The sequence below is a fragment of the Pelobates fuscus genome, chromosome 3, assembly GCF_036172605.1.
Source record: "Pelobates fuscus isolate aPelFus1 chromosome 3, aPelFus1.pri, whole genome shotgun sequence".
Classification (NCBI taxonomy): domain Eukaryota; kingdom Metazoa; phylum Chordata; class Amphibia; order Anura; family Pelobatidae; genus Pelobates; species Pelobates fuscus.
Genome location: NC_086319.1, coordinates 301,380,449 through 301,452,537, shown reverse-complemented (window position 1 = coordinate 301,452,537; position 72,089 = coordinate 301,380,449). Strand labels below are relative to the sequence as shown.

General features: G+C 43.2%; 2 protein-coding genes across 3 annotated transcripts in view; both read right to left on the bottom strand.

Annotated features, from left to right (window-relative positions):
- The window catches only part of SELENOS (selenoprotein S), a 23,100-nt gene extending 3,675 nt beyond the window's left edge, over window positions 1-19,425 (bottom strand). Inside the window, exons 1-3 of the mRNA XM_063445622.1 lie at window positions 19,286-19,425; window positions 8,691-8,816; window positions 7,888-7,994 (exon numbers count right to left, since the gene is read on the bottom strand). Coding sequence (XP_063301692.1) covers window positions 7,888-7,994; window positions 8,691-8,816; window positions 19,286-19,361 — 309 coding nt within the window. The 5' untranslated portion in view covers window positions 19,362-19,425. The remainder of the gene's footprint in view (window positions 1-7,887; window positions 7,995-8,690; window positions 8,817-19,285) is intronic.
- Window positions 19,426-26,484: 7,059 nt separating this feature from the next.
- Window positions 26,485-55,247, bottom strand: SNRPA1 (small nuclear ribonucleoprotein polypeptide A'). 2 transcript variants are annotated; one of them, XM_063448817.1, is made up of 9 exons: window positions 55,065-55,247; window positions 38,654-38,801; window positions 35,469-35,547; window positions 33,865-33,911; window positions 33,665-33,767; window positions 32,859-32,938; window positions 32,324-32,399; window positions 31,266-31,359; window positions 26,485-26,689 (listed from the first exon to the last, which is right to left on the bottom strand). In XM_063448817.1, the coding sequence occupies exons 1-9, from the start codon at window positions 55,144-55,146 to the stop codon at window positions 26,631-26,633; spliced, it is 768 nt and encodes a 255-aa protein (XP_063304887.1). In that variant the 5' UTR covers window positions 55,147-55,247; the 3' UTR covers window positions 26,485-26,630. The 2 variants fall into 2 exon arrangements, with proteins under 2 accessions (XP_063304887.1, XP_063304889.1); XM_063448819.1 differs by lacking the exons at window positions 32,859-32,938; window positions 33,665-33,767.
- Window positions 55,248-72,089: the final 16,842 nt, after the last annotated feature.

Genomic DNA, 72,089 nt, shown 5'->3' with positions numbered 1-72,089 from the left:
AGACAATCTTCAAGAACTGCTCGGCGGGGATGTTGTGTGAGCTTAATTTGTGACAGTATATTAAATTCACATAAGCAATGATTACAATTGTGTATATATTTTGGAAAGAGCATGGTTTATAGAATACAAGTAATTCATTATTTGGATATTTCGTTACCACAAACTGGTTACACAAAAGGTCTTCATGTGTAATTTGTTTGCATAAAAAGCACCTAAACATTTTATGTAATTTAATCCACATCATCTTGCTAGAGAACAAATCAATTTTATTAGGTGATAAATGGAAAGTGAAAGCGAGCCAATTAAAACATTTTCATCTGTACACAAACATTTGTACCTTCAACGGCACCATAAATGACACAAAGGTGATAACCTCTGCTGCTACCTCAAAACAGGCACTGCCAGTGATAGCACAATTTTTGGATCTGTTTACCAAAGGGGCACTTCCTGTTTCCTAGAAAAGCTGCACTTATTCATAGGACTTTGTCTGAACTCCAAAGCTAGCTTCCCTGTCTGCACACTCAACTTCAGAGTGTCAATACTGTCCAAACCTCAGTTTGTTGCTATGACTCATGCCGAGATATGATGTATAATCTCTGTGCTCACATTCCCACAGTCCGGCTAGTCCACTGAGGAAAGCAAGATGCCAGCATGTGATTGCCAGTATTTGTTTTGGGTAGAAAAGCCAGGATTTGTCCATGCCAACATGATTATTGAATTGATGTGTGTGGCATTCAGCCAGCTTTCTCCTGCGGGTCATCTGATTCTTTTGTTTTGGTTTTAAGAAACATTGTAGCAACAGAGATGGAAACATGCTTATCAATATCATGCTGTATGTGGTCACTGCTGATCAGGCAATAATAATGGTTATTCCAACTGATATAAAAGATCATGCAACATTCCAAAAATGTCTCTCTTGCAAAGATCATTGTCAAAAAAAGTGCAGCATGTTGTAGTGTTTGTGGAGCAGGCAGGAAATAAGCTGTGCAATCAAGACATTTTCTTTCAGATGGATAAGGTTTCAGAGTAGCTCAGGTCGCTAAACGCAATTGACTGAGCTTCCTGAAAGACTGATGGGATGATGCAGGCATGAACATCTAATGCTATGACTTAGTGGGAGAATATACTTCTGCAAGCACATTGGATCAGAACAACAGAAATCCTGTCAATACCATAAAAATATTTAACTAATTAAATGAAGACATTTCTCCCATATCAGAAGCTATGCAACTTGGATCGCAATGATGGGCTGGGGTGGGTTAGCCCAACATGCTGGGAATGGGAACCATACCCACACAGAGTCATTGCAACAACCCTTTTATTCCCGTTTATAACTTCAGACCTCTACCTTTAATCCCCAGGCTCCCTTAAAATTTCCTTTACAACCATACTTATAATATGGTTTTACTGTACCAGTTGACTATGTTAGCCCTTGTTTTATACCTTAATCAATTTACACAGTGCTTTAGTAAATCCATTCTTTATCAAAGGATTATCTTCTACCATGCCACTTGTATTGTATCTTCTCACTATCCATGATTTCTGACTTAAATTTCAGGGCTACTATCCTTGCACAATGTGCCTGAAAGAGATATTTACAATAGCACGAATTGCAAGGAATTTAACATTATAGGCCAACATAGCCAAGCAAAGTTTAAAAAAAAAAAGTCAGCTGTTTTTTAGGTTTGGCTATCTGGCCGAAAATTTTAATTCTCTTTGAATTCCAGACAACTCACTGTTCAAACTGGCACTCACTCTCAATAACACACACACACACACACAAACCCTGACAGACAACTGCCGTTGTCACTGCAATACTGCCACCAAGTGGACATGGAGTTGACTGCCAACCATTGCATACACAATTGAATACTGTGGAAGTGGCAATTCCTTGTTCCCTTACCCCAGTAAAATATATTAACAACATTTACAGGAGTGAAGGCAGGTAAAAAAAAAAATACACGTATCAGTAGCACTGCTGTATTCAGGGCAACATGGTCACCCCATGATATTCTATGCACACACATGCACCCTCAAGAATCTACACAAAAATAGTGTACAAGTGCTTGCACGCTCGAGTATTCCTTTACTAATGCCATATGATAGCAGGTGTCTGTTAGTGAATTTAATTTACATAGTACTCCCTTACTGTCCCCCTACATACCTTGCATAGTTTGCCTGGAAGGGATATTCACTATAGGTAAAAATGTAAGCAATTCAAAGTAAATTCCAAATTTTAGGCCAAACCAAGTTGAGAAACAAAATCTCAGTAGTTTTTTTTCAGTCTGACCTACCATTTGAAATTCTCTTTGGAATTCTAATAATCCAGCATCTTATGCTATGTAGATACTGCAATTCTACTTCCTGAGAATGGAATAGTTCACAGCTGATACATTTTGTACAAAGCCCATTTGAAGTCAGAAACACTGCCATCTGGTTGACATGAATTTGACTGCAGTCTCTGAATACACAATTGCAAACTCAATCTTTAACCATTAGAGAGACACTCAATTGAAAGGTTTAACTATTTCACAGCTATATCCCCAAAGAAAACAGGCATGTATTTTTTCTGCCTGCTATCTTTGAGGCTTTAGGAATTGAAATCTTGAAAAGGTGACAGACCTTTTGTCTGCAACTATGCAAGTCCTCCCCTGTTTCCCCAGCTCAAACCGTCTGTCTGTGCCAAGGAATACACTGCCTCTGTGATGGAGCTGTGCACATTTCCTATATGCCTCTGTGATGGAGCTGTGCACATTTCCTATATGCCTCTGTGATGGAGCTGTGCACATTTCCTATATGCCTCTGTGATGGAGCTGTGCACATTTCCTCTATGCCTCTGTGATGGAGCTGTGCACATTTCCTATAATCCTTAATCATTATCTCAGGAGCTGGCTTTAAAATTGTATTCTGACACTTGGGGAAAGGCTTTATCATAATATAAAAACAAAATGACTATCCCCATATGAAGGGGGAACCCTCCAAATTAAAGGCATAACACTTGCTTAATTGAAAAAAATATACAGTCAAATAAAGAAAGGTAGAGTGGCCCATTGTACCCCCGAATCAGCTCACCATCCATGCCCACCTTTTCCTGGTTTTATAAAGGATATTGATGTTATGCTAATCAGTAGCTCTTCTGCGGCTCTGACTTTCAATGTTGTCAGAGCGGCAGGCTGAGAATCTCTGAGCCTGTGCTCTGACTCACTAACTGAGCACCGGAACCACAAGGGAGAGGATATGATCTGACTGCACCTACAGCTGGTGCGCACCAATGGACCACCAGGGAATCGTTTAAATTAAATATGCTGGTGTCCCAAACTTGTGAGCTGTGTTGGCCGCCGGGCGCCTCTGTTGTCATGGCGCCCTACGTGACCCCACAGCTTGCACACCCCAAAGGCTGGCCCTGCTGACAGACACACTGGCACTCACTCTCAATAACACACACACACAAACCCTGACAGACAAACACTCACTGACAGGCACACACACACACACACACACACTGACAGGCAGACACACACATTCACTGAAAGACACTTACTTGACAGACACTTGCTGACATAGACCAGTGCCATCTGAACAACATTATGGACCCCCGGGCAAAGCAGTGCACTGGGGCCCTGCCTACACAACTTACAGGAATAAAAACTTAAATTATAGATACAACGAAGATTATATTTAGAAGTACCTCCAACAAATGCAATGCATACATACACACAGACTGCTGAATACACGCATACAGACTGCCGAATAGACACACACAGACAGACTGCCGAGTAGACACACACACACAGACAGACTGCCGAGTAGACACACACACACAGACTGCCGAGTAGACACACACAGACAGACTGCCGAGTAGACACACACACACACAGACAGACTGCCGAGTAGACACACACAGACAGACTGCCGAGTAGACACACACACACACAGACAGACAGACAGACTGCCGAGTAGACACACACACAGACTGCTCAGTACACCATGAGAGTGCTGAATACATACACACAGACGGCTGACCACACACACACTGCAGTGAGGGGTCCAGTGTATGTGTCTGTGTGTGTGTGTGTGTGTGTGTGTGTGTGTGTGTGGGGGGGGGGGGGGGTTGCTGCGTGTGTGTTTGAGGGGTGCATGTAGCAAATGTTTTTTTTTAAATACTACTATACATTAAATAAAATGTATGTGTCGTCCCCCCACCCTTCTTCTTACCTTTGGTGAAAAAGGCTGGGACACAGACAGCCCTGGTGGTCCAGTTGTGAATTCTGCACAGCCTGCAGCTTGTCTGGCTGCAGGCTGTCTCCTGTCCTCCTGCACGCAGAGAGCTGTGTGGAGCATTGCCATGGTAATGCGCGGCAACGCGCCACACAGCCTGCTTGCGGGAGGAGCGACCTGCCTTACAGGTCGGCCGGTCCTGCTGCCCTGGGTCCTAGTTACCTCTCTCCTCGATTGCTACCACACACTCCCTTCCAGACACACACACACCCACACTCCCTTCCAGACACACACACACCCACACTCCCTTCCAGACACACACACACCCACACTCCCTTCCAGACACACACACACCCACACTCACTTCCAGACACACACACACCCACACTCACTTCCAGACACACACACACCCACACTCACTTCCAGACACACACACACCCACACTCACTTCCAGACACACACACACCCACACTCCCTTCCAGACACACACACACCCACACTCCCTTCCAGACACACACACACCCACACTCCCTTCCAGACACACACACACCCACACTCCCTTCCAGACACACACACACCCACACTCACTTCCAGACACACACACACCCACACTCACTTCCAGACACACACACACCCACACTCCCTTCCAGACACACACACACCCACACTCCCTTCCAGACACACACACACCCACACTCCCTTCCAGACACACACACACCCACACTCCCTTCCAGACACACACACACCCACACTCCCTTCCAGACACACACACACCCACACTCCCTTCCAGACACACACACACCCACACTCCCTTCCAGACACACACACACCCACACTCCCTTCCAGACACACACACACCCACACTCCCTTCCAGACACACACACCCACACTCCCTTCCAGACACACACACCCACACTCCCTTCCAGACACACACACCCACACTCCCTTCCAGACACACACACCCACACTCCCTTCCAGACACACACAAATTAATTGTATTTCTTGTTGCTCCTACCTTTAGAAGATCTTCCTGCTCCCTTGTGCAGTTTAGTAATGCGGGGCCGGAATGACGTCATATTCCGGCTCCAACATCACCAGAGGGCGCGCGAGGGAGCAGGAAGATCATCAGCAGAGGCAGTGCTCCCTCGCCGCCGCCTGCCTCCTTCCTCACGCGGCCAGTATATTGCTGCAGAGTAGGCACCTGCCATCTGGGACAAGCAGGTGCCTACTCTGCCTTGCTACCGGGGCACCCTAGGTGGCCATTTGGCCACCAGCTGGGCTCTCTGTGACAGGCCATCGGCCTGCTCCGCACGGCTCCCCCCCTCATCCTGGCGCCAGGGACTGGCCTTGCAGCAGCTGTTTTTCTAATTATTTAGGACGGCCTGCGGGGCAATTGCCTACCTGCCCCCCGGCCCAGCCCACCCCTGCATGCAGGTCTACGGACATCGACAATTGATGGGCATCTCTGATCACTCACTAAGCTCCAAATTCAAAGCTCACAACTTGTAATAGTTGTTATAAAATAAAATAATAAAAATGTAGTAATAGTATATGACTAAACATTGTATAAGCCAATGTACCCCATGTTTAGCAGGTCTCATCCTAGCATCCTAATGCCTGAGATTAACCCACTTTCTTGGGACATCCTTCCTCCTGAGTCTCTATGCAGTGCAAGTTCAAATAGGGCCTTGAAATAAGGCGCCTGCGATAGGGAAGGATGCAAAACGAAGGGAGTTGGCCTTGAGCAAAACCAAGACAGCTGCACACATTATAATGGTACTGCTGGGGCCAATTCATCCAATATACAAGATCCATGTAACTAACTCACTAAACGCCAGACTCCCATCAGCCAGATCTGGACCCCGGGAATCCACCCTGATGCAACAAAAAATATGGAAGTAGTGGGCTGACTAAAATATGTAAATTATAAATAATTTATGTATCAGTGTCAAAATGTGTGTGTAGGTATGTGTACATGTGTGTAACTTTGTCAGATTGTGTGTGTGACAGCGTGTATGTGTGGAAGTGTATGAGTCCTTACATACCACCATTCAAAAGCCAACACTGTACACAAACACTACTTATAAACATACCCCTGCAGTCAAATGCCAACACTACATCCAAACACAGCACTGCAATCAAACACCAAAACTACAGAGAAATGCATACCTGCATGCATACACCACAGCATTCAAAAAGGACATACAATTACACTCCTACACACATACTCCATACAAAACATGCTGACATTAAAACACACAAACACTGCTCATAAGTACAACCCTGCAAAGATGGGCAAACGATGTATCCCCAGTTGGAAAATCATTGGAGTTTCACCAAAGATAGGGATCTACTTTTTGGCCACCCTTGTGCTAGAGGGGCGGACCAAATTTGTAAAAAAAAAAAAATTCTTGCACCATGGCCCTCTGAATTGGTTCCGCAACAGGGTTAGGAGCTCCAAGGTTATTCTGTAGATTTTGTGTTTATAAACTAAACTAAACTAAACTAAATACCAAGAAAGCTCTGAACATACAGTTTAACCTATTATTCATTCCTATCATTCACATACTACTACAGTAAGGCGTTCATGTATAGTGTTGTAACCAGCAATTACAGGTAATAATTTATAACTTAAAGGTTTATTAAAGGTTTATTTCAACCACGTCAGTGATTTGACGTGGTCATGGTGGAAGGAGTATGTCCCCTTAAGCATGCGTTCTGAGCCAGTAATAGGTCTACTCGGCAGTTTCGCTATGAGAAGTCTGTGACTGGACAGCATGCGGCCCCAGTGACATCAGAGGGGACACAGCAGTCAGCACAAGGAGCTTCACCCATGAGTAAAAACCTTTATTTTTTACATGTTATGCACCAAATGGAGGTAGGGAACCCATGCCATAGTGCCCAATAAGGCATATTACACAGAAAAAGTCCTCACTCTCTAAAGGGTTAAAGTAACCCTTTAAGTTTGCAACTATCTTTATAAGTTCTATAGTTAAATATAGAAGTAGGATCCTATCAAATAACGCTAAGTGATTAGCACACTTCAGTTGTATTAATAAAGAGGTTGAAGTCCTAGTTGGAAATTAAAAATTAACATTTATTATGATTTCAATATAAAATCTAGTATACAATAAAGACTTTACCAACTTAATTACCTTAGAAGATACTGAAGCAATAAGTACTTCAGTTGTACTTTTATAGCCTAGCCTGACAGTAGAATTGTACAAGATAGATTGTCAGTGATCTAATGGACCGATTCAAATTACTTTACAGTACACTGGATTTGATGATTTAGCATCATTAGATTTGGATGTCTGCCTAATTAGACGATTAGGAAGAGTGATGCTATTTGGGGTTTCCTAGACTGTGATAAGTCAACACCTTTTCCATTTTTGTACTATTTCGCCGTGAACTGTATTTGTTTCAATAATGAGTTTTCTAATATAACATTTTAATTAGGGGTTTCTCTTTACAAATCTCATTTTTAGAGGTGTATTCTTTACCATTCCTACCCAGTGAGACATACTATTAAAAAACGAAATCTCTATGAGCCATGGAAGGTTAGGATCATGCTGATCAGACGATTGCCATCTCTGCTTGTTGCCAAAAAATGGGAAGTGGAAGGCAATATAACTGCAGTAACCAATTGCAAAACAGAGATGGGTTTACCTGCTTTTGCCTTTCTTTAAATATCTCTGCCTGTGCATCGAGCTCTTCTTGCATCCTCAACCGCGCTGCGGCCATTGCTTCCTGTCTTCTTACCACCTCCTCAGGATCTTTAAAAAAAAATTAAAAAGATACATAATATTGAATATTAAAACTACCATTCTTCTCATCCTCAACCAATAATAATAGGATATGTCTGCAAACATCAGTGAGCCATAGTTTGTCACTATATGTTTAATGGTAGCAGCCTAGAGCTTTGGTGACAACAGATGGAGATACAATGAGACTGTTTTAAAGTAGTGTCAGCTAATCTTTGGAACTACTTTTCCCATGATACTAAGCCAGCCGCAACAGCTGTCTGGACATTGTGCAGCTGCACTGCCAAAGGTTAGCAATAACTGTACAATGGTGACTCATGCTCAGCTGAAGATGAAAGTCTAGATTTATTCAATGATGAAATAAGTACAAAAATAAGAAGTCTTTTAAGGCAACGTTTTCCTTAAATACTCTGGAGTTAAGGGTGTATTTGAAATAACATTAAACTTCTTCTGGTCCTATTATTCTATGAGCAAGGCAAAATAGAGAATAATTTGCGGCTCCTCTGCAGAATAAAACAGAGAACATGTGTGGTGCCAGAACAAATGAGGGAGGGAAACAGTACTCTAATAAACACGTCTACACATGTTGCAATACAAATGGTCTTAACAGCCTCATCTGGGAACAAGGGTGAAAATAAAGTGTCAGGGTATAATATGTCTGCTTCAGTGTTATTACTGGGCACTTAATTTTAAAAGAAAATACCAAACCTGGTCTAGATGTGCGTGGAGTTCCCAGGACTTGTCGGAATTTCTCACTCAGCTTGTGTTTTAGAAGCATCATAACCACACAGCTCAACAGGATGTACCAGCCATAATTAGAGAAAACAGCACCCACTGGAGGACGAGAAATAGACATCATTAATACTCAGCACTCACAATACACACGTACAAAGACGCAAATTAGATATAAAATTACGTTAAAGCCAAAGAATTGGTCTGACGGCAGAAATGTCCAACCTTGGCAGCCAGCTATTGTAGGACTAAACTTTCCATTATGTTCTGTAATAACACTGGTAGACCATAAAGAAGCCAATGACACTCTCTGCTCTTCCTCAACTCTTGCACATAGGACTAGCAACCGAAAATATAAAAGTTTAACCCCTTAAGGACCGGACTGTTTTTGCGATGTTGTACATTTGCGACCAGGCATCTTTTTACACTTTTGTGGTGTTTGTGTTTAGCTGTAATTTTCCGCTCTCTCATTTACTGTTCCCATACAAATTATATATTGTTTTTTTCAGGACAAAAGGGGCTTTCTTTACATACCATTATTTATATAATCTCATGTAATTACATTTTTAAAAAAATGATGAAAAATTTAAAAAAATACATGTTTTTTGACTTTTATGTGAAAAATCTTTTACTCATCTAGAAAAGCGAATGAAAAAAACTGCTAAATAGATTCAAAATTTTGTCCTGAGTTTAAAAATACCCAGTGTTTACATGCTTTTTGCATGTTATAGGGCTATAAGTACAAGTAGGATATTGCGGTTTCAAAACATACATTTTTAAAATGTTTCAATAGTGACATTGTAACACTATTATCTGTCATAAATCGCTGAATAACAACCCACATGTACATATTTTTTTTAAAGTAGACAACCCAGGGTATTCAATATGGGGTATGTCCAGACTTTTTTAGTAGCCACTTAGTCGCAAACACTGGCCAAAGTTAGCGTTCATATTTGTTTGTGTGTGAAAAAAGTAAAAAAACTAAATTGAACGCTAATTTTGGCCAGTGTTTGTGACTAAGTGGTTACTAAAAAAGACTGGACATACCCCATTTGCAATACCTTGGGTTGTCTTCTTTTGCAAATGGTATGCCATCATGGAGGTAATTCTCATTCCTGGGCTACCATACGCTCTCAAAGGCAACGTAACCAACCTGGCCATTTTGAATGTAAAAATATTTGACCCATATATTTGACCCTGTAACTTTCAAAAACGCTATAAAACCTGTACATGGGGGGTACTGTTATACTCAGGAGACTTTGCTGAACACAAATATTAGTGTTTCAAAACTGGAAAATTTATCACAACAATTATATCATCAGTAAAAGTGCTGTTTGTGTGTGAAAAATGCAAAAAAAGTCACTTTCACTAACAATATCATCGCTGTGATATGTTTTACTGTTTTGAATCACTAATATTTGTGTTCAGCGAAGTCTCCCGAGTAAAACAGTACCCCCCATGTACAGGTTTTAGGGTGTCGTAGAACGTTACAGGGTAAAATACAGTGATAGCAAATTAAATTCTCTGGACTTTCGGCCTGGGTTGGCAGGCAGGTCCCTTAAATTGCAATCAATAAAATAACTTAATTATGTAAAAATATTACATAAATACGCACGTAGAATTTAAATATATATGCATATTTATATATTTGAAGTCTACGTGTATATTTATATAATTATTTATGTAATTTTGTATATGGACATATGAATAGTTCGTATTCTTTTTATTTATTTATATATACATAGATATATATACAATTTAATTCTAAGTGTATTTTGATATAAATATATTAATATCAAAATACAGTTAGAATAAAATTTCGTATAGATATATAATTTTTTTTTAAATTGTTATTATTTTTACATGTTTAATTTAATTTAAATTACTTATTATTTGTATTTTATAATATATATATATACACACAATATATATAGTTATTATATATATTATATATATACATACACGTGTGTAATTTAATTATAAGTGTATTTTTATATTAATATATGTACATATTAATATAAAAATACACTTAGTATGACATTATATATATATATATATATATATATATATATATATATATATATATATATATATATATTATATAGACATATATTATATAGGTATAATATATGTCTATATATCATATATATATATATATATATATATATATATATATAAATAATTTTTTATTTTTTTTATTAACTTTAACTTGATCCTGATTTTACACTAGCAGGGAGACTGCCTGTCAGCACAGACAGTCCCCCTGCAGGCAGACACATGGACACCTATTGTGACCATGTGGTCGCCCTGTTGAGCGATCACATGGTCACAGGGGTCCTAATCTGCCATGGGGAGACTGTCTGGGCTGCAGGCAGTCTCCCCACAACGGGAGCACCGCCGATCAGGTAAGTAAATCTTAAAGTTAGGATGGTTCAGGACCGTCAGCGGTCGGCAATGGAAAAATGCCGATGACGGTCCTGAACCGTCCTGCGTCCTTAAGGGGTTAAGGAACACTATAGAGTCAGGAACACAAACATATATTCCTGACCCTATAGTGTTAAAACCACCATCTAGTTACCCCCTAAATATAGTAAATTCTAGTCTGCTCTTCCCCTGATCTGCCTGCTTGGCTGACCTCATCAGAAGTGGTGGTCTGAGACAATCACAATCCTTTCCCATAGGATTGGCTGAGATTGTCAAGGAGGCAGGCCAGGGAGAGCCAGCACAAGTTAAACACAGCCCTGAATCAATGCATCTCTATGAGAAAAGTTAAATGTCTCTATGCAGAGGATGGAGACATTGAATGCCAGTGCTGCACACTGTGCAGCACTGCTCTACGAAGCACCTATAGCAGCCATCTGAGGAGTGGCCAGTGGAGGTATCACTAGGCTGTAATGGGAGCACTGCATTTTCTCTGGGGGGCGGAGAGGAAACAGTGTTTACTGCAAAAAGCCTGAAGGGAATGATTCTACTCACCAGAACAAATACAATAAGCTGTGATTGTTCTGGTGACTATAGTGTCCCTTTAAAGGAATATGCACATTGAGCCCATAATGTTTCCTATTTGCCAGCTGCAGGCAAATAAATAAAGGTAAAATAGTCAACAGAATGATGGTCTCCTGAGTCCTGGCATTGAGGTGATAGACTATGAAGATGGCTTCTGCTGGCCAAAGAACACACTAATGTCTGCATTAAACAATATATACATGGGAGTAATCCATGATTTGGTTTACCCCCCCTCTCCTCAAACCTTTTCAGTTCTAAAGCTCAATTAAATGAATTTGATTTAAATAATTGAAAACAAGCTAAATATCACACATGAAGAAAGATTATATAAAAAGAAAAATACACTAGCTTTCCATGCTCAGCAGAGGGACTGAAATGGGTTCTTCCACTTTTTGTTTGTCCTCATACTGTAAATCAGGCTTCCCAAAACTACGGCCCCCCAGATGTTGCTGAACTACAACTCCCATGATTCTAGGAATGAAATAGGCTGAGAATCATGGGAGTTGTAGTTCTGCAACATCTAGAGGGCCTGAGTTTGGGGAAGCCTGCTCTAAATAAATGGAATAAAGGAGAGCATTTTAGCTTCCTTCTATTTTCACCTTTTATTAATTCCCTTTTCAGTTTTAACAGTGAAAACATGTAGACCGGGGTATCCCGACATAAAATAATTTTCATTATAAAGATTAGGGCCCTAATCAGGCATTGGTAAACTCACTGGAAGTTTCAGAAAATAAAACTGAACGAAAAAAAACTGAGGCAAAAATAGCAGATCAGAAAAAATTCTCTAACTCTGTTCAATGTCCCAACATGCCTACATTTGCTTCAGTTACACTGTTTGGATTTATAGCGCAAAAATTCTGAGTTTGGTCAACTACCCCGAGTGTCTCACCATAGTCTCTCATTCTGTCACAGTGTGTGGTGGCTGTGTGTGTGTACACAGCGCAGGCTGCCTGTATGTGAAGGAGGTGTGTGTGTGTACACACAGCGTGGGCTGCCTGTATGTGAAGTGTGTGTGTGTGTGTGTGTACACACAGCGTGGGCTGCCTGTATGTGAAGTGTGTGTGTGTGTACACACAGCGTGGGCTGCCATGTATGTGAACGAGGTGTGTGTGTGTACACACAGCGTTGGGCTGCCTGTATGTGAAGGAGGTGTGTGTGTACACACAGCGTGGGCTGCCTGTATGTGAAGGAGGTGTGTGTGTACACACAGCGTGGGCTGCCTGTATGTGAAGGAGGTGTGTGTGTGTACACACAGCGTGGGCTGCCTGTATGTGAAGGAGGTGTGTGTGTGTACACACAGCGTGGGCTGCCTGTATGTGAAGGAGGTGTGTGTGTGTGTACACACAGCGTGGGCTGCCTGTATGTGAAGGAGGTGTGTGTGTGTGTACACACAGCGTGGGCTGCCTGTATGTGAAGGAGGTGTGTGTGTGTGTACACACAGCGTGGGCTGCCTGTATGTGAAGGAGGTGTGTGTGTACACACAGCGTGGGCTGCCTGTATGTGAAGGAGGTGTGTGTGTACACACAGCGTGGGCTGCCTGTATGTGAAGGAGATGTGTGTGTGTGTACACACAGCGTGGGCTGCCTGTATGTGAAGAGTGTGTGTGTGTACACAGCGTGGGCTGCCTGTATGTGAACGGTGTGTGCGTGTACACAGCGTGGGCTGCCTGTATGTGAACGGTGTGTGCGTGTACACAGCGTGAGCTGCCTGTATGTGAACGGTGTGTGCGTGTACACAGCGTGGGCTGCCTGTATGTGAACGGTGTGTGCGTGTGTGTACACAGTGTGGGCTGCCTGTATGTGAACGGTGTGTGCGTGTGTGTACACAGTGTGGGCTGCCTGCGTGTGTGTACACAGTGTGGGCTGCCTGTGAAGTGCGTGTGCGCGTGTGTGTACACAGCGTGGGCTGCCTGTATGTGAAGTGTGTGTGCGTGTGTGTACAGTGTGGGCTGCCTGTATGTGAAGTGTGTGTGCTGCCTGTATGTGAATTGTGTGTGCGTGTGTGTGTGTACAGTGTGGGCTGCCTGTATGTGAAGTTTGTGTGTGTGTACAGTGTGGGCTGCCTGTATGTGAAGTGCGTGTGCGCGTGTGTGTACACAGTGTGGGCTGCCTGTATGTGAAGTGTGTGTGCATGTGTGTTTGTACAGTGTGGGCTGCCGGTTTGTGAAGTGTGTGTGCTGCCTGTATGTGAATTGTATGTGCGTGTGTGTACAGTGTGGGCTGCCTGTATGTGAAGTGTGTGTGCGTGTGTGTACAGTGTGGGCTGCCTGTATGTGAAGTGTGTGTGCGTGTGTGTACAGTGTGGGCTGCCTGTATGTGAAGTGTGTTTGTGTGTGTACAGTGTGTACACAGTGTGGGCTGCCTGTATGTGAACGGTATAGTTACTAAAACAATTTAAGCTTAATAAAGTAATTTTGGTGTATAGATCAGGGCTTGACAAATTTGTTTGGAATCTAGGAGCCAGTCATTTTCAACAAGAAAAATGCAATTCTTAAAAGGGACACTATAGTCACCAGAACCACTACAGGCTTTTCAGTGTAAATACTGCCTTTTCAGCAAAATCATTACTGCTTAGTAACACCTCTAGTGACAGTCAATCACGACAGCCACTAGAGAGTCCAGGTTTACTGCTGAACAGTGTGCAGCACCCACGTTCAGTGTCTCCAAGCTCTGCATGGAGGCGCTGAATGTTCCTCATATAGATTGATTAATTTAATGCATCTCTATGAGGAGATGTGGATTGTTACATTTGCTGCGCATGCACAAAAGCCTCCCAATGCTTTCCTAAGGGAAAGCATTGGCTTAGCTGAGATCATAAAGATTGATAATCTCAGGCATGAAGGTGGGTCCAGCCTGGAAACTGGCACGGGAAAAAATGTGAGTAAAAACACCTTCCTCATGCAATCTGAGCAGGTACCTAAACACACACACACAGACGCTGACAGGCTCAAACACATACACTCACTCTGATTACTGCTCACTTGCGTTCTGCCTACAATGCTCCCGCAGGCGGCCAGCTCCATGCTGCTTCAGCCGGGAGATGTATACAGTGTGGGCTGCCTGTATGCGAACGGTGTGTGTGTATACAGTGTGGGCCGCCTGTATGCGAACGGTGTGTGTGTGTATACAGTGTGGGCTGCCTGTATGCGAACGGTGTGTGTGTGTGTATACAGTGTGGGCTGCCTGTATGCGAACGGTGTGTGTGTGTATACAGTGTGGGCTGCCTGTATGCGAACGGTGTGTGTGTGTATACAGTGTGGGCTGCCTGTATGCGAACGGTGTGTGTGTGTATACAGTGTGGGCTGCCTGTATGCGAACGGTGTGTGTGTATACAGTGTGGGCTGCCTGTATGCTAACGGTGTGTGTGTATACAGTGTGGGCTGCCTGTATGCTAACGGTGTGTGTGTATACAGTGTGGGCTGCCTGTATGCCAACGGTGTGTGTGTATACAGTGTGGGCTGCCTGTATGCCAACGGTGTGTGTGTGTACACAGTGTGGGCTGCCTGTATGCCAACGGTGTGTGTACACAGTGTGGGCTGCCTGTATGCCAACGGTGTGTGTGTACAGTGTGGGCTGCCTGTATGTGAAGTGTGTGTGTGTGTGTGTACAGTGTGGGCTGCCTGTATGTGAAGTGTGTGTGTGTGTGTACAGTGTGGGCTGCCTGTATGTGAAGAGTGTGTGTGTGTGTGTGTGTGGGCTCTTCATTGAGATTGATTTTAATTTAATGCATCTCTATGAGGAGATGCGGATTGGTACATTTGCTGCACATGCACAAAATCCTCCCAATGCTTTCCTAAGGAAAAGCATTGGCCTAGCTGAGATCATAAAGATTGATAATCTCAGCCATGAAGGTTGGACCAGCCGTGGGGTAACTGGCACGGCATGGGAAAAACGTGAGTATGTTACTACAGGACATAGGAGGCGCGTTCAGTGCCTCCTATCTCCTGTCTGCTGATGGCACGTTTGATGTCTTCACCCAAGCGTCCCTCTGGTGGCAGTCTGAGTGACTGTAACTGGAGGTGTTCCTAGCTTCCAATGAAAACACTGTATTTTCTCAGAAAATACAGTGTTTACATGAGAAAGGCTGCAGAGAGCTAAAGTTCTCACCTGAACAACCTCATTAAGCTGAAGTTGTTCAGGTGACTATAGTGTCCCTTTAAGTGCACCCACACTACTTATCATTTTATTCAGGAGAAATAGGGCTTTAATTTAACATCAAATAGTTAGCTAGAAAACATAATTTAATATGAATAAAATATAAAAAACAAAGTGAGATATTATGACTTACTTTTTTAATTCTACATGACATTTTAACTGTGAATGTCATAAAACTGTTTGCTTTTACTGTAATAAAATACACATATTTGTATTCAGCGATGTCTCACATGTAAAACAGTACCCCCTATGTACAGGTTATATAGTGTTTTAGGAAGTTACAGGGTCAAATATAGCATGTTACATTTTTCATTTTTTTCACATTGAGAATTACACTCATGATGGCATACCATTTGCAATAGTAGACAACCCAAGGTATTGCAAATGGGGTGTGTCCAGTCTTTTTAGTAGCCACTTAGTCACAAACACTAGCCAAAGTTAGCCTTATTATTTGTATATGGGTGAAAACCGCAAAAAACTAATTTGAACGCCAGTGTTTGTGACACTAAAAAAGACTGGACATACCCCATTTGCAATACCTTGGTTTGTCTACTTTTGCAAATGGTATGCCATCATGGGTGTAATTCTCATTCCTGGGCTACCATACAGTCTCAAAGGCAACGTAACCAATCTGGCAAATTTCAATGTGAAAAAAAGTTCAAGCCTTCTATTTGACTCAGTAACTTTTAAAAAAAATACCATAAAACATATACATGGTGGTACTATTTTACTCAGGAGACTTCACAGAACAGAAATTAGTGTTTCAAAACCGTTAAATGTATCAGAATTGTCGTGTGCCGTGTGTAAAAATGCAAAAAACTTCACTTTAACTGATGATATCATCGTTGTAATACATTTTACTGTTTTTAAACACTAATATTTTTGTTCAGCGAGTAAAACAAAAACCCCCATGTACAGATTTTATGGTGTCTACAAAAGTTACAGGGTTAACTATAGTGCTAGCAAATTAAATTATGAGTTATCATTCCCCTGCAATTTCACTGCTAAATTCACTGTCATTTAGGAGTTCAATCACTTTGTTTCTGTTGATGCAGCCCTAGCCACGCCTCCCCTGGCTATGATTGACAGAGCCTGCATGAAAAAAACACTGGTTTCACTTTCAAACAGATGTAATTTACCTTAAATAATTGTATCTCAATCTCTAAATTGAACTTTAATCACATACAGGAGGCTCTTGCAGGGTCTAGCAAGCTATTGACATAGCAGGGGATAAGAAAATCTTAATTAAACAGAACTTGCAATAAAGAAAGCCTAAATATGGCTCTCTTTACAGGAAGTGTTTATGGAAGGCTGTGCAAGTCACATGCAGGGAGGTGTGACTAGGGTTCATAAATAGGGATCGACCGATTATCGGTTTTACCGATATAATCGGCCGATATTCGGTATTTTCGGCAATTTCGGTATCGGCCAATAGGGATACCGATATTGCCGATAATACCTCCCAGGACCGCCAGGCTCATTACAAGCCCGGAGGTCCTGGGGGGGCGGGCAGCAAGCGTTTACTCACCTCCCTGCAGCTCCTCCAGCTTCCCAGTGTAAATCTCGCGAGACCCGCAGCCAGCTCTGACCACAATTCAGTGTGTTTATATAATTCACACTACACACACACTCTGCATTATATACATACACTATACAAACACACACACTCTGCATTATATAAACACACTACATTCACTATACACACACTACACAAACACACACACTTTGCATTTAGTATATACAGCATTCACTTTACACACACACTGCATTCACTTTACGCACACTACCCACACACTACACAAACACACTAGACAAATACACACTGCATCCACTACACAAACACACACTGTATCCACTACACACACACACTAAACAAACACCGCATCCCCTGCACACACACTACACAAACATACACAGCTCCCCTGTCTAAACACACTGCATCCACTACACGTGGCATGTATATTTTGTGCATTTACCTTTAGAAATAGTTTTTATTTTCCAAAATGGTAAATGTACAGAATATCGGCAAATTATATCGGCCTGAAAGTTCACAGAATATCGGTATCGGTATCGGCTCTAAAAAATCAATATCGGTCGATCCCTATGAATCATAAACAAAGGGATTTAACTCCTAAATGGCATAGGATTGAGCAGTGAGGCTGCAGGGGCATGTTCTATACACCAAAACTGCTTCATTAAGCTAAAGTTGTTCAGGTGACTAGTGTCCCTTTAATTATTCAGCATGGCTAGAAACATGTAAGCTTCTTTAGTAAGTCTAAGTAAAAGTGACATTTCTAGAAAGTAAAACGAAAATAAAGTGTGCTTTGATCCAAACAAAGATTGGTAATAACACATCCATAAGGACACAGACAGCACCGGTATATAACACATCCATAAGGACACAGACAGCACCGGTATATAACACATCCATAAGGACACAGACAGCACCGGTATATAACACATCCATAAGGACACAGACAGCACCGGTATATAACACATCCATAAGGACACAGACAGCACCGGTATATAACACATCCATAAGGACACAGACAGCACCGGTATATAACACATCCATAAGGACACAGACAGCACCGGTATATAACACATCCATAAGGACACAGCACCGGTATATAACACATCCATATAGACACCCCCCGGTATATAACACAGCCCCGGTATATGGACCCCCCCCCCCCCCGTTTATGGACACCCTCCCAGTATATAACACGGCCTCCCTGGCAGGCCCGGACTGGCCATCGGGCATACCGGGCAAATACCCGGTGGGCCGCGATGGCCGTGGGGCCGAGGCCGGCAGGGGAGATCACAGGATCTCTACCCGAACGCCAGCCCTGCTGTGTGCCTCCATGGGCCGGTGGGGAGATCAAAGATCTCCCTCACCAGCCCACAGGTAGTTACAGGCGGCGCTTGTTGGGGTGTGAGGGAGGCAGGAGAGAGGACCAGCGGAGCTCTAGCCAGCAGCTCCGCCGGGTCCTCTTGCGAGGTCTGAGCGTTGCCGCGGTTACCTCGCTAGAGTAAACTCTCACCACTGGCCCACCAGGGAAGGATGGCAGAACGGCACCCCCCCCACATCCCAGGCTCTGATTGAAAAATGCCCGGGCCTAATTTTTTTTCCCATGGACACCCCCTACCCCCAGTATATAACACAGCCCCCCGTATATGGACACCCCCGGTATATAACACAACCCCCCTATATGGACACCCCCCACCCCCGGCATATAACACAGCCCCCCTATATGGACACCCCGCCCCCGGTATATAACCGATATATGGACACACAGCCCCGGTTTGGACCCGGTCTTGGCTCGGGATGACTGTGCCGTTATTATCGCAGGTCTCGGCTATTGATACATATCCCCGGTGCCCGCTGTGGATATCGCGCCGAGTAGTTACCCGTATCCTGGAGCTGTAGGATCCAGTCCCGCTCCAGGTCGGTGGGGCCGCCCGGCATCTTTCCCTCAGTCCCCATGACGGAGAGCCTGCTGCGAGACTTGGCTCTGTTTACACCGTGTGGTGCCTGCACATCCTGGATGACGTGTCCGGGGGTGACGCAACGAAACGCTTGGAACGCAAAAACCAATCGTCTCTGCGTTCCAAGCCTCGTTCTCACATTGACAGGAGCCAGTGTTATTCTATGTCTATGCGTGTTACCATATAATAAGGAACAATGTTAATAGTGTACCGTACAGGGAATCACTCTGAGCAAGACACCAGGAACTGGAAAACCATCTCTTAGATTGACTACGGTTGATAGGAATTGTAGTCCAGCAAAGGTTTGACTTAACGTTGTTCGAGGCGACCAGAAAAAGCTTAAATTAAATCAATCCAAAAAATGATCCCCTTACAGAATAACTTATAACATGTGGGACAAGGCTTAAATGGTTAATTTGGATCTGAAATGGAAAATGTAAGCAGACAAATAAAAAGCATGATGGTTGAAATCTAAAGTAAAAAAAAAAAAATGCAATATATAAAATAATCACACATACTTCGTATTTCATTTAGCCCCCATAAAATCAGAATTTCCCAGTACCCATCCTACCCTTACTCCAAGTAATGAAAAATATAAAAGTATAGCTGAACTGTAACACACAAACAGTGACTCTTACACGTGTTTTGCCACTTGAGATGCTTTAGTGTACAAAGGAAGTGCTCTTCTCCATAGCTACTGTGCCCTATACATAGCAGTTGCTTTTAATTTTCTTTCAAATGAAACAGTGTGCTGTAAAATTAAACTTTTTATTGGCCGTTTCACAGCTAGGGAAGGCGCTTATGAAGCTGCACTAGATGACCTAAATGGCACAGAACTAAGCAGTGGGACTGTTACAGAGGAACACTGAAGAAGCCACACACAGAGAATCCAGACACAGGTTATTTCAGGAAGCAAATGTCTTTATTCTCACCGATCCGGTCGAAGCTGAACTCATGGAGTAGAGGCTTTTTATAAGCTATACATCCCCCATCTGTACTCTTAAACCAATCAGCAAACAGGATTACTTTATATGGACAGGCAACAATGCCCTTGAGGAGAATGGATTATGGTTTCAGTTCTTGCACATGCACAGTACACATTGATGACAGTATCTTTAGCTACATGTAACTAACAGATACCTGTACTTTTATTGGAGATGGAGATTTTAGGCCTACTAAATTTTGGGCCTAGCTGAAATCCCATCACAAGACTACAGGGGCATGATCTATACACCAAATAAGATTAATTAAAAGCTAAAGTTGTTTGCTGAATAGAGTATCCGAATATATATATATATATATATATATATATATATATATATATATATAAAATCTATACATATATATTTAAATTCTACAAATATATTTATATAATATTTTTACATAATTAAGTAATTTTATTAATTACAATCTGAGGGACCTGCCTGACAACCCAGGCAGAAAGTCCAGATAATTTATCTTGCAAGCCCTATATTTAACCCTGTAACTTTCCAGGAAACCATAAAACCTGCACATGGGGGGTAACTGTTTTACTCGGGAGACTTCACAGAACACAAATAGTGTTAAAAAACAGTAAAACATATCAACGATGATATTGTCAGTAAAAATTCAGTTTTTTGCATTTTTCACACACAAGCTGTACTTTCACTGACGATATAATTGTTGGTACGTTTTACTATTTTTAACCCCTTAAGACCGCAGGACGTACCATGCCGTCCTTATTTGGGCGGCTCTAAACGCCGCAGGACGGCATGGTACGTCCTGGGCGGTCTTACCCCCCACGTGGCCAGCGGCACATGGCCGCTGCAGATCGCGGTCGGGGGGCATGCCTGGCCCCCCAGGCAGCCCCCCTGTGCCTGGGGACCGCGGTCTGCAGCTTCCGATCGCAGTGACAGGCTGTCACTGCGATCGGTATTTACCATGTGTCAGACAATTTTAAAATCGGCTGACACATGGAGCCGGCCGCATTTTCACTCTGCAGATCGCGGTCGGGGGACATGCCTGGCCCCCCAGGCAGTCCCCCTGCGGTCAGTGACCGCGATCTGCAGAGTATGATCGCAGGGAGAGGCTGTCTCTGCGATCTGAATGCAGAGACAGCCTCTCCCTGCGATCTGAATGCAGAGACAGCCTCTCCCTGCGATCTGATCGCAGTGACAGCCTGTCACTGCGATCAGAGTTACTATGTGTCAGCCTATTGGCTGACCCATAGTAACTGCAGGCAGGATCCCCCTGCAGATCACGGTGGGGGGCATGCCTGGCCACCCAGGCACTCCCCCTGTGGCCAATTACCGCGATCTGCAGGAGGTGATCACAGTGACAGCCAGTCACTGTGATCACTGATCCTGTGTGTCAGCCAGTGATGTAAAATCACTGGCTGACACTGTCTCTGCCCCTCTCCTCCCCTATTAACCCCTGTTAAAAAAAAATTAAAGTTAAAAATAAAATATACTTACATCATTTATATATATATTATAGATATATATATATATATATATATATATATATATATATATATATACACGCACACATTTACACATACACTAAGTGTATTTTAATATTTATATATATAATTATATATATATATATTAATATCAAAATACACGTAGAAGGATATTGATTAAATATATACATAATTATATATATATATATTATAATAAAAAAATATGTAAATACGTAAAAAAAATTAAAATAAAAAAATAAATAATTAAAAATATATATATGTGTGTAATTTCGTTCTAACTGTATATATATAGATATAGATATCAAAATACACGTAGAACGAAATATATATGTATATACCCAAGTATATACGTATACATCACTATATGTATACCTATATATAAATAAAAATAATAGTAAAAAAATTATATATATATATACATATATATATATATATATATATACACACACACACACACACACGTGTATATATAATAATTTTACATATATATTTATGTCCTTTTATTAATTACAATTTGCAGGACCTGCCTAACAACCCAGGCCGAAAGTATAGGGAATTTAATTTGCTAGCACTATATTTAACCCTATAACTTTCCAAGACACTATAAAATCTGTACATGGGGGGTACTGTTTTACTCGGGAGACATCGCTGAATACAAATATTTGTGTTTCAAAACCGTAAAATTTATTACAACAATGATATCGTCAGGGAAAGTGAAATTTATTGCATTTTTCGCACACAAACGGCACTTACACTGACGATATTTTTGCGGTCATACTTTTTACTGTTTTGAAACACAAATATTTGTGTTCAGCAAAGTCTCCTGAGTATAACAGTACCCCTCATGTACAGGTTTTATGGTGTTTTCAAAAGTTACAGAGTCAAATATAAGGCTTGCGTTTCAGTTTTTTCACAATGAAATTCGCCAGATTGGTTACGTTGGCTTTGAGACCGTATAGTAGCCCAGAAATAAGAATTACCTCCATAATGGCATACCATTTGCAAAAGTAGACAACCCAAGGTATTGCAAATGGGGTATGTTCAGTCTTTTTTAGTAGCCACTTAGTCACAAACACTGGCCAAAATTGGCTTTCAAATTAGTTTTTTGCATTTTTCACACACAAACAAATATTAACGTTAACTTTGGCTAGTGTTTGTGACCAAGTGGCTACTAAAAAAGACTGGACATACCCCATTTGCAATACCTTGGGTTGTCTACTTTTGCAAATGGTATGCCATCATGGGGGTAATTTTCATTCCTGGGCTACCATACAGTCTCAAAGGCAACGTAACCAAACTGGCAAATTTCAATGTGAAAAAACTGAAAAGTGTAACATGCTATATTTGACCCTGTAACTTCCCAAAACACCATAAAACCTGTACATAGGGGGTACTGTTTTACACGTGAGACATCGCTGAATACAAATATGTGTATTTTATTGCCGTAAAAGCAAACAGTATTATGACATTCACAGTTAGAATGTCACATAGAACTAAGAAAATTTTAAAAAAATCATATTTTCTCATATTTTATTCATATTACGTTATGTTCCATACCTAAATATTTGATGTTAAATGAAAGCCCTGTTTCCCCTGAACAAAATGATATATAATAAGTGTGGGTGCATTTAATATGAGAGAGGTAAATTATTGTTGAACAGACATATAGTCAAAATCTGTGGTTTGTTTACATTTTTTTTGGTTCACAACTTGTACATTTGGCTGCGGTCTTAAGGGGTTAAACACTAATATTTGTGTTCAGCTAAATGTCCTGGGTATAACAGTACCCCCATGTACAGGCTTTATGGTGTTTTCAAAAGTTACGGAGTTAAATATAAGGCTTGAATTTCCTTTTTTTTTTCCCCAACATAGTAATTTGCCAGATTGGTTATGTTGCCTTTGAGACCGTATGGTAGCCCAGGAATGAGAATTACACCCGTGATGGCATACCAGTTGCAAAAGTAGACAACCCAAAATATTGCAAATTAGGTATGTCCAGTCTTTTTTTTTTTAGTAGCTACTTAGTCACAAACATTGGAGATATATAGATATACACTGCTCAAAAAAATAAAGGGAACACAAAAATAACACCCTAGATCTGAATGAATTAAATATTCTTCTGAAATACTTTGTTCTTTACATAGTTGAATGTGCTGACAACAAAATCACACACAAAAAAAAAAAAAAAAATGGAAATCAAGTTTTTCAACCCATGGAGGTCTGCATTTGGAGTCACACTCAAAATTAAAGTGGAAAAACACACTACAGGCTGATCCAACTTTGATGTAATGTCCTTAAAACAAGTCAAAATGAGGCTCAGTAGTGTGTGTGGCCTCCACGTGCCTGTATGACCTCCCTACAATGCCTGTGCATGCGCCTGATGAGGTGGCGGATGGTCTCCTGAGGGATCTCCTCCCAGGCCTGGACTAAAACATCTGCCACCTCCTGGACAGTCTGTGGTGCGAGACATGATGTCCCAGATGTGCTCAATTGGATTCAGGTCTGGGGAACGAGCGGGCCAGTCCATAGCATCAATGCCTTCGTCTTGCAGGAACTGCTGACACATTCCAGCCACGAGGTCTAGCATTGTCTTGCATTAGGAGGAACCCAGGGCCAACCGCACCAGCATATGGTCTCAAAAGGGGTCTAAAGATCTCATCTCGGTACCTAGTGGCAGTCAGGCCAACTCTGGCAAGCACATGGAGGTCTGTGCAGCCCCCTTAAAGAAAGGCCACCCCACAAAATTACTGACCCACTGTCAAACCGGTCATGCTGGAGGATGTTGCAGGCAGCAGAACTTTCTCCACGGCGTCTCCAGACTGTCACATGTGCTCAGTGTGGACCTGCTTTCATCTGTGAAGAGCACTGGGAGCCAGTGGCGAATTTGCCAATCTTGGTGTTCTCTGACAAATGCCAAACGTGTTGGGCTGTAAGCACAACCCCCACCTGTGGACATCGGGCCCTCATGGAGTCTGTTTCTGACCGTTTGAGCAGACACATGCACATTTGTGACCTGCTGGAGGTTATTTTGCGGGGCTCTGGTAGTGCTCCTCCTTGCACAAAGGCACAGGTAGCAGTCCTGCTGCTGGGTTGTTGCCCTCCTCTGGCCTCCTCCACGTCTCCTGGTAGCGCCTCCATGCTCTGGACACTACGCTGACAGACACCGCAAACCTTCTTGCCACAGCTCGCATTGATGTGCCATCCTGGATGAGCTGCACTACCTGAGCCACTGAGTGTGGGTTGTAGACTCAGTCTCATGCTACCACTAGAGTGAAAGCACCGCCAGCATTCAAAAGTGACCTAATCAGCCAGGAAGCAGAGGAACTGAGAAGTGTTCTGTGGTCACCACCTGCAGAACCACTCCTTTATTGGGGTTGTCTTGCTAATTGCCTATAAATTTCCACCTGTTGTCTATCCCATTTGTACAACAGCATGTGAAATTAATTGTCACTCAGTGTTGCTTCCTAAGTGGTCAGTTTGATTTCACAGAAGTGTGATTGACTTGGAGTTACATTGTGTTGTTTAAGTGTTCCCATTATTTTTTTTGAAAAAATAAAATAAAAATTATATATAATATATATACACATATATACATATATACATATATACATATACACACACACACACACACTTTAAACAGGTTTCCTTATTTCTTTTACACTATCCACCAGCATGGGGACTGTGACAGCCCAGACAGTACCCCTGCTGGCAGATCCACATCCAGCTATAAGGGGCCAAGTGATCGCTCTCAGGGCTGCCAGGCAGTCCTCCCGAAGAGGATTGCCGGGAAGGTGAGTATCTGGAGGCTCCTGGGGTAGAAAGCCGTTACGGCATTCTATGCCGTCGCAACGGCTGTAAAGCCCATTATAAAGGGGATGGCATAGAACGCCGTAAAGCTAAAGTTTTGTTGATACTATAGGCATGAACACAACTTTAGCTTAATGAAGCAGTTTTGATGTATGGGATCATGCCCCTGCAGTCCCACTGCTCGATTCTTTGCCATTTAGGAGTTAAATCACTTTTGTTTTTGTTTATTCAGCACTAAAGTCATGTGCCCTCAGATGTTAACTTGCTTTAGAAGTTTTATTTACTGCTTTGTTAATTGAACTTTATTCACCCACAGGAGACTCCTGCAGGGTCTAAAAGGCCGCTACCAGAGCAAGAGATAAATACTAATGTAAATCAGACTGTTCAATAAAGGAAGTTTGAACATTAGAAAATGTAGGAAGTTAAGACTAGGGCTGCATAATCAATGTTATTTAACTAAATGGTAGATAATAGAGCAGTGAGACTCTAGGTGCATGATCTGTACACCAAAACCACTTTATTAAGATAAAGTAGTTTTGGTGCCTATAGTATCAGTTTAATACAAATAGATTTTAATAGCTGTAAAATGCAGCCATACCTCCAAGCAATAAAACTGACATCAATTTGTATATGTACAAATATGTACATGTTCTCACAGCAATCTGAGATCATGCTTTTATCACCTACTTGTTGTGTAGTATAGACTCGAAATTGTAACGCTATCAAGAGAGATCAGAGGAAATAGATTTTTAACTTTTCGAACAAAGCTTCAAGAAGTTAAACATTAAGAAATATTGAGCAGGAACATATCTTAGAATGTATTCAAAATAGACTGAAATCAAGCATTAAGAGATAAAATACAAAAATGACTTTTATTAGACAAAATTTACAGCAAAACATTTACATTAACTAAAGGTAGTGTTTAGCTTTCAGTACTAACCACACCGATAGTAAGAAAAGAAAAAAAAAAAAAAAGGGAAAAAAAAATATCTTGACAGCTTAAGACCCATTGGTAGTAACATCTTCTTCCATCTCCTCATCCGCTTCCTCTGATGTCCCTGAAATGAGAATAGCATCACTTTAACAATCATGCAATCAAAGCACCTGAACACTACAGGATACACAAAGAGCGAGGAGGAAATGCCAGAGCTTACATCTAGCACAAAAATGTAATCTACACTGGACTAGTCTGTTGGCAGATTAAATAGCTACAAGTCACCCAAGGCCACTTCATCACAATGGCATGGAGGCAGTGGTCTTGTCCTTTTAACCCTGCAATGTAAAACAGTGCAGTTAAGAATATGCAATGTATACATTGCTGAGTTAAATCCTCCTTACTTGTTGGTTTTCAATCCATACTCAACAATATTGACAGTCGCCAGAGGCGTTTCCATAGCACTGAAGCTTTTATGCATACATAACGCTTGTGCATCAGGTCCCCAGTGCTCCCCTATGTGACTGGGGGCGGAGACAGCAAGGAAGCACGAAGATTACACAAGCATCACACTGGATTCTTAAAAAAAAAAAAAAACTGGATCCCAGGGAAAGGAGCCACTACAGATGTCCAAAATTGGACTCATAATTTGTGCATGGGTGGGACAGAATATGTACGTGCCGGTCAGTGAATGTGTGCACACCAAATCCGTGTTCTATGCATATCTGTCACTGTTCTCTGTATGTAAATGTGTCAGTGGCCTCTGGTTGTAAGGGTGTATGTGTCAGTGACCTCTGGCTGTAACTATGTGTATTATATTTTCATTTTGTTACTTTTATACTTTAGATTAGTAGTACATACATCACTCCTTACATATACACAATATTTACATTATGGGATTAACTTTGTGACAAATGCTCTTCAAACATTTACCTCAAACTCCTGGAGGAGTGTTGAAGCTGGCCTCCTGCACACCGACTATGGTCCAGGTCTGAGACCACGTTCGGGAGTTACCCTGCCCAGCTGCTATAAGCAGCTTTCCCTGAGTGCCCCTGGTTTAAGCACTTTCCCTTCATTCGAATGGAAGTGAACGCTAGCTCCCTGGCAGCTGTTCGCATGAACCAAACCCACAAATGGTCCTAAGTGGTACTGCTATGGAACCAATTTCGTCAGGAGGTGAGCATGCTGTTCCTGGACAACTTGGTTCGGGGTTTTGAGCAACTTTGCAACTCGCCAGTAGAGCACTTTTTTTAAAGGGAAGGTGCCTGAAGCCAAGGGGAACAAACACTACCTGAGAGACTGACGGAGCACCCCATATTTCGGGCGCAGGAGCTCCTGAAAGTTGACCAGCAAAAGCACAAAACACCCAGGAACTATATTGGGCATAGGACCTATTGTCCCCCCCACCCCCTGAGCAGTGGGTGGGGGCCATAAAAGACAATGGGGGACGGACGGGACACCTATTGTCCTCCCCCCACCACAGAGCGGTGGGTGGGGGCCATAAATGATAATAGGTGTGTCCCCCCCATTATCCTTTAGGGCCCCCACACGCTACTCAGGGGTGGGGGCCGGGGGTAGAAGGGTTTTTGTTTTTTTAAACAGTGAGCAGCCACAGAAGAAATAGTTAATTTAAATTAACCAACTTTTACATAAAAGCCGAATATATCTGTGTGAAAGTTGGTCAGGTTTCCAACTTAGAAATCATAATTAAGGAATACATGGTTATAAAAATTCCATTCCTGGGGGGCGGGGCCTGACCGCTGAGCCGAGCGGACGCAAGCAGCAACAGCTCCTGTGCAAACGGACAAAAACTCGCAGAATCTGCCAAAATCAATACCCAATCCGGGCCCTTGAACGCTGCTACCGAGCTGGGGACATCGAGATCTACCCATCGACACCTCAAACGCAGATACCCCGCTCGGCACCAACATGCGGCCTACTCACATGGGCGGCACGGGAGAGACGGCCGTTCTCCCACCGCTTCCATACCCGGCTGACACACTGCTGAGCCCACGTTCCCCCCCCCTATGGACCGGCGGGGGTTATCCCGGTCCACATTCCACAGGGCCACAGGACCCTAAAAGCCTCCGCGACTACCTGCATCCCTTACTCAGCCACCAAGATGACGGCTGCAGACCTACACTCACCCAACCTTTACTGGCGCAACAGGCAAGCGGGATCCCCCAAGAGGACCGCATAACAGCAGCCTTCAACCATTTCTGGACACAGCTGTGGGCCACACTGGCTCGGAACCAGGCGACTACAACAGTCTCTCCACTACCCACTACCTCGCCTGCACACAAACCGGCTCCCATACGCACAACTATGCCACAGACCGGTGCGAAGCAGCAGAGGAGAATGAAGGCTATGCCCAGACCACGCATTCAACACAGCCAGCCTGGGTCCCGACATGCCATGAGACCCCCCACACACTGCCACCCGCTATCCAAGCCGAAGCGACACACTCGGAGAGCCTACGCTCAGCCCGCGGCCAGCGGAGCTGGGAGGATGACACAACGCATCGGCCACCCAAGGACACGCACAGCCGCTACTGATACCCAGAAGGTCTATACCCCTGCATCGAGAGTACAGGGTGTGACACTAGCCTACAGATCTACGTTGGGAGCGAAGAGGCCGACTTGCCGCCAAGCCCAGACCCCCTCCACTCGAGGTACTCACGGAAGACTGGGGGGCGGTGGTAGAGCCCCACCAGCTCACTTGACCGACGACATCAAGGCTCCAAGGGACTCTTTGGACAGCACATCGCTCCTGCCAACTATGGGAGTTGGCTGACTTTCGCTGCTGCACTGCGGGTGGGACTGCTGCCACACCACCACGTCTATGCAGCTACAGTGGACTCTGCCTTGTATTCTTGTTTTGTGGTGGCCCCCTGAGTTAAGGTACCATTGAGAGCTGGCTGACATGTGTGCCATGCAGTAGTAGCAATCAAAGGCTCACGTATAATAGGATGTAACCTAAACTGCAGCCTTAAGAAATACCCAAAATGTTACCAACAAGTGTTGTTTAGATGCGATATGATATAATGCTATCCTAACCGTTATGTCTAGCTAGCCATGCAAGCTGCAAAACGTATACCTAGTTAGTTAATTCTCTTTCGACAGCTCCTGTACCGAGTGATAGGTATCAGACTCGACTGAATAGCTTAAGTTACAATATACTGAACCTAGCCTGCCTAAAATATAAAATTGTGCCTGTTATTCTTATACCCCGCATGTTACGCGAGGGAATGCCTGAGGACTGCTTTCAGGGCACCTCAGACCTGCTTGTACCACTCTTATGCACTGAAAAAATAAAAGAATTAAAAAAAAAAAAAAAAAAAAAAAAAATTCCATTCCTGCAGAATAAACAGTGGTAATTTGCCAAAATTAGAATACTGAACTTTTACCCAGATATATTTACTTACCTGAATTAGGGATAGTATCTTTAATTAGGAAAGCTAATCCTCTGCAAGGTAAAATTGGTTCTCTTATTCTTGTTTTTTATTGGATGGAAGGATTGATTGATCTGATTATTCCCCAGTGAGAATTGTAACCAGCAGTGTGAAAGTTAATTCAGAGTCAGACTGTCAGCAAGTTTTTATTGCCTTGTGCTACACTGAGATGCAGTGTGTCTTGTGTTGAGGAATGTCTAACTGACCAAGTTAACCCCTTAAGGACAAACTTCTGGAATAAAAGGGAATCATGACATGTCATGTCCTTAAGGGGTTAAATTGCTCTGTGAGGAATCCTAGGAAATTTGGATTTATACATTTGTTGCCAAAGTGAACAGTTTGTATTGTGTAAAAAAGAAATAACCATTGCCATTTCGTATATTTTATATTTAATTCACTGAGTGTTATCACTCATGTTGAATATTATGTCACAATAAGTTATATTTTTATAATTAGTTTGTGATTAATGTGTGAAATATAAATCCTCTAATGAACGTACTCCAGGATCTATGAAAATTAAAATATTGGGTCATTCACAGCTTTAAATCAATAATGAGGGGAACAGTGCCAATATATACATTTTTGATATGATAAAAATTAAATTAATTTTTGATAATGTTTATTAAATTATTTTTAATATTTATCGCTCCATAAATATCCGCATAGTGTCATCCAGTCCCTGGGAGGGAATAGAGCTAGTCCCCTATCCTGTTCCAGGACGGAGAGGCTCCAGGAGGACCCCATTCAAGCCACGGCAACTGAGGCAGGAGCGCTGAGGTTTTCCCCTGTTCCAGCTAGGTAGCTATCCTTGGCAGAGGTACAGGGAGCTCCGCTACAAACTTAAATATCAGCGTCTACATGTTTCATTTGTAATTTAAATTAATAGAAGGTACTTTTGCTACGCAGTTGTACTTAGGAATTTTTTTATTTTTTTAGACATTCAGGGGTACTTATCTTTAAACGGCTGAGGAACACTACCATGTAACACTGTCCCAAAACTATGTTAAACGTAATGGTTACCTACAAGTCTCTTGGTGGGAATAAAAGGTTTATTGACTATATGCACTAGCCGAATACTGATGTAAAAATACTTTGGATTACAAGAACCCGGGTGCGCCCTCTAACTTTTGGCTAGATCACAAGGGAATGGAAAATAAATCCATCTACTTTCTGACGACATACTGAATTTTATGATACATGGAGAACAAATTCCGAAGTTCCGATTCTGCACTGTCAAACCATCACTTACCTGGTACTCTGTCTTTACCAGGAATCTGACCGGACTGCAGCAAACCTTTCAGTCTTTCTACTTCAGCTAGTGTCGTAGCATTGGCAATGGCATTCTGCAAGATATGACATAAGGCAGACATTCACTTAATGAGCCATTTTATCCCACCCACAAAAAATAAAAAAAATACACTACAGATCTTACACTGTGCAATATGAAACTTCCCAGGTTATATAGTATTGTCAAAATAAAGTAGGGGACGTGGATAGTGCTGCTTCATTCTATGGTTTTCCCTGATTCACTTCCTCCACAGACTGTCTAACCCAAGGGTGCATGTATATGGCTGAAGGATCCAGTCATATACTAAAGGTAGAGATGAGGTTTTCCTCATTTTCTTTTTAAACATGTTTCATTTACAAATTTCCTTTCAAAAGTTGATGATTAATCAGTATTTAAGGATAAATAAAAATAGTTTTGAGGCGACGGCTGTCCTTAAAGCAAACAAATTTTGCTTAAGTTATTTTGGTGTATAGATCATGCCCTTGCAACCTCACTGCCCAATTATCTGCCACTAAGGGGTTAAAATCAGTGTTCAGGCAGCCATAGTCCCACCTCCCTGTTACTCACACTGCTTTTAACCTCCTGACCTGTTAAAAACAAGATATAGTCTGCAAAAGCTTGGTGTGCCTGAATTAAGATAACTTTAGCTTAAAAGAGCAGAGGATTAGACTGAAAATGCAACTTTTTTATGGAGGCTGTATGAGCAGAGCCTTAGAAAGTGTGCATAAACAGCTATTATTTCCTAACTGAGAAATGAGCATGAGACTGCAGGGGCAAGATCTATACAACAAGAATTCTTCATTAAACTAAATTTATTTGGTGCTTGAGTATCCCTTTAAACTGGGCCAAATCAAGACTCTGCTCATTTAACAAGGCCCTCACTACTGCGTATTTAGGTTAGTAAACAGTATCCTGTTGCATTTACATTTACTGGTTGTCCATCCATGTGCACTGCTGTTAGAGCTTAAAAAACAAAACAAAAAACACGGGACCAAAACGGCTTATTAGCCAACTTGTACCTTAATGGCTTCAACATCACCAGGGGAAGGCCCAGATTTTTTCTTTTCTGTTGGTAAGCCAGCACCTGGAGTAAATCTAAAATCAGAAACACAATAAAGATACTCAAGTTAGCACCCATAACAAAAGATGTATCAGCTTCTCTCATCTTTCAAACGCAAGGCCATGAAAGTGATGTAAAAATCAGTGTAGTATCGTTTCTTTGTTAACAACTGATACAAAGAGAAAACTCATCAGAAGCACCTTGTTTTAATATATACAAGATCTGTCATTTTGTGACGAATGGTGCATTTGAGCAACCACATGACCCCATTTAGTCCTGAAATAGCAGGAAAAATATATAACAAAAGTGTTTTATACATTACAGAACTTAACTTAATTCTTGCCACCACTTACAACAAACCAGTTACACCCCTCTATACTACCACGTGTACTGCCTCACCCAGCCTAACTACAGTGCATGCAGAGCCTCCATCAATGTGTACAAGGTGCTTGTGAACGAGAGTTCTGGTTTTCAGACAGAAATTCGTATCTTACGTTTTTGATCTCTTGGCAATATCCTTTGCAAGCTGTGCACCCCGCTTGCCCTTGAACATATTCGCTGCCTCCTCTCGCTCCTGAAGCAATACCATACACAGAGTTAAGTAAAAACCAGCAAGAGCGAATGCAATAATTGGGCCATTAATGGCGCAGTTCTCGTTTTGTATCCAGAAAGGAGTAGAACAATCAAATTAAAAGGGTTAGAGCGACATATAACACTTTGTTCCACTTCAATGCCATATTACCATTTTACAACACACCAACCTCCTTTTACTGTGCTAAAGGTAAAAATCCACATAACATGGACCCCAGACACAAATAGGGATGCAAAAGTGCCGACCTATTGTCAATTTAAACTTTAATGGAATATTTCTACAAACCAGCTCCTTTTCCAAGTAATAAAGCACATAGATTGCATATTACTAGACCCAACCTTTATTTTAGTATTTCATTAACTGAAGAAAAAAAAAAAAAAAACTCAGTTTTAAGCCGCGCTTGCCGACCTCAAAATTAGTAACTAAAAAGGAGCACAATTCTAATGCTGTATTTTAACGGAATTTGCTCTCCCCGCAGGTTTTTTTTTTTATAATAAAAGTGTGGGGGTGGGGTCTCTCTTCCAATACCTGTTTTGTTTCCACATTTATGATACACGGCATACTATATTAAAAGACTACATGGCTAGAGGAAAGAAGATGAGAAATTATTTTTAAAAAAAATAAAAATAACCACAAATAGAACACGAATCACAATATTCAACTTCATAAAGAGAAGACAAAAAACAGGAACACCCAATATTAACTTACTGCAAGCCTGACTTTCTGAAAATCCAGTACTCTGACTTGTGGAACTTTGTATACTATATACAGTCTGTAATGTCTCTTATTTATAACTGGATTTCTTAATAGGCTGAAGGGGGGGAAAAAAAACATATGTGGTTACAACAATGACCAACAAAAGCATTGTATTTCTAATCTAAAAACATCTAAAAGCTCTGGTCACTTACCTGAGATAGGTGAGATTTTTAATTGTTGCGAGGTTATCCAGATCTCCCTAAGGAGATATAAAAGTGTTATTTCAAATACATTCTTGTACATTGACAAGAAGGAAAGAATAGTTGAATTACAAACACACACATTTCACTTTTCAGAAAGTCTTGAGCAACAGATGCAGTCGGACATTTCTTCAATACAGTGTCCATGTTGATGTCAACGAAAAAAATAAACGCAGACAAAGCAATCAGGAATTTACAGGTTGGTCATCTTTGCTTAATAAAACTGATTCATTAGAGGGATTTTAACTTTCTAGATTTGAGTGATTTGAAGTGGTCATGGAGCCCGTAGTCTGTATGTGCAGTACATATGGAGATTTAAAAGACACTGCACTGCCCCCCCCCAAAAAAAAAAACACTTTTTAATAGGCAACAAAAAAAAAATGAATAAATGCATACATGTTTTCAATTGAGGGATATTTAAAAACAGCAGATCTTTTGCGTTAAAAGCAGTACTGAAAAGTGCTTTAGACTATTATTTTGCCTTCTTTTGGATCAACAGCAAAAACAGATGTGAGAAACACTGAACTTGATCTCATCTCAGCCTATGTAACCCAACGAAGACTTTCTGTGGCTGCCCAATTACAGACTCGCCAATGCAGCTCAATGAGAAGTCTTTGCTTGAGAGGCCCGAGCAATTGTTTGCCTCGAGTTTAGATCCACCAAATTAAATTTCCACAAAATAACTGTACAGCCAGAGTGTGTGTAACAAGGTTAACAAAAGTACCAATTTATATTAAAATCTGTACTTTTAGTAGAAAGCTGAAATGCTTTAGGTTGTCAAGTGTCCCTTTAACCCAGGCTTCCCCAAACTCTGGCCCTCTAGAAGTTGCTGAACTACAACTCCAATGATTCTCAGCCCATTTCATTCATAGAACCATGGGAGTTGTAGGTCAACAACATCTGGAGGGTCAGAGTTTGGGGAAGCCTGCTTTAACCCCTCTGCTCCCAGATGTCTGCTTCCCAGTTTGATACAACAAAATCTGCTGGAGTTAAAGTGTGAAAGTGACAATTATATAGTTCAATAGCACTATAGTATTGTTTTCCTAACACTATAGTGCTGGATTAAATATTTAGTTTACGAGCCCCCCCTCAGAGTGGAGTTAAAAGGTAGCTTCACTTACCTTTCCTCTCTTACCACGGCTTGCCCACCTCCATGGCTGAGATCAATCTTGATCTCAGTAAATCATAAAGTAAAGCATTGGGAGGCTATTGCACATGTGAAACAAAATGCTGTGTTGCACCAATCATCATCTCCTCATAGAGACGCATTGAATTGAATGCATGTGTTACACACAATGCAGTACAGGCATCAAAAGCACCTCTAGTGGCCGTCTAAGTGAGGACCACCAGAGGGGTTATCGGTCAGCAATGTAAAGACTGCCTGTTCTCTGAAAACAGTGTTTACATTGAAAAGCCTGCAGGGACATGCTCTAGACACTAGCATATTAAGCTGTAATGGCTCTGGTGACTATAGTGTCCTTTTAACCAAATGGGAATAACTGTGCAATGTCTTGTATCAGTTTAGAACAGGTATTACAGATTTTCTTTCGACTTACCAATTCCATAATATTATTGTTTGTGAGAATCAATTCAGTTAAGTTTGGCAATACATGCTCAAGGCCTTCTCCTATACGGCTAAAACAAGAATGGGGATACGTTAAGAAAAAAATTAAAAATAAAAAACATCAATTTCAGCCCTCCCAATTCAAATGCTAATATGTCATCATATATAGGCTAGGTTAAGGAAAAACTGAATTTTACTTACCGTAAATTATTTTTTGTTTGTATTAAATGCAATGCACAACAACAGGAATATCCACCACTATACATTTAAAAGATAAGCTCCTAATACTCCTCCTCAGCAGGTATATATAAAAAAAAAAAACTCAGAAAATACACAAGCCAAGAACTGCAAAACATTGCAACAGGGCTATAACAACAGGATCACTACCCCCAATCACTTCATTGAGATGAAGTCGTCAGGGTGCCATTAGTGATCTTTTAACCCCTTAAAGGAACACTATAGTCACCTAAATTACTTTAGCTAAATAAAGCAGTTTTAGTGTATAGATCATTCCCCTGCAATTTCACTACTCAATTCACTGTCATTTAGGCGTTAAATTACTTTGTTTCTGTTTATGCAGCCCTAGCCACACCTCCCCTGGCTATGATTGACAGAGCCTGCATGAAAAAAAAAAAAGCTGGTTTCACTTTCAAACAGATGTAATTTACCTTAAATAATTGTATCTCAATCTCTAAATTGAACTTTAATCACATACAGGAGGCTCTTGCAGGGTCTAGCAAGCTATTAACATAGCAGGGGATAAGAAAATCTTAATTAAACAGAACTTGCAATAAAGAAATCCTAAATAGGGCTCTCTTTACAGGAAGTGTTTATGGAAGGCTGTGCAAGTCACATGAAGGGAGGTGTGACTAGGGTTCATAAACAAAGGGATTTAACTCCTAAATGGCAGAGGATTGAGCAGTGAGGCTGCAGGGGCATGTTCTATACACCAAAACTGCTTCATTAAGCTAAAGTTGTTCAGGTGACTATAGGTGTTCCTTTAAGATCTTCTAATCAAGAAAACTACATTTACTGTAAGTAAAATATGATTTATTTCCATTGGGTTAAAAAGGAGGGATAAACAAGCAATCCCAAATGGCCCGGTAGCTATTTTACCATAGCTTGAAGCCCCTTGCGCCCAAAACAGAATCCTCAGGCAGTGGAATTTACTTTCTTTGCGGTTACCAGAATTCTGATAGAATGTTGGAAGCACAATTTCCCAAATAGTATTGTTCACCAAAGAAAACCCAATTGAGAAAGTTTTAAATTATTTTCTCCATAAGAAAACCAGGTAGGGATGATGCAATGTAGAGCCTGAAATTCCCCAAACCGTTTTTGCTGACGTAACGGGCACCCAGGCATGTGTTCCAATGCTGAAGAAGAAAACTGGGAAGAACCAGACCCACCTAGAGTTCATCTTCCCTGTAAGAGCAGAGCCCTCCTCGACCTTGACCGCCTCACCTTGCCCCTTGAGAGCATAAAAATATGAGTGCCTACCTATCCTGCTAAGCGCAGGCAGAGAACTGGGGTTTTTGAGTAGGTTTAGGGTTTTATACCTTGTGGGAAGAATAACAAATTCTTCCGTTTTGTTCCTACAAAGACATGGTGGATATCCAAGTTGTTGTGCACTCTCTAATCTAGTTGTCTCTAATCTAGAAGGAAAATATAAATTTTAAAGTGTGGATAATGACAGTTTAGTGTAAAGCAGAAGAGGTTTCATAATTGCGTTAAAGTGTTTCCATGCAAATACGCATTATAGAGAAATAGAAAATACCAAGTTAAATGGGAACTATTACAATGGATGTTATAATTTACATTACATTCCTGGCTATGGAATATCAGACACAAACAATGCAAGTTAAAGGGACATTATAGTCACCAAAACCACTACACCTAAATGTAGTAGTTCTGGAGTCTATAGCCTGTCTCTGCAGATTTAGCACTGTAAACATGCTTTTTTTGTTCCAAGAACAATTCAGCAGCTAGAGCGACTTCCTGGACAAGGTTCTGCAATCATGCTGAACTCTATCCATAGAGATGCCTCTCTACGATGAAATGCAGACAGGGGCAGCACATGATTTGCCATGCATGCGCACTAGCCTCCCAATGCATTGGACTGGCAGAGGACCACCAAGATCGGATTGATGAGTTTAGCGAAGGAGACAGGATTGGCAGTGCTGATAACAGCAAGATAAGTATCATTCACTTCCACTGGACAGTTCTGCTTTCAGGTGTACCCATCATTGCAGATATAAGTGATTCTTCCTTTAATATAATTAAAAGCTCATTTTTTTAAAACATCTTTACATTTCACCTGTTTCATGCTGAGATGAGTCAATCATGTTTTTAGTGGGTGTAACACTCTAAGACACAGCTCTCCTGCATGCCATTGTTTGAGAAGCACTGGCTTCTTTCCCATAACAGATTAAACGTCCCTAAAACTTTATATTGGCTTTATGGTATGTAAATAAAACATATCTGCTCTTGCTCTCCATTCGCACATTGCCTGTTCAAAGCTCCTGCAATAAATAATTCTGTCTTATGCTGCTCTCACACAGAGCCTGCCCCTCTTCCCTACTTCACCTTGTAGGTATTGCTTTTCCTTAGGCTGTAGGCAGGCTGGATAGAGACAAACAAAGGAGGGTTTCCTAATGACAGACACGCAGAGAACAGCACTCATCACTGTGCCGATTGGGACAGATTGACACGGGGGAGAAAAGGTTTTATTTTTATTTAATTTTAAATGATCAATTTACTGGGTGGGAGGGAAAAAAGGATTCCCTTTCCAAGCACTGCCAGCATGCTATGCGTGAAGACGGACATATTTTATGCACAGAATTAACATTATGCAGCCCGTAACAGTTCTGGGTTTTCCCAAGTCATGTGTGCTGGGGGTGCAACCATCCCCGGCACACATGTTCAGATTACTCGATACGTGCAGTGTTTCAAGCTGGAACACTGCACATGCATACTCCTACAAATCATTGAAACGGTCATGGTGATTTCAGTAGCACTTTAATATTATGTTAGATTTGACATGACAGATATCTGTTAAATCAGGAGAATGAACTTTTGGCAAAAAATGTTTTAATAAAAATTAAACCAATCACAAACTTTTAGGAGGATATTCAGAAAACCTTGTAAAGTGTTCATACTAATCAGAATGACAACACTTACCATATCCTATTGTTGTTCAATAACATGGTTTTTAGCCTTTTTAGCAGAGGAAACCCATCCAACTTTCTAATCTCATTATCAGAGAAATCAATTGTATCAAACTGGTCCAATGTTGCACCTAGGTTTTCAATTACTGGGATCTTGTAGCCTGTATTAGGGAAGGAGAAATTATACACAAATATAATCTGCATTAAATACAACATTTCACTGTCAAGTTAAATTATGCAATCAAGAGAGACATGATGCTAGATGTTAAAACAGCACTTCCATATTACAAAATATTTTTTATAAATACTCATGATTGTTGTTGCACGACCGGTTATAGTCTGTAAACGCCAGCTGATGCCATTTTAAAAACGATCATCGTAATGGGACAACAGTGAGAAACATTAGTTTCAGGCACCAGAGGACTTCAGAGTTAAACTGTTGCAAAACTCTTCAACCCAGAACATAGTACAGCGCATGGTCACTCATGCTCCCATAACATCAATGAGCTCAAGTTGTTACAGGTAGGCGTATTCTACTAATACAATTTGCAAACCTACTATGTTCTAACCTAAGATGAGCCCATTGTAGAATTTAGTGTGCACATAACAGAACTTTTTAAAAAGTATCTTTTCCAACATACACAAGTGAATATATATTTGAATGGTTGACGTCAAGCAACATTACAACTTAGCATCATTGAAAAGTAATAGTGCAGAGGGTATCTTAAAGGGACACTCCAGGCTCCCAGACCACTTCTGCCCATTGGAGTGGTGGTGTGGGTGCCAACACCCACTACTCTTAACCATGCAACTGTAATTATTGCAGTTTTTTTTTATAAACTGCAATAATTACCTTGCAGTGTTAACTCCACCTCTAGTGGCTGTCTACTAGACAGTCACTAGAGGGCACTTCCTGGATCATAGCACAGGAAACCTGTGCTAGAGCGTCGCTGGACGTCCTCACGCTGTGTGAGAACCACCAGCGTCGCTCATTTCCCCATAGAAAAATGTTGAAATGCATTCTTTATTGCAAGGCATTGGCGCGCATGTGCATTAGGTCTCCCCGGCCGGTGGGCGGGATCAGTCTCACCCACCGGCCGACGCAATCACTCGGAGGAGCAGCAGCGGCGGCAGAAGAAGCAGCAGCGACGTGGGACATCGTTGCTGCCTCTGGTAAGTTACTGAAGGGGTTTCCACCCCTTCAGCAACCGGAGTATGGGGGGTGGGAGGGAGAGGGGACCTGCAGTGCCAGGAAAATGGATTGTTTTCCTGGCACTGGAGTTTCCCTTTAAGCCCACTCACAACTCTAAGTAACTTCCTAGTGCAGTAATTTGTAAAAGGGGATGGGGGAGGAATCAGTCTCTAAGACAGCCCCAAGACTGGTCAATCCAATTCAGAACTCTGTTATGGCTGCCCAATATCACATTTGTCTACGGTTGGTACAACTAGCATGGCCAGTCATCTCATTTAAGTTGTCTGGATGCAGTGTCCCCTTAACGCTGCAAGTGAAAACATTGCAGTTTTAGTTTCCAATGTTTACATTGCAGGGTTAAGAATGCATCCAGTGGCTGTCTTCCATACAGCTACTAGAAGCGCTACCTGCATTTTTATAGAGTTTAACTATGAAACACTGAAGTCCTCATACTTTGCATGTGGGGGAGGCAGGGGGCACTGCTATTGGGAACTACTTATCAAATAAACCAGCTGCTATGCACATTAAGAGTTTCTAATTTAAGAGAAAATGGTCTGCCTGCAGCTAAACTAACAGTGCAACCGAGGTCACTTTAAAAACAGCTCTCGGGGCGGGGCCGGGCCGCCGAGCCGAGCGGTCGCAGGGAAGAGCAGCTCCTGCAGACCGAGTGATATACACGCTATAACCCGCGATTTAAGGGGCACCCAGCGACCAACTACCTTGTATGCGGACTACCGAAGTCGGGGTGAGGCTCGCTCTTGGAGTTCCAGTCCCCCGGAGGCGGGATCCCTGCAGCACCAAGCGGGACCCGACCTGGCGGTGAGTGAGGTGGACGGCCGCCACCTCGCTATCCTGCCCGACGGAGCCGATCAAGCGCACAGCACATCGGCAGGTCCGGCCCTGTTCCCCCCCCACCGGACCGGGGGGGTGATCCCGGTCCAAGCCTTATGACCACACTCGGAGGCACTACTTACCCACCAAGAAGGCCTGAGACCCGCAGTCAAAATGGCGGCGGCCACGTGTGCGAGGCCAGACCGGCAGACCCTGAGGCAGACTGCAGACACGACCCAGCATGGAATACAAAGCTGCAAACCTGTGGTGACATATACCGTACAGCAACATCTAAATCCGGTAACTCACCGACACGCATCACTCTACTCCTGGAGACGGAGCTACCTGTGGGACCACACACCCCTCTTCTGGGCTGGGCGTGATGTGGAATTATTAAAAATTATTATTGTACTTGTATTGAATTATTGTACTAACTCCATTTTAACCTTATATTGTGACAATCCTCCATTTTGTCCTCCTAACCTGACTTCTTCAAATCCTCCATTTTGTCCTCATGACTTAACTTGTTCATTTTAAAACTACATTACGTGACTGAACTTCTCAACCCAATTAATATAGTAGACAAAGACTGTGTTTTCCTACAAGGACAAATGCCAGGAGGTGCTGGGTACTCCTTAAGACTTGCTGGCTACTCCTTAGAACTTGTAAGATAGTATAGTTTGAAGGCCACAGAACACAGTAGTAATGAAATGTTCTATTCATAAGAGACCTTGCACCTGGACATGAAGTCTGATATTATTGACCGTGTAAAATGACGCTTAGGACCCCCTTATTCCCCCCCCGTGTCCAGAATAATCCCACCTCTGATGGGTGGGCACGGGACTAACCTCTTAATTTTATGAACCAATAGGTAAGACACTAACCCCGTCACTTAACAATTAATCCAATTGATGATGTTTATTTGCTGATATTCTAATAATCAATGATGACGCAAAATGCCTCTTAAAAGGGCCTGCGCGCCCGCTTTTACTTCACTTGCCAATAAACTTTCTCGAAGTTATTTTAACCTGAACCTCGTGTGTCAGACTTAATTACTTCAGCGTATATACGCAATTTAATTTTATTGATTTGGACAGGAACAGATAGACTTTGAACATTTTGGTTTACTCTCAAAAAGTACCATAACAACTTGGCGCCCAACGTGGGGCATCGGGCTATGTCCGGCCGGTGAGCCGTCCTAAGGAAGACAAGGGTGGACGGAGGAATCCAGGGGGAAGGAAGGGAGATTGATCACCTCCAGATACACGGTAGAGACTTCTGCAGAGCCACCGGTACGTTCCGGCCCCTTTGATTGACCCGTCCACGTGTCTGTGACTGCTTCCCGGGAGGACATCAAAGACAGGTAATATCTTGCCCGGTGTCTCGTTACTCACTTGTTTACCTGCATTTTAGTCTGTTGCCTGGGTGTGTTTGAATTGTGTTTGAATTGTTTGCCTGTTTCCCCATTTTGAGATAAAGGGGGGGTGGACCTGCAGGGGATTTGCCTGGGGTTCTGTCTTGCTTGTTTTCCCCTTTTTGGGATAAAGGGGGGTGGACCTGCAGGGGACTTGCCTGGGTCTTCAGTGTGTCTGTCTGTTTGTATTTTACCCCTTTTGGGATAAAGGGGGGTTGACCCGTGGATGTGTTCCTGGGGGGTCTTCTGTTGCCTGTTTTACCTCTTTTAGGAACCACGGTGCTGTGGTTGTAAGGAAAAAGGGGGGTTGACCCGTGGATGTGTTCCTGGGGGGTCTTCTTTGCCTGTTTACTTCTTTTAGGAGCCTCGTGGCTGTGGCTGTAAGGAAAAAGAAGTTTGTGGAACTGTGGGATCTGTGTAGAATCATAGTTTCCTGTGATCCAAGTTTGTGTCACTTTGATAGCCTAGCTAGCTTCACTGTGCGCGTTCGGACTATCCAGCTCTAGTTGAGTTGGGGATGTCCTGACCCGGACCATCCAGCTCTAGTTGAGTTGGGGACGTCCTGACCCGGACCCTTCGGCTCTAGTTGAGCTGAAGGTCCACTGATTATTTAATTGTGGTAGGAGACTTAGCCTTGTGGCAGGGGACTTTGTTTCCTGGGGGAATTCAGGCAGGTATTGCTTGTTTTTCGCATCACGTGGTAGTGAGACTTATAAAGTGGGTTTTATAGGGGCACTACGGGAGTGAGGATAGACGTGGCCACATTCTTGTGGACTGCAGAGTAGAGAGAGGCTGACGGAACTCGGACCGGTGTCAGTTGTTTTCCGTGGCCGCTGGTAGTGAGACTTATGAAAGTCGTTCTCCGAGCGGGGACACTACGAGGTTGAGAAAGGTGACTTTGGAGTAAGCACATGTAGAAGGAAAGGGATTATTGTTGATTTTATTTGAACTGTAATGCATGCACTGTATTTCAATTGTATTGTTGTCTTGTCTGTTTTATTAGGAGTCTCATGAACTCCTGTGTCTGTCTCTAAGGATTTTTCCTTGCCTTTCATCTTTTCTAAACTTCCTATATTATTATACTATCCACTCCCATTTCTCTTGAAAGAGAAGTGATTGGTCACACACTTCTCACCTCGCTCCAATCCGTGTCTACCACCCCGGGTAGGCGGATTCAGTGACTAGTCTACGTTTTGGGAAGACGCACCTGAGAAAGTCCCACGATTCTCGGGTGGCAGTCGAGCATTGTAGACGTTCCTGTTCAGTTTTTTTCCTTCTCTCTCCCTATATCTAGGACGCTGGTATAGGGGTAAAGGGATTATGGGACAGGATTTAAGCAAGCCCAGTAAGGGCTGGTTAGCATGTGATTTAGTCGAAGACAGAGAGGGTGAGGAAATGGTTAAAGGTGTTGAAAAGATTGCGAAAGTATGTAGAATTGCTGTACCGACATGTGGAAGATTGCAACCAGAAAGTTGGCGTAGGTTACTGACAGAAAAGAAAGGCAAACTTACAGATAATGGTTTATTAAAGACTGCTGAAGCATGGTATAGAGTAGCGAAGGCTATTCAGCTAGAAGGTTGGGTTGAGGAAGAGATAAATCACAAAGGTGTGAAATTGTTTGTGTATCATAATAATTGTGTTGGTGGGGTCTACCCTCAGCCAGCGCCCAAAACCGGCGCCCAGGGAATGTCTATCCCCAAGGTTCAGTCAGCCATAAGTGATAGCCAGCTGACTATGTTCCCCACTCCCAATCCTCCTAACACCCATCCCATTACCTCCCCTGTCTGCCCGGTCCTGAATTCTGATGGATCTTTCTTTTCCCCTTCCCCATCTTTGACATTCCCATCATCCTCATCCATCCCTACGCTACCTGCTATACCTTCCCCTAACATTTCATCTGCCATTCCTTCCCTACAATCCCTCTCCATTAATGATCCCCTCCCCTCTGCATCCGCCCAGCTAACCACCTCTTCCACCCTCACCCCGGCTCCTCCCTCTACATCCACCCCTACCAATCCCTCTCCGTCCCCTCCCATCTCCGCCCCAGTCCAATACCCCACCTCCTTTCCCTCCCCAGCCTGGCCCTACCCCTTCCCATATCCCATGGCCCTGCCCTATCCCGGATATCCACTACCCCTTCCCCAAGCCACTCCCCAGGTTCCGGTTATGCCCAGTCCGGCACAGGTTGCTCCGGGTGTGCCCACATCTAACATGGCCGCCACTCCTTCCCTTAACCCTAATGTAACACCTTTTCCGGCCACCAATATGGCGGCCCCCAGTTCGGCCCTGATGCCGGTAATTCCCGGTGACTACCTATCCCCAGGTTATGACTCGCTAGCCACCCCTGCATCTGGGGCTCGTTCCCAACCACCGATCCTTTCACCTCATGCGGGCCCTGCACCGCGCAAAAGAGCCAATATCATAGAATTCGATGATGACGAGATGGACAGGGTGTCCCATGTCTCATCGGAGCTTGCCGCGGGAGCCCCAACTCATCGTTCTATCGATGACCCCTTTGGCCACAAGGGTCGGGGAGAACAGGCCCCTCCTAAATATGTTGCTTTCAATCCCACTCAAGCTAGTGCTCTAATGAAATCACTCCCTGACCCAGAAAAACAGCCTATGCCCTTCTACCGAGGGATAGTTCAAATTCAAAAGACTTATTCCGCTGCATGGCGTGATCTACTGAGCATTTGTGCTATAAAAGCAGGGGATGCATATTGGCCAAGTATGGCCCGACATCTCAGTACAGATCTGCTCAGCAGTGATGTTGATTACCCCTCTGGAGTAACTTTTTGCACCCAATTAAGAGAATGGGCTAAGGACAAACTTGCGGATCAGGCTGCTGGCCTTACTGATGTTATTCAAGATAAAGGAGAATCAGTGGAAAGGTTTCATGCAAGACTGTATCAAATGTTCACAGATTTGGGGTTTGATCTTACAGATAAGATTCATTCACAAATGCTGTCAGGTGCGTTTGTCCAAGGTGTTAAAGACTCTATACGCAAGGGAATCATTGCTGCACGTCCTGAATACAAGGTTGTTCCCTTGGATACCCTGCTTTTAGTTGCTAGAGGTCTGGAATCTGTTCAGACCCCAAGAAGACCCAATCCAGCTCCACTCATGGTGGCCCGCGCTACCCCCATCACCTCTGGCACCAAGGGTGTCAAGTTAGAGGATGTAACTTGTTTTAATTGTGGGGCTCAGGGACACTACAGAAGTGATTGTCCGGAACCTAAAAAGGAACCTGGGGCACCCAGAAAGTTCTCTAAGCCTGCCCCAGGCCCCAAGACCGAGAAAAAGATTCCAATCATTGAAGAACCAGATGATTAGGAAACTGGCAAGCCTGTGTCTGTAACCCCTGTAATGGCAGCGTCTACAGGGGATAAGGGAGGGCCACTTGCCACAGTGACTTTGCCCATTGAAGACCATCCTACTACATTTCTAGTTGACACAGGTGCAGCCCGTAGTGTTCTACGAGAACAAGACCTGCCAGACCCATCCTTCCTGTCCAGTATTGATGTCTCTTGTGTTGGAGTGGATGGCCAGCCAAGACGTAGCCCTTTAACAACTCCACTACGAGTTGGCTCTAGCCTGCTTGCTCGCTTTGTAGTATCCTCCACATGCCCCATTAACCTGTTAGGTGCTGATGTTCTCTCACGCCTGCAAGCATCCATCACCTTTACCCCGGATGGGCAGGTAGAAATGTTTACACCTCTATCTGTATCAGACACTTCAGCCCTGTGCTCCTTGCCTCTGATGCTACATTTAGAAAAGCCCCATGAGGAAGCAGCAGAATTAAGGTCTAACTTCCCAGAGGAGTTAAAAACACAAGTGCCCGCCAAGTTATGGTCCTCAGGCCCAGAGGACATAGGTCACCTAAATGTTCCCCCTGTGGTGGTAAAACTTGTTTCAGGAGCTAAACTACCAAGAAAACCACAATATCCATTAAAACCAGCACAGTCTGCGGCAATTTCGGTCCACATCAAGGCACTCTTGGAGAAGGGTGCCCTTGTCAAATGTAAATCTGAATGCAACACCCCGTTATTTCCTGTGAAAAAGAAAACTCCAAAGGGTGAGCCAGAAAAGTACAGGATGGTCCAGGATCTCCGTGCTGTTAATGAAGCTACCGTCCTGGACACCCCTCTTGTACCAAATCCTCATACTCTGCTCTCTGGTGTCCCACCATCTGCAAAATTCTTCACAGTTATTGACCTGGCCAATGCCTTTTTCAGTGTCCCACTGGACCCATCCTGTCAATACCTGTTTGCTTTCACTCATGAGATGCAGCAGTATACCTGGACTGTCATGCCCCAAGGGGCACAAAATTCTCCAAGTCAATTTGCAAAGGCCATGGGCACCATCCTTGACCCATGGCAAGCTGACCACCCAGAAGTTGTCCTGCTTCAGTATGTGGATGATCTACTGCTGTGTGGAGATGATATGCCCACTACTGAAAGGTGTTCACTTAGTCTTCTTTCCTATTTGGCAGAACAGGGATGTAAAGCTTCACTCATCAAGCTACAATTCTGTCAATCTTCAGTGATCTTCCTTGGACATTGTCTATCTCAAGGTACCAGACATCTTACTCGGGACCGGGTGAGAGCTGTGCTAGACATTCCGCCTCCAAGGACTTCTAAGTCTCTTCATGCCTTCCTAGGCCTCATTTCCTACTGCAGAGCATGGATCCCAGAAGCCTCTCTGCTTATGCAACCTCTCTATGATGCTCTTAAGTCTGACCCCTTCGGTCTGACCAATGAAGCTCTGGACAATTTTAATGCCCTCAAACGTGCCATTGCTTCTGCTCCTGCCTTGGGCCTACCTGATTACTCCAAACCTTTCAAATTATTTGTCTCTGAAAGACAAGGCCATGCAACAGGAGTTCTCACCCAAACTAATGACCTAAGAGGCCGCCAGAGACCTATTGGATATTTCTCATGTCAACTGGACATTGTGGCCAGAGGGACTCCTTCCTGTCTCAGGGCTGTTTTTGCTGCGAGAGAACTCATAGAAAGAACCTCAGACCTGGTCCTTGGCCACCCTCTGGTTGTTTTGGCCCCTCATGACATTTCTGCCATCATCAACCAAGTCCAGCTCAAGCACGTGTCTCCAGCCAGACACCTGCGCTTACAGTGTCATCTTCTTTTGCCTGACAACATTTCCATCCAAAGATGTCAAGTGCTTAATCCGTCCACTCTTCTTCCACTCCCTGAGGGGGGTATCTATTATGGATTTATCACAGATGAAACCTACATCTACCTGCTCTGTGGATGTATCAAGAAAGTCATGCATCCACACTTGTCATTTCATGAAGATGAGACACCTCTTTGTGTAGGCCCGGATTACGCCTTCTGCACCATGTGGTACAAACCGAACATTACTCCTGAACCTTGCTATGAAGATGAGCTTTACCACCGGACCGATGTAAAGCTCACTGCACAAGACTTCTATTGTGACTCTGAAGGCAATAGCATGGTCTTGATCCAGCTACCTCAACAACTTAACTACCTTTACCGTCATTGGGATACTGCTATCCCACATATTCCTGTTACCAAGTTGAAGACAAGGTCATGGAATGATCTTGGGCCCATGGCAAAACTATGGGCCACCATGAATGAAGAACAGCTACAGGAAAATGGTATTGTCAAATACCCAACAACTGACCTTCTAGAAGCATGGCCACGCCACTTCCTGGAAAAGGAATTTCAAGATCTGGTCATAAAGAATGATTATGACCCAGAAACACCTCATGACTGTTTTGAACAGATGAAAATGGAAACAGTGCACTTACCAACTGTGCATGAGAACCCATTACCAGATCCGGATTTTACCCTGTTTGTGGACGGATCGAGATATGCCGATGAAGGAGGAACATATCACACAGGATATGCCGTAACCACAACAGATGAAGTTATTAAATCATCATCCTTACCGCCAACAATGTCTGCACAAGAAGCTGAATTACAGGCTCTGACTTCAGCATGCAAAATTTCCGAAGGAAAACGTGCCAACATCTATACAGATTCAAGATATGCTCTGGGTGTGGCACATGACTTCGGCCTAATTTGGAAGACTAGAGGATTTCTTACCACCGCCGGTACACCAGTCAAACACAGCACTGCAATCAAGGAGCTAATGGATGCCCTCCTACTCCCCAAAGAAGTGGCCGTTTTGAAAATTAAGGCCCACGGGAAATTGGATACAGATGAAGCAAGGGGCAACCATTTGGCTGATCAAGCTGCTAAGTTAGCGGCCAGGGATCTGCAGGAAGTGGATGAAGAAGTGTCCGGACAAGAAGAAGAAGAAGAAGAAGAAGAAGAAGAAGTCCCTATTTTTGCTTTGCAAACTCTTCCTACTGATTTGCGAATTTTACAAGAACAACAAGCTGCAGTCACTCCTGAGGAAATCCAGAAATGGAAAAAGAAAGGAGCTGTCCAAAAGGACGGAATATATTACAACAACTTCAAATTTTGTCTTCCCAGAAATTTATACCCAGCAGTGGTCCAATGGGCACATGGGCCTGCACACCTGTCAAAAGAACTGATGGCCGCCCTCATACAGAAGTATTATGAAGCACCCGGAATCACAACATTGATAAGCAACTTCTGCAAAGCCTGTGTTATTTGTGCAAAATGCAATCCGGGAAGACCAGTCAAGGTGCCTGCAAAGAACCTGGCAAAGCCCATGTACCCCTTCCAACGAATTCAAATTGACCACATCCAAATGCCCAAGAGTGGGCCCCATGAATATGCACTAGTCATAGTGGACATGTTCTCAGGATGGCCAGAGGCATACCCAGTGGCCAATATCACTGCAAAAACAACCGCAAAGCGCCTACTTACAGATATTGTATGTAGATTCGGACTCCCAGAAGTCATTGAGAGTGATCAAGGCCCAGCCTTTACAGCAACTGTGACTAAAGAAATTTGGACTGCTCTAGGCGTGACTCTAGCCTTCCATACCCCTTACCACCCACAAAGTAGTGGTAAAGTGGAGCGCATGAATGGCACTCTAAAAACCAGAATGTTAAAAATGTCACAAGAAACAAAGATGCCCTGGCCAGAAAGCCTACCAATAGCTCTATTTAGTGTTAGGCACACACCTAGAGGGAAGCATTCACTGTCCCCATATGAGGTTCTATTTGGGACAGCACCCAGACTAGGTTGTTATTATCCGCAGCAGTTGCAACTCCAATCAGATGTTTTAGTAGACTATGTAACTGAACTTGCAAATGTCCTAAACAAAATACATGCCCAAGTTTTCTCTTCAATTCCAGATCCCGAATTGGATACAGGTTCCCATAACCTACTCCCCGGAGATTGGGTCCTGGTTAAGAAGTTTGTGCGGAAAAATACCCTAGAACCGAGATTTGACGGTCCATTCCAAGTTCTCCTGATTACCGCAACCTCCGTCAAATTGGCCGGTAGGCCAAATTGGATCCACGCTTCCCACTGCAAGAAATCTCCTGCCCCAGAGGAAGTGAATATCGCACAAACATGTATCTCTGGTACATCTTCTCCTTAATTAGCCTTATGAAGGCCCAGCAAGTAGCCATTACCAAAGACATTAGTGGGTACACCTTCTGGTATAATTCATCATGCACCCAGGTGGCTACTTATACCTTTGACTACTGTGATATTGTAGAATGCCCATTTCCCACACCACAAATCCAGAGCATCTATAGAGATATCCCTCATTCGAAAGACCCATATGTTTGTGTAGTTGACAAGCAATGGGGGCACAATTGTGACCATTGGGGGGCGGCGGGGTGGAATGCTGGGCCTGCCTGGGGTTACAAACCAAAAAGTGCCGTAGCTAAAGTAGATGATCATGGTAGATCGCTTCTCCAGAGAATGACTTTGAGAAAGACTGGGGGGAGCACACCAATGAAATTAATCCTTAACATTGAGCACCCAAGCCCAACAGATGCAGACCAGTATGTGATGGGAATGTATTGGAAAAGGGGTTCCTACCAGAAATTAGGGCATTTCTACCTCAAAGATATGTGCAACTCTTCTGAGTGGCAAGGGGCCACCCATATGGTCTCAAATCCATTAAAACCACACATCCAGTCCTTTAAAGACATGATGGCCATTGCTAATCCCACCTTTGAAGATACCATGGCCGCTGAAACAGGTTTTAATGATGTAAATTTATGGTTAGAATGGATGAAATATAATGCTAATAAGCATAATAGAACCGCATGTTATGTGTGTGGCGGTGCCCGGCCTCACCTGGGTACCGTACCTTTAATCCTACCCGTAGATATAGAAGAATGTGTTTTAAGCCTTTTTGCCTATCACTATAATTTTAACAGGTCCATATGCATTGCATGGACAAAGGAGTATCCTCTTCTAGCCAAAGACGTCAAACCCCCTGATGGTATTACCGTATATAAAGGTAATTACACTTGCTATGCCATGTACGATGGTATTGGTAAATTTGTAGGTAACTTTTCCAAAGGTTATTGTGCTACATACAGAACTGTCCCTGTACGCTTGCTGCAACATCACACTAGGTCACTAGGAGACATTTACTGGTTGTGTGGGGATTTACAGCTAAGATCCAGAATGGACACGGAATGGTGGGGGGAGTGTACTTTGACTAAGGCCATTATGCCTATACACATTATTTCTGACACACACCTCAACACCCATGAGTCCAGCCACACTAAGGTTAAACGTGACGCCCCAGTGAAAGGAAGTTTTGATCCTCATGTGTATATCGATGCCATTGGAGTGCCCAGGGGGGTACCCAATGAGTTTAAAGCAAGGGATGAAGTTGCCGCAGGATTTGAATCAATTTTTACCATAGTTACCGCAAACAAGAATTTAAATTGGATAAATTACATTTATTATAACCAACAGCGTTTTGTTAATTACACCAGAGACGCCCTCCAGGGGTTGGCCGAACAGTTGCAGGCCACATCCCAAATGACTTTCCAGAATAGAATGGCCCTAGACATGATCTTAGCCGAAAAAGGAGGGGTTTGTAAAATTTTGCCCGACACCATGACATGTTGTACCTACATCCCAGAAAACACAGGCCCTAATGGTAAAGTCACACTAGCCATAGAAAAATTAAATGACTTGTCTGAAGAGTTAAAAAGGAATTCTGGGATAAAAGATCCCTGGGAAAGATGGTTTGGTTGGATGACAGGATGGCAAAAGGCTTTAATGCAGATTGGTATGGCTATACTAATTTTTCTTTTTATTTTTGCTCTTCTCTTTTGTTGTGTCCTCCCATGTCTGAGAAAATCCCTCATGAAGACTGTTGACCAAGCAGCACCCACTTTGACCCATCTCGAAGTTGATGACCAAGAATTCCAAGACATCAACTCACCCTGTCTGCCGCTGCAAACATTCCCTTTTGTTGATAAAGTGCAGGAATTCTAGGAAGGGACTAGCTCAGGGACAGCATCTGTCAGTGAATGGTAAAGGCCCCGTGCGGAGAAGTGGTGGGTTAGCTGCCATGGGACACCCATGGGTGTGAAGTGTTCGAGAGCCATACTGATGGATGAGTTAGCCTATTAGGGTCAGTTCTAGGGACAGACTTGCACTTTGCATTTAACACCTAGCTAGCGGCCACGGGGTTTCTGTGCCTTTGGGTTAACACGTCTTCTGATACTAACATAATAAAGTCTTATCTCTTAGAATCTAACATTTCATAGGGGGGACTGATGTGGAATTATTAAAAATTATTATTGTACTTGTATTGAATTATTGTACTAACTCCATTTTAACCTTATATTGTGACAATCCTCCATTTTGTCCTCCTAACCTGACTTCTTCAAATCCTCCATTTTGTCCTCATGACTTAACTTGTTCATTTTAAAACTACATTACGTGACTGAACTTCTCAACCCAATTAATATAGTAGACAAAGACTGTGTTTTCCTACAAGGACAAATGCCAGGAGGTGCTGGGTACTCCTTAAGACTTGCTGGCTACTCCTTAGAACTTGTAAGATAGTATAGTTTGAAGGCCACAGAACACAGTAGTAATGAAATGTTCTATTCATAAGAGACCTTGCACCTGGACATGAAGTCTGATATTATTGACCGTGTAAAATGACGCTTAGGACCCCCTTATTCCCCCCCGTGTCCAGAATAATCCCACCTCTGATGGGTGGGCACGGGACTAACCTCTTAATTTTATGAACCAATAGGTAAGACACTAACCCCGTCACTTAACAATTAATCCAATTGATGATGTTTATTTGCTGATATTCTAATAATCAATGATGACGCAAAATGCCTCTTAAAAGGGCCTGCGCGCCCGCTTTTACTTCACTTGCCAATAAACTTTCTCGAAGTTATTTTAACCTGAACCTCGTGTGTCAGACTTAATTACTTCAGCGTATATACGCAATTTAATTTTATTGATTTGGACAGGAACAGATAGACTTTGAACATTTTGGTTTACTCTCAAAAAGTACCATAACAGGCGCTCACCAAGAGGATCCCCTCTACAGCCTGCCATATCCCCCGGGGACAGACCGCAGCCCGGCGGAACCCGGGGCCCACGATCCTGTTGATGGGATCAATGGCGCAAGCGCGCGAGCGCCTACGAAGGCCCCAGGCCGAAGGCTGGTGACCCATGGTGCAGGCAATGTCACAACGCCGGGAAATCCTACGACCAAGCAACTGAGGTATCACGGCGCACCCGGCGCGAGATATAACCGAGATGACCGGACACACCGACCACCATATATGGACTCCCTACAAGCCTACCCATGTTCTGGGCCACACAACCCGGATACCGCCTACAGGAACCTGTCTATGGGCTGCTTTGGACTACCTGACCACACTTGACCCATGGTTCAACGGACAGAACCCGCACAGCAGGCATATTCCACTGGACAATATGCAGTAACAGAAGGGACACTATTATTCCAGGCAGTCACCATGCATGCTGCCCTATATTTCAGCGATGTAATATATGTCTCCTCTATATGTCCAATGTCTCATGTATACCCTCTAACCAGTCCTGCCCAGCGATATTTTTTAGCTGCTTGCTGCTCACACTAATGCGACTATGCTGGTGTATTCTGTTAGGCTCCTAACCCACATACATCCTAATGTTACTTGCCACCATACGGTGCAAAAACCATAGGCCACTCGAGCGGTACCCCTACTGGCGAACCGACTTGCTAATAGGCTGCTGAAACCAGTGTAAACCCTCTATCCCGGTCTGGCTGACATAGGCCGTTAAACATCATACCTAGGCCTAGCTGCACGAGACACTAAGTGGCATTTTGTGCGATATACTGGCCTACCTGTTATCTGTTAGCATAACTAAACTATACGTCATAATCCTGTGGTCTCAGTTTAACTTGTCCCTATCTTGGCCTCCACGGCTCAGTTTTAGCCTGAATCACTTACTTTAGATGCTCCACATGATAATACCCTTGAATGTAAAGCTTTGATTTGCTGTATTGCATCTATTTCTAGCTTGCTTAAAATCGTCTTCACCTAACGACCCATAAGCGTACTTAAACTAATCTGTTACTATTGTAAAGCCCGATATCTTTATGTTTCTACACAAAATATGTTTTGATGTATCAACGTCACATTAATTAAGCAGGATAACCGAGACATACATTATAACACACATGTTTGAATGGCTCAATGTTTTAAGCTTGTTTAAAAAAAATATAAAATGAGGCGGATAACTCTTGGAGATTTTGTAACTTGATGATATTAGCCTGTGTAACCCCTGCAAGTCTCCCTCTCTTTATTCTGTATCACCATAACCCTATGCCTCAATAAAAGAAAGATTGACAAAAAAAAAAAAAAAACAGCTCTCAATTTCCAGTATTTCACATTTTTGAAAAACTGATGCAAACTGTGTTAGAATTTCAGTGCAATCCACAGATTCCATAAGACAAGAATGGAACTACTTTGTCTTATTGACAATGCGGATACTTTTATATATAAGAGTTAAATAAAACGGCAGAGCTCCACGGTCATCTTTTGTTGAATCTCCACAGTGAAAACAGTGGGGTTAAGGCATTAATCTATGGAGGCTAGTGCTGTCTTAACCCCTTAAGTGACATGTCATGATTCCCTTTTATTCCAGAAGTTTGGTCCTTAAGGGGTTAAAGGAATACTCTATAAACCTGTGATGTTCCCTCATACATGCTTGATAGTACATCAATCACAAGGATCCTAACAGATGACACCAGGAATTAAAGAGGGTCCCCAGAAGAAGATGGCAGCCACGAGGGAAAACCCATCTTCTTTACAAAACATGCAAAGCCAACCCTAAGGGGACAGACTCACTTGAAAAGTAACGTTTCATTGAATTTACTCGCCTTCGTTAGTACATTAAATTTGAGGGGGTAATTGAGAAAACCTCCAATAAACAGACAATGGGAAAGGGGGGAGGGGGGATAATTTTGTGGATTTGGAACCCTCAAGTCAATGTGAGCTTCGCCAATATTACCCCATAAATGTCCTTTACTATTCTCAAACACAACTTGAAAGAACAAATAAGTCACTTATCTTCAACTGGAATATGTAGCGGCTCTCTAACTGCTAGCCAGAGACCACAGCTGCGAGGGAAGAAATGTAACTCACCTTCTATTAAACCCTAGCAGCTGGTAGCCGGTCACCGAAACCGTGACTAGGGCAGCGCAGTATTAGGGATACACACTTATATTCTAACACGGTAGTGCCCCATGTGCATTAACTGTAAAACCAGAGCGTAACATTGTGAAACTCCATTTCCCAACACTTTCCAATTCGCAGATTAGTAAATAACCCCGAATTAATTAGTGTTCACTTGCAGCCTGTTAGCGGCGTTATGGAAGCCAACGTCCTACGGCTGAAACGGCCGGACCTTCCTCAGCCGGCCCCATGTGTAACCTGCCGGGTTAACGAACTTACAGCCAGGCCCGGCCTTTAGACCATGCTGCCCCTGCCCCTGCCTGCTCCCTCCCCCCCCGGCCCGGCCTATAGACCATGCTCCCCCGGCCCCGTATTACCTCTTAGGTCCAGCTCCCGGTCCCGCACGGCGTTGGTATACTGCGCCGCCTGTTCGATCAGATCGGCCGTAAGTTTCACCATGTTGCCGCCCGACACACACACTCGCTCACAAGGAAAACCGCGCTGCAAAACACGCAGACCAGGCCGGGGCAAACGTCACTTCCGCTCAGACAACTAACCAGATCAACCAATCAGAATCGCCGATACACTAGCGCGACGCACAAATCACAGGCCTCGTTATGATGGCGATCCAGAGCTTGGGAAGGGGGGCGAGGCAGAAGTAATCCATCAAGGATGACATCCAACGTTGAAGATTATCGGTCTGCGTTCAGACCCTACTGACTATTATCTGTTATATAGACAGGGTTATTCACTAAAACTATTTCTGAAAATTCTCATTAGTAAATAACCCTGAATGAGCATTGGAAATTTTATGCAGACTTATTCATTTTCTAAACTGAATTGTTGCATAGCTTCCAAGTCCAATGAGTCCAACATCAGGGTCCCACGAAGCAGGTGGTGGAGGGGAGGGGAGGGGAGGGCCTGAGGGTGGGGGCACCCACAGGACACTATAGTATCACTATGTTTTCCTGACACTATAGTGATCCTTTAAAGTTCGAATTAGAGAGCTGGAGATGAAAACTTTTAAAGCGAGTTAAAGGGATTCTCAAGTGCCAGAAAAACATTAGTTTTCCTGGCACTGCAGGACCCTGTAGTGCCCCTCTCCCTCACACCCCCATCCCAGTGACTTACCAGAGTCCAGCGCCGATGTCCCTTGGCGCTTGGTCAGGCTCTGCCTACTCTCCTCCCCCACTGACATCAGCCGGCGGGGAAGACCTAATGCGCAGGCGCATTAGACCTCCCCATAGGAAATCATTATTCAATGCTTTCCTGTGGGGATTTGGGCAACGCTGGAGGTCCTCACATAGCACAGAAGTCCCTCTAGTGGCTATCTGATAGACAGCCACTAGAGGAGGACTTAACCCTGCAAGGTAATTATGAAAACTGCAATAATTACACTTGCAGGGTTAAGGGTAGTGGGAGTTGGCACCCAGACCACTCCAATGGGCAGAAGTGATCTGGGTGCCTGGCATGTCCCATTAATGTCTGATTTAAAATGAACCCATTTTTTTTTTTATTTGGTCTGTGTCCAGTCACAACTAGGTGATGTATGGCTAGGTCTGCATAAACATAAACAAAAGTGATTTAACTGGGGGGCGGGGCCGGGCCGACTGGAAGCCATGCTCTCTAGCTCCAGTTTTAAGCCCAGGGAAATTACCGGAAAAGTCGGTACCAACCGCTCCAAAGTTGGATCCTCCAACACCATTCAACTGAGAACAACCCCAGCTTTAATCAGATACCTGAAAGAAGCATACTGCACCGAAACGGACACCCGCGGCCTAATAGCTGCTATAAGCCTAAACACATGCGGCTGCTGAGTGCACCCTGACGACCAGGAGGCACATCCGCACGGAACGACAAGACACCTTATGTGAGACACCTGCACACACGGAGAACTACCCTGGCTCGGGGCACGGCCCCTCTTCCCTCCCTCGGCCGGCGGGGGTTATCCTGGCCACATGGCGGCGGCCTACACAGCAGCAGGAGCTCCCGCGCTGGTTCCACGCTGACCGCCTAAACTAGCAAAGGCTGCCTGAAGTACAGCCCGCTAGCGGACACACACGCTGCCAAGGAGGAGAGTCTGCACTAATATGAGGGGGCACTCTCGCACTGCTCTGGGAACCCTGGTGGCTGCGGCCCTTCAGAAAGACCCCTGGGCACCCAGCCCCCGAGAGAGGTGAGGGACCCTGCCTTTGGGTTCGGGGGTGATCCAGAGGAGACCGGCCCCCGACGCTGTGAGTCCTGTGGGGCAGGGGCGCATCAACCTTTCCGGTGTACCGGTCGCCGTGAGGAGGATGTCCCAGTACCAAGTATGTGGCCGGCGCTCAGCGGGGCAAGGGGTTCCAAGCACCTTACGGAAGCATATGTGGTGCTGGGGAGGTGCAGGAGCCGGTCGGGGCATGGACTCTTGGTGGGGGGGTCTGATGGACTGATCCGGACTCTGAGTGCCCACAGGGCGCCATGCGGGGAGGCTGGACAAGGCCTGGGAAGGTCGGACTGGGGATTGACGGCCACAGGGAGCCCACACTGGCGAGAGTGGGCATGGCACTCACCCACTACAACGGACATAGCATCACTCACTCCACAACACACAGCAATACTGCCTATTTAGGATGATATATTACATATAGTCTGTTGAAGTTATTTTCATGTTCTATTGGCTTTTCACCTTAATTGCTGATGACCTTACAGCAATGCTTGTATTTAAATGCAAAACACAGTTTAACCTATTGTTAGCGTCACTGATTCATGTTAGACGATTGCTGTTATTTAACCAGTCTAAATCATACCTGCGCAGCTAGTAGCATACACCTGCATAGCCATAGGTATGACAGACTAGACGATAACAATGCATTTAGCGCCTGTTAAACCCTTTTTGGTTATAGATATGCAAGGTAGATCGCTGAGCATTAGACCAGACAGCAAAGGCTCAACGTTATGTTTTTTTAAAGACGAGGAGATATGTCAGTAGTTAATGCCAAAAGCTTTTCATGTTTCAATAATGCCTGCTTAACTGCCTACTTACTGCAATGTATGATACTATGCTTAAGCAATCACACAACTTGACTAACATAAGGCACCTGCACAAACCAGCTAGCGTAAAGCACCTACACATACCAGCCAACTCAAAGCAACTACACGGACTAGTTCACTGCATAAACCAGCTAACACGAGGTACTTATCCGAACAGCTAACATGAAGTAACTACACAACCAGTTAACACAAAGCACTTACACAACTTAACTGACACAAAACACTTAAACAAACCAACAAACTTAATGCAAATACGCAGAACTGCACATACCGACTAACACAAAGCAACTGCATAAACCAGTCAACACAAGATAACTACACGACCATAATACAAGAAGCTAGCATAGCAAGAGTCACATAACGCATATGACTAAATTTGAATCAACCTGCTGTAAAAACAATGACTTAATTAATATGCCTCTGCGCAGGCAACAGCTCGCGTACTCACACATGTATTGATAATTACGCCTCTGCGCAGGCATTTACATGCTTGAATACAAATAAGTTTGCATTGAAATATATGGTGTGAAACCAATAAACATATTTAAAACAAAAAAAGTGATTTAACTCATAAATAGTAAAGAATTGAGCGGTGACACTGCAGGGGCATGATCTATATACTAAAATTGCTTCATTAACCTAAAGTTTCTCCGGCCCCACCCCTCCTCCATGGCGGACATTATCAACTCTGATCAGGAGCGGGGCCAGGCACGAGGATCCCTGCGTGGTGTATTGAAAAGGTACGTAAATCACCTCTCTAACCTGAGGTAAAGGGGGCTGACTACCTAACCAGTTTTTTAGAACTATAGTGTCAAGAATACACATTTGTGTAAGGCAAAAAAAATCAAACTGAAAACAGAACTAACCTGAAGATTTTTTCTTATTTTGGCCTAAATTTAAAAATGTGCTTTGAATTCCCAAAAGTCTCATTTTACTAAATCACTGTTTCCTAAGTGTTGCAATTTGTTTGAAATTAATTTAAAAACAAAATTCAAAAATTTTATTTAAAAAAAACGATTGATTTGAAAATAATTCAACTCAGCTATAGCCAGCTTGGCTATTTTGGCCTGAATTTGTTATTCAGATTTCAATTCACTTCACTGTGCTTCTTAGTGAATAAACTTGGAGAATTTTTTTAATTTGATTGTTTTGGCCTAAAATTTAGAATTTACTTCTCAACAATTCTCATTTTATTAAAGAACCCCGACAGTGTGTCGCAGATGGGGAAATCTATACTGGTTATTAATACTGATTGTTCATCACCTCCTACTATCCGTCTCGCAGTTTCTCTTATACCCTCTATATCTTTCAGCTTGCCTATCATTCAGCATCTTCCATGTTTCCTCTTTTATCTTAGCTGTCTGCCTTATTATTGTTATTGTATTACTGCATAGGGTTTTTTTTTTTTTTGCACAAACAGGGTTTACCAAAACAAAACTAAAGGTCCTCAGCACTCCCACCTCCACACAGGCTGCACGTGACTCGATCGCTTTTTCTGAGCAGGTCACATGCGCTAACCGTAGTGAATGGTCACGCGGCCCACCTCGCACTAAGAGTGCAGCTCGCATCACAAGCATGCTTTTAAAGCGACAGCGAGAGCCACAAGTTAATTCAGGCTCCCATTTGCCCACGCCATTCCGGCTCTCCCCCCCCAACCCCACACACACACGTTTTGGGGGTGTAGGCATGACATGGGCCAATCAAATGTAAAGTATGGCTATTTAAAGTATGTTTCAGTGCCCTTTAGTGCGTCCCTTGATCTATTGTGTTTATTCTGGTATTGACCTTGGCTTTGTTTTTTGTTTTCACTGTCTCTCCGTTACCCTGGCCTCAGGTTGTGTCTGACTACACTTTATCTCTGTCTGACGTTTAGTCCGGCCATTCTAAGGCCTGGTAATACGTTATATCCTTGTTTTGTCCCTTGCTATCCTAAACTTTGCGTGTTGGGGTATTACACCGTGACATTACGATAGGGCCATGGCTTCCTATGAGGCGAGGTTTAAAGAGCAGGATCGCCGTATGGACCTGATGGACCAGGCGCTTCAGACACTTTTGTCCAGAACCGCTTATTTGGCCCTTGAGATACTGGTATCTGCAGGGCCAGATTAAGAGCCCAGTGGGCCTGGTGCTGACAATTATGATGGGCCTAATTACAAAATATTATTGACCAAAACAGTCCTATCTCCTAAGCGTCATGTATCTGATGGAGATGGTGCTGGAGGGAAACTCATAGGATGCAGCTATGAGAAAACACATACCCTATGCTAATCTCATGCTTTCATCTTTCAAGTAAACCCATACCACCTAACAGCAGCAATAAAGCAGGAAGTTTATGGATGGGGTTAAAAGGTGGGCCACTGACACAAATCACATAACCAAAACTGCCGAAAGGGGCGAACATACACAAAAAGGGGGCATGTCTGTGTCCCCATGTCTCCCAGTCCAATAGTGTCTGTGTCCCCATGTCTCCCAGTGTTCCCATGTCACTATGGGACATTGAGAGACATTGGGACACTGGGAGACATGGAACACTGAGATACTACGAAACACTGGGAGACCTGATGACAATGTGATATATACCTGAGTACAGGTCAAAACATTGCAGTGTCCAATAAACCTGCTTAAATCTATCACAGTGAGTGCCTGAGATTTTTTCTTTAATACTAGGGGACACTGAGACACTTGGGGGCACTGTGAGACATAGGGACACTGGGAGACTAGAGGATTCTGAGAGACTAGGGGACACTGAGACACTACAGACACAGAGACACTACGGACACAGCGACACTACGGACACAGAGACACCATGGACACTGGGAGGCATGGGACACTGAGACACTCTGATACAAAAGGGACACAGTGATACATAGGAGATACTGGAGACTTGATCAAGACCTAGGGACAGGTCAAAACATTGCGGTGTCCAATAAACCTGCTTAAATATATCACAGTGAGTGCCTGAGATTTTTTCATTTATAATAGGGGACACTGAGACACTAGGAGACATGGGGACACAGAGACACTGAGAGACTAGGGGACTTTAGGAGACTAGGATACACTCAGACACTAGGGACACTGGCACACTACGAACACTGAGAGACACCAGGGACACTGGGAGACATGGGGATACGGAGATACGAGGGACACTGGCTGGGAGACATGGGGACACTGGGAGTGCCCCATGTCTCCCGGGTCTCAAAGTCGCCCAGTGTCCCCATGTCTTCCTGTGCCCCCCAGTGTCTCCATGTCTTCCTGTGTCCCCCAGTGTCTCCATGTCTCTCAGTGTCCCCTAGTGTCTCAGAGTCCCCATGTCGCCCGGTGTCCCAATATCTCAGAGTCCCCAAGTCTCCCACCGTCCCCATGTCTCGCAGGCTTGGAGATGCTGTCTGAGCTGCTCCCCTTGCGGATCAGTGAGTAGTGAGAGGGAGGGAGGGAGATGCTGTAATTCCTTATTTTTGCCTCTCTTCACACAAACAGCGACCCCTACTGGTCGGCATGGTATTGCAGAATAATCTCTGTTTATACTGAGACAGACATTTGTATTGCCGGTATTAATGCAATACCGGCACCGGCTAGGCAGCCTCAAATACCTGAGAAATACTTCTGAGAAATATCTGGCAACCCTAAGAAATACCTGAGAAATACCTGGCAACCCTAAGAGTAGTGTGTAAAAAAAACAACACTTTTTTTTAAAATCAATGGGCCTATTCCCTGGGCCTGGAGCTGCAGCTCCATCAGCCCCTTTGTTAATCCGGCCCTGGGTATCTGTATCGTCTCAATGATGCCTCCTATTCCAGAGGCATGAAACATGAACAATGTGTCTGCTCACCTGACCCCTCCTCCTAGGTATCGAGGAGATGCTTGTAGGGGGTTTCTCAATCAAGTGGAATTCCACTTCAAGATGTACCTCTGATTCTTTCCCACCGACTGTAGGGGGTTCCTCATGCATCATCTTACTGATAAGGCACTTCAGTGGGCAAATCCCATATGGGAGGCTAATGGCCCTCTTGTTCACAATTTCCAGGGTTTCCTTATAGCTTTTTGCAAGACCTTTGACACTACCCATAGGGCTAAAATGCCGCCAAAGCATTAATGAGAATCAAACAGGGATCCCGGTTTATTGCCGACTACACTATCCAGTTTCGTACCTTGGCTTCTCAGGTAGACTGGACAAACAGCGGACTTGTTAAAGCATTTATGAAAGGTCCATCAGCTGCTATATTGGATGAGGTAGCTGCCAGAGACCTCCCTGTAGCATTGGAGGATCTTATCAACTACCTCAGATATAGATTTTACTGTGGCAGAAAAGGCCACATGCGAAGAGAGTGTCACATTCGACCAAAGAACTCCAGCACCCAAGACCGCATAGGGAACCGGCTTTAGGAGTGACATCAGAGTCCCCTCATTCGCCTCTAAATAGATTGCTTCTCCCTGTTTCCCTGCGTTACGACAATGTCATGCTATAGAAAGAAAAAATGAAAAACACAGAATGATACAGCCGCACAAAAGACGGGTGTATCTGACTGCGTTAGTCTGGAAAAAAATAAAGTAGTCACACAAACATAAATAGATAAAGTAATCTTAATCTCCTTGTAACGATAAATAGATAGGCAACGTCTATCCCAAATACCCTAACGTGGAATCTAGGTATATGGCATAGAACACCAAGAATGAGCTTTAATAAATAGTGCTCAAGGTGTTTTCTAGCAAAACTAATACCTCAATGTCAATAGGGTAAGGAATAGATATAGGGGTATAAATCCCATTAGAGTACCACTATGTAAATCCTCAGAGAAATATAGGTATAAAATATCAGATATATGGAGTAAATAGGAGGATATAGATATCGTAGAGCTTAGAATGACGGCATATCTATAGACAGGACAGGTTAGTATACATGTATATGCAGAGAAAAAGTAGCATAAAGGTTGCAAAGCTAACTAAGTAGCAATCCAAATAGCAACAAAATATAAATAAGATTGCTACATCTACTTAACCAGCTAAATAGTGGTAAATAGAACAAATTAGTATGTACATGCAAACAAGAAGTAGCAAAAAGGTTGCAAAGATAGAACTGTGTAGCAGTCTAAATGGCAACGCAGTATAAATGCACTTGCTCTATCGACTAACCAGCTGAATAGTTGTAACACAAAGAAAAAAGCAAAAATAATCCTATCTATTTAAAACATAAGTGAGTGTCCTCAAACCATTTCCGTGTAGTGAAAAGAGTGAGCAAACAGTGATGTCCAGGAGACTGGACAGTAAACACGCCTGACGCGCGTTTCAGTGCTGTAATGGCACCTTCGTCAGAGGCAAATCCGAGACTGCTCGTCCCGAGCTTTAAATACCCTTTGTAGGAGATCAATTAACCAATGGGTGTCGTCCAGACCGTATGGGGCGTGCCTGAGCATTTCCCGCGCAAATCTGATCAGAATCTCTCCGTCGGCAGGAGTTGGACGGACATGACCCGTCAATCAGGACAAAACTCCTCCCACTTTACCTCAGGTGGAAGTTGTATTTAAATATACAACAGATTATGTCAATTTAGAAAATGCGGTATAACATAAAGAATAAATATATAAACACATGGTATAAGGGTATATAGACTACCTAGTGTGTTAATACATATAAAATTAATCAGGTAAAGGTAGACAAAAGATGCCTGTATGCCATTACTGATGCTATACTGATGCTATCCTGTTATAGCCAACCCCTTGGATTATATCATCATAAATTTAACCATACAGTGACAGTAGATATATATTATGGATCAAAGGGATATATTCAGCTGGAAGACACACTATGATTAGTATTTAAACTCATAGACCGAGATATAGTGAATATATATATACACACCTATGCACTGCTCCTTCCAGAATAGACACTTATAGTAGTAGATAACTAAGAATGTATTAATTAGTGAATTTTGGCCATATTTACTACTTAGTCTATTACAGGTTACCGCAAAATAAAGGAGAAGTATCCTATTGCGGGAACTAAGATGGCAAGTTTAAAGGTTAAAAGACAAGCAAAATCGGATCAAACTAGTGATCCATAAAATAAAGGAGAGAGAAAACATAAATCAAAAGTAAATAGAATAATAAATAATAATATATACAATGAAAAAAGAGACTACTATAATATAATGGATAGTGAATCATGGTAAAAGATTTCTAATCAGAGGTAAATGGTGTGAATGAGAACCCCTCATTCAGTCCCATAGGGGAGAGTGGTTTTAATCTGTATATCCAAACACTCTCTCTTTGTAGGAGTTTTTTATCGAGGTCCCCTCCTCTCGGACCGAGTGTGACTTTTTCAATACCGCACAAACTTATATTTTCTGCGGACCCTCCATGATGGAGTTTTAAATGCTTAGAAATAGGAGTATCAATTAATCTCCTCGGGTTTACAGATGTAATGTGTTCTCGGATCGTCTTTCCTACGTACATTTTTTTACACGAACAGGTTAATAGGTAAACTAAACCAGTGGTTTGACAATTAAAGAAAGTTTTAATGTCAAACTCTTGTGTATTGGTAGAGTCTGTTACCTTCTTAGATGGACATAGTATAAATTTGCAAGATTTGCATCTACTGCATTGGTACGTTCCACACACTGAAGATTTGAGCCAAGTAGAGTTTTTAGATGGAGAGCTTAAATGGCTTGGGACAAGCATGTCTTTAATATTTATTCCCCGTCTTGCTGTAACTGATGCATATGGAGTGATAACTTTTTGTAGATGGTGGTCTTGTTGGAGAAGAGGCCAGTACCTATTTAGAATTCTCAGAGTTGGATGCCATTCTACATCGAATTTCCCTATGCATCTGATCAATTGTGTGTTGTCCCTTCCGTTTTTATCTAGAAGGAGAGTTTCTCTGTCTGTCATCAAGGCCCGCTGGTATGCATTTTTCAAGCATCTATTAGGATAGCCCTTCATTTTGAACTGGTCCTTCAGAGTCTTTGCCTTCACCTTAAAATCTTCGACTGTGGAGCAATTACGGCGTAATCACAGGTATTGTCCCACTGGTATACCTCTTTTAAGGGGAAGTGAATGGTAACTCTCCCAATTTAAGAGGTTATTGGTGGAAGTAGGTTTCTTAAAAAGAGTGGTCTGTACCTTTCCTTGATCATTGATCTGAATAGAGATATCCAAGAAGTTGATGGCTCTGCCACCAATTTCATAAGTCAATTTCAGATTGATGTCATTGAGATTTAAGGTATGAACAAATTCTCTAAAGGATTCCGTAGTTCCAGTCCACACGATTACTATATCATCGATATAGCGCTTCCAGATTTTGATGTATTTAGTATATTCCATCATAGAGGTTCCAAATACTGTGGTCTTCTCCCACCACCCCAGGTGGAGGTTAGCGTATGAGGGGGCGCAAGTCGTCCCCATAGCGATCCCTCTCACCTGGTGGTAATATTTACCCTGAAACATAAAGTAATTATGCGTCAGGATATATTTCATAAGGTCTTGAATAAAAAGATTAAGTCTCTTTGAGGTTGTACAGTTGCTATCAAGATGTGCCTTGAGGTGGGTCAGTCCTATATGATGTGGGATGGAACTATACAGTCCCTCTACGTCCAGACTACACACAATTGCATTTTCAGGAAGGTTAATGCCGTCTTAGAGTTTCAAAGTATGTTTAGTGTCTCTAAGGTATGATGGTAATTCTATCACAATTTTACGTATAATCTGGTCAACATACAGACTCACATTCTGTGTTAAATTCGAATTACCATAGGTCTACCGCTCATTATTGGCTGTTGTTTATGTATTTTTGGCAACGAATAAAAGGTTGCAACTACTGGATTTTTGATGTACATAAACAGATATTCGTCTTTAGAAATAAGTGACACGGATATTGCCTCATCCAAGATATTTTTCAACTCTGCCAAGTATCTCTTCGTAGGGTTATTGCCTAATATCTCATATGTGTCTTCATCTTGAAGTATCCTATGAGCCATAGAGACATATTCATTCCTATCAAGGATGACAAGATTGCCTCCTTTGTCCGAAGGTTTAAGTATAAAGTCTTCTAGGGTTTGTAGGTTCTTCAAACATTTACGTTCCAATGGGGTGATGTTGCTATATGGGGACAGATCAAGTTTGCTTTTGTCCAAATTTTCTATTTCATTACAAGCCAGTTCGACAAACAACTCGATGTACTTAAAGTCTGCCAAATATGGTGTTAACTTGCTCTTATTTTTGAGCTGTGTAAATGTCGGTTCTGGGTTTGTTTGAATTTCATTGTTTGATAGTAATGCAACTAAAGTGTCAAGTAGGTCGATGTCTGAAGGTTGCAGTCCAAGATTTTTAGCTCTTTTTTCATCTTGGATACGGGGAAACTTATGGAGAGCGAATTTTCTTGCAAACAGATGTATGATCACCGTTACAGTGATCTTTGGAGCTGTACCTAAATTACGTAAACTACAAAATCAACAACTATGTATCAGAAAAAATTAAAATAGCACACTGACAGCAGTCTGCTCTTTTAAATATCTAGGCATGTTGCTAGAACCCAATCTATCCTTTGGCCTTCACATTGAAAAAATCTCTTCAAAACTTTACCCAAAACTAGGTGCCCTGTACAGAAACAAATCCTGCCTAAGCCCTACAGTAAGGAAACAGATGCACACGCACCGCAAACCCACCTTAATAAACTTAAATTATATAATTCATTCTGTCGCTTTGTACTAGAATGTAATTACTTTACCCACCACTATGACATGTTAAAAGAGCTAAACTGGCTGTCGCTGGAATCCCGACGCACTCTTGATCTTTCCAGCCTTGTGCATAAGAGCATTTCTGGGAAGCTCCCACCCTACCTGAGTAGAATGCTCTCCCCAGCTGATCCCACCTCCTATAACCTCTGACCCAGTACTAACACGATATTTAGCATACTGCAATACAAAAATAAAGTGTCTCGATCCTCCTTTTCCTACAGAGCACCGCAATTATGGAATAACCTCAGGGACACAGTCAAATCTTCATTCAAATCTAAAATCTTTTAAGAGATCTATGGCAATATACCTCAGCACAGAATGCACCTGTCATGGTTGAATATATTTATTACCTGTTATGTATTAAATGTGTATATATATATACAGGGAGTGCAGAATTATTAGGCAAGTTGTATTTTTGAGGATTAATTTTATTATTGAACAACAACCATGTTCTCAATGAACCCAAAAAACTCATTAATATCAAAGCTGAATATTTTTGGAAGTAGTTTTTAGTTTGTTTTTAGTTTTAGCTATTTTAGGGGGATATCTGTGTGTGCAGGTGACTATTACTGTGCATAATTATTAGGCAAATTAACAAAAAACAAATATATACCCATTTCAATTATTTATTTTTACCAGTGAAACCAATATAACATCTCAACATTCACAAATATACATTTCAGACATTCAAAAACAAAACAAAAACAAATCAGTGACCAATATAGCCACCGTTCTTTGCAAGGACACTCAAAAGCCTGCCATCCATGGATTCTGTCAGTGTTTTGATCTGTTCACCATCAACATTGCGTGCAGAAGCAACCACAGCCTCCCAGACACTGTTCAGAGAGGTGTACTGTTTTCCCTCCTTGTAAATCTCACATTTGATGATGGACCACAGGTTCTCAATGGGGTTCAGATCAGGTGAACAAGGAGGCCATGTCATTAGATTTTCTTCTTTTATACCCTTTCTTGCCAGCCACGCTGTGGTACTTGGACGCGTGTGATGGAGCATTGTCCTGCATGAAAATCATGTTTTTCTTGAAGGATGCAGACTTCTTCCTGTACCACTGCTTGAAGAAGGTGTCTTCCAGAAACTGGCAGTAGGACTGGGAGTTGAGCTTGACTCCATCCTCAACCCGAAAAGGCCCCACAAGCTCATCTTTGATGATACCAGCCCAAACCAGTACTCCACCTCCACCTTGCTGGCGTCTGAGTCGGACTGGAGCTCTCTGCCCTTTACCAATCCAGCCACGGGCCCATCCATCTGGCCCATCAAGACTCACTCTCATTTCATCAGTCCATAAAACCTTAGAAAAATCAGTCTTGAGATATTTCTTGGCCCAGTCTTGACGTTTCAGCTTGTGTGTCTTGTTCAGTGGTGGTCGTCTTTCAGCCTTTCTTACCTTGGCCATGTCTCTGAGTATTGCACACCTTGTGCTTTTGGGCACTCCAGTGATGTTGCAGCTCTGAAATATGGCCAAACTGGTGGCAAGTGGCATCTTGGCAGCTGCACGCTTGACTTTTCTCAGTTCATGGGCAGTTATTTTGTGCCTTGGTGTTTCCACACGCTTCTTGCGACCCTGTTGACTATTTTGAATGAAACGCTTGATTGTTCGATGATCACGCTTCAGAAGCTTTGCAATTTTAAGAGTGCTGCATCCCTCTGCAAGATATCTCACTATTTTTGACTTTTCTGAGCCTGTCAAGTCCTTCTTTTGACCCATTTTGCCAAAGGAAAGGAAGTTGCCTAATAATTATGCACACCTGATATAGGGTGTTGATGTCATTAGACCACACCCCTTCTCATTACAGAGATGCACATCACCTAATATGCTTAATTGGTAGTAGGCTTTCGAGCCTATACAGCTTGGAGTAAGACAACATGCATAAAGAGGATGATCTGGTCAAAATACTCATTTGCCTAATAATTCTGCACTCCCTGTATATATATATATATATGTGTGTGTGTGTATGTGTATATGTATGTATGTATATATACAGGGCCGTCTTTAAAGCGGGGCAAACGGGGCAGCTGCCCCAGGCCCAGTTAGTCCTAGGGGGCCCAAAGCAGCCTCCCCGTGGGCCCCGCTGTCTGCCCCCCCAAAGTTTTTTTGCCCCAAGGCCCGCCAGTGCTGCGACTGCACCAGGAGCTCACACACTAAGAGGGCCTCCTTTTTTTTTACGGTGGCAGGCTGGGAGGAAGTGACTGCCGTGAGGCACTTCCTCCCAGATAGAGTGAAGCCGCGCGGGATGGAGGAAAAGGCCGTCAAGAGGGAGCTGTCAGAGCGTGGTTGTGTCAGTATGTTTGTATGTCTGTCAGTATGGCAGTATGTCAGGGTGTCGGTGTGTGTGTTTCAGTATGTCTGTCAGGGCGTATGTGTGTAAGTATCAGTATGTGTATCTGTATGTTGTCAGTGTACCTGCGTGTGTATATCTGTGTGCATCTGTATATAGTCAGTGTTTTTATCTGTGTATCTGCATGTGTGTCAGTATATGCATCAGTGTGTCTGAATATCCATATGTGTCAGTGTTTGTATAAATGTCTCTGTATGTGTGTCAGGTTGTGTGTATATCCGTGTCAGTCTGTATCTGCATGTGTGTTAGTGTGAGTGGCAGTGTTTATATCTGTGTATCTGAATGTGTTTCAGTGTGTGTGTGTGTGTATGTATATCGCAGTGTGTGTGGCCCATGCATATATCTTCTGGAGCAGTGGTTCCCTCATGGCTCACCAATAATCCAAGATTTATGTATGGAGATTCTGACAAAACCTGTACTATTGTGGGCCATGAGGACTGGTTTGGAAAACCACTTGTACTAAATCTAGAGCATCAATATGTCTGTAAATCCATGCACAGTTGAAGTTTTACCAGTAGAGGGCACCAGGACACAGTGTAGAGCAATGTTTCTCACAGTTTTATTTACTATTGTGAGAACTCCAAGTGCATTTCACATTTAAGGTCAAGAATCTTACATCTCCATTCAATCTCTTTCCCCTTTCTCAGTCTGAGCAAAATATATAAATAATATAAAGACTTGAGATTTGGGAAATAGCTAAACAAACAAACAAACAGAAATCTTGTCATCCATGAGATTAATCATCTGTAGATTTTCCACCCACTGAAAATTCAACGAATAAAGCAAAAAGCTAATTCTGGTTCTCTGATGGAAACAATGATATGGACTTAATTGTGTTTTGATGCATTTCTTTCCAATAAGGCACTTTCTCAGAGAGTGTTATCTATTTTGTTTTAATAAACAAACATCCTTTTTTTACATCCTATTTTTACACAATACGTACAAAACTTGGATCCAGTAATTTATGAGCTCCTAACCAAGGTAAGCACACATCTTTTGGTATATTACTTTTTTGATTGTGCTAAATATACTACGCCAAGTTTGCTCTTCTTTTTTGTGTTTGTTTCCATCAAATAGTGCTGGGAGGACACATTGCTGCACAAAAAGGTAGTTTTGCCACCTTAAAGCCACAGACGCCCATCTCTATAAAAGGCTGTCCCAAATGTCACTGTTTATTACTCACTATTATTATTTTTATATATGTGTTAGCAGAGGCGGCTCTACACTTTATGAGGCCTTAGGCGAACTTCAAGCATGAGGCCCCACTAACACCCAAAGTATAAAATAATAGGATTGTATTTTGTGTGTGTGTAAGGAGCATTCGCTATATTGAAAGGTGGGCTTGCAGCGCGGGATACAGAGAGTCAGTCTCTGCATTCATTGTTCAGAAGCTTGCAGTGTCGCGGCTTCCTGTGCCCCTGCATTGTGAGCTCTCTGGCTGTAGTTGTAGCATAATTTGCAAACAAAATTAATTTGCAATAAATAAATTAAATTTGCAATTATGCCAATCGATTATACACAATTGTGGGGTATGGTTGCATAGCCCGGCAGTCATGTATAAATAAGTACTGGTGTGAAGGGGTTCTCAAAAATTAAAATTTAAGATTTAAGTGACAGGGTAAGTGTGGCATAGTTGGGGTGGGGTGAGGATCACAGTTTTGGGGTGAAGGGTGAATATGGCATGGTTGGAGGAAGGAGTGTGACAGGATTAAGGGGGTTAATGTGAGAGGGTGAGTGTGGCAGAGCAAGGGCAGGTGAGTTTGGAGGGGGTGAGATTAACAGGATTAGGAGTGGTTAATGAGAGTGTGGATGTGAGAAAGGGCTGAAAGTGTGGGACGGGTGACAATGTGTGGGAATGTGACAGTGTGAGGGGAGGGTGACAGTGTGATAGTATGGTGACACTACATTGTAGGGGGCGCAGTGTGTATAAGGGAGAGTGACTATGTGTGAAGGGGATGATACTGTGTGTGTGAGGTGGTGACAGTTTGTGTGTGTGGAGGGGGTATATTGGGAGGGGGTGATATTGAGGGTGTTACTGGGAGGGTGGGGGTAATGTTGGTGTGGGAGGGGGGACTAAATACCTGCATTCCTTGGTGGTCCAGTGGCCTTCATTCCCTGGTGGTCCGGTGGTGTTGTCTGGTCTGCGGCTCCCGGTCAGAGTGTTGCCGTGGTAACCAAGGAGGCCGCGAGGCCCCAGCCAGCGCGAGGCCTTAGGCGGCCGCCTAAACCACCTAATTAGAGAGCCGCCTCTCTTTAGAATATTCCATACAATATTGCACTATTATTGGTTTCGTTTTGCTGTATTTTTACCGTGCTGTAGTCACAGTGCCACGGTGTATCCAAGAGGTAAGTGCTATTTTGCTACACTTTTTGGGTTTTTTTTGTGGGGATTATCACCTAAACAATGTGAAACTTTTTGGTATTTTCTAGAATTGTGTAATTTGAGGAATATCCACAGAGTATTTCAGCTGCTATCACCAAATATTATTTACTTTGCATTAAAGGGATCCTATAGTGCCAGGAATACAAAGCTGTACTCCTAGCACTATATCTCCCTCTGCCTCCAGTGTCTCCTTAAAGGGAAACTCCAGTGCCAGGAAAACGATCCGTTTTCCTGGCACTGGAGGGTCCCTCTCCCTCCCACCCACCAATCCCCAGTTGCTGAAGGGGTGAAAACCCCTACAGTGACTTACCTGAGGCAGCGACATGTCCCACGTCGCTGCCTGCTCCTCCCCCGCCGCTCCACCTTCTGCTTACGTCGGTCGGTGGGCGAGACTGATCGCGCCCACCGGCCGAGGAGACCTAATGCGTATGCGCGGCAATGCCGCGCATGCGCATTAGCGCACCCCATAGGAAAGCATTGAAAATGAATTTCAATGCTTCCCTATGGGGAATAGAGCGACGCTGGAGGTCCTCACACAGTGTGAGGACGTCCAGCGACGCTCTAGCTCAGAAAACCTGTGCTATAGAGCAGGAAGTTCCCTCTAATGGCTGTCTAATAGACAGCCACTAGGGGAGGACTTAACCCCGCAAGGTAATTATTGCAGTTTAAAAAAAAACTGCAATAATTACACTTGCAGGGTTAAGGGTAGTGGGAGTTGGCACCCAGACCACTCCAAATGAGCAGAAGTGGTCTGGAGCCTGGAGTGTCCCTTTAAGCATCTTTTGTGCGCTGTTAGCTAACCTGTATTTTGTATATATTTTGGTCTTTATGGCAGATCCACTACTCAGAAATGCATGTTCTGCTTGTGCGCCCAATTCCCTGTTTTTTACCCTGCAATGTAAA

Coding starts and splice junctions, on each gene's coding strand:
- SNRPA1 (XM_063448817.1), bottom strand. CDS start 55,146: ATGGTGAAACTTACGGCCGATCTGATCGAACAGGCGGCGCAGTATACC. Junction 38,802..55,064: donor CCGGGAGCTGGACCTAAGAG/GTAATACGGGGC, acceptor TCCCTAATACAG/GCTACAAGATCCCAGTAATT. Junction 35,548..38,653: donor TTGAACAACAATAGGATATG/GTAAGTGTTGTC, acceptor TTCTTGTTTTAG/CCGTATAGGAGAAGGCCTTG.